Here is a 60,948-nt window from a genome sequence, read left to right as displayed (position 1 = left end):
CCATGAGCTGGGACAGCCGAGTTTCCAGCAGGAAAAAGCTCTACTGTGTGTGCATTGTGAGGGTTGCCAGGATCTGCAGTATTTGTATTTTGAGCTGTGTTTGACATGCATAAAAGTGCAACTTGAACTCTTATGGCACCCTTCAAGAGAAGGAGGTGGCGAGCTTGGAGCTTTACTCTGTTTCTGCCCCTAGAAAAATGAGGTGCTTATTTTAGGACTGACAGCATTTGGAATCTTAAAATCTTTTAGGCTGGAAAAGACCTCTAAGGTCATTGATGCCTTCTTGGTAGCAGGAGACTTGAGAGTTTTCCTGGAAGTTCAGATGGATGAGAAGGGGAATTTCTCTTAAGGCTTATTTGTGATACAGAAGGGATGAACTTTTATACAGGCACTTCTCTGAACCTTGGTTTCTGTTGTGGTCACTCAGACTCGGAGGAAAATCTCTGAAGGCCCAGTTCTGCAACAAAAATCAATGATGTTATATACAGCCACTGGCTCAGAACAGGCATGTGGGAGAAGCTGGAATAATGACAAGAGATGATAAATTATGACGTTAAACCCACAGGATTACACATTTTAAGAACAGCCAGATTAAAATGAGTTTCTCTCAACAACAGCAAAAAAAAATAGGTTCTTTATGGTAATAAGTTATTATGACTGATCCCTTGCTAATCGCTGACTAATCATGCAACTTGCAAAGTCTGCCTTGTAGCTTGTCCTGAGTAACTATTCATAGAAGCTTTTGGGTTAAAACCTAAAGATAAATAAAAAGGATATTCAAAGTAATGCAAACCACACTCCATTGCAACTAGTATTTATTAAAAATACAGTGGACAAAAAAAGCAAGCCTCCAAAAAGTAGTCATCAACATTATCAACGTATATCACACCATGGCCCACCCAGCACCACAGGAACACAGAGCGCTCTCAACCCATTTCTCTTGCAAAATGCTGACTCATGTTTGGTTCATTACCTATAAATGTGCATAGTTTAAAGACTTGATAATGTAAAATGAGCATAAAATGGCACCAAAGTCATATTGCCCTGCACTTCCAGCCACTCTCAAACCAAGGAAGTAGTGAAATGTGCGTAAGTAGCGAGATGTGCGTGGTGGTCATGCGTGTGCTCAGTAGTCCCTGGTATGGTCCTGAGTCCTTTGTGTGAGCATTACAGCATGACAGCAAACTTGAATCATATGCCCAAAGCATTGTTTTATTGCTACTGAGTACATCGAGTTTCTTTTTCATTTTCAAAATTAGCTAGAGCTTGGGGTAGGCCAGGAGGGCAGGGTGTGTTGTGCGTGGTGAGGGGAGGTAAGTGCTTGTATCAGTCAGTAGACTTAGCAGGTTACACCTGTGCTTCCTTTTCCTGGCACTTTGTTTCCAAGCTGAGCTAAGGAAACCTTTGTGCTATGGGCACAGCAGTTCCACAGATAAACGCAATCTCTTGTACCTGCAGGATTGGGTGGGACTGTTGGTGTCAGTATGGCAGTGCTGGCTACACTCCTGGGAATGACAGGCAGTCAAGACTGTAACAATGCATGTAGATTGTCCTGGCCCTGGCCAGAACATGGGTAATTTTTGCAGGAGCCAAGAGAGGGCATGGCTAACAGCATGGGGTGTTATTATGGGGAGCAGGGGAGGGGCCTCTTCCAGTAAGGGAGCAGTCACATAGTGCCTGTTCTCTCTATTATTGAAGGTGTTACTGCTTGTTTCCTTATTCTATTGCTGCTTCCAGTAAATTGTTCTTATCTGAACCCATGATCTTTACCTACTGTGCCTCCAAATTCTCCTCTCCAACCTGCCATAGGGAGGGAGGAGTGAGCAAAAATGGAACACTAAGTTGGGGAATACCAACTAAATGTGGTTCCTAAACCACATCATTATTGTACAAATGCTTATGGATTTTGGGCACCAAGCTTTCCAGATTTCCTTCCCTTTCAGCTACAGCTGCTGTCTGTTGCCCTCTGCACCTTTCTCACAATGACAACAAAAAAGAATCAAATCAATTCACCTGCAATGGAAAGAGTGACTCTTGTTGTAGCTGGTGAAGGAGATTTGTGAAGGATCTGTAGCAAAACCTATTGCCTCCTCAACTGAGACCTGTGCTTACTTTACATGAGCAGGATGTGCATGGCAGTGTGGTGTGCTCACAGTACTTTAACCACTTAAGCTTAAGATGATTTTTTGGTAGTGTCTTTGACCTAACTAGAGCTGTCTTTAACCCTGTGTGTATGGAGGGAGCACCCTGAATAATGTGCAGCTTCACATTAGCCATAAGCAACCAGTAACAGCCTGTTTGGAGCACTTAAATTAACATTTGAAAAGCAGCCATTAATACTAACAAGAATGTTAAGTAATTTCTTCCCTAGGACAATTAATTACCAATGCTAATTAATGCTACATGACTGTGGCCACTGCTACATTTATGGGGACACTTAAGTGCTCCAAGGCCAGAAGACTTCATGAAAAGCAAATTAGAGAAACATGCAGGAAAACACTCTGGCAGAGGCAATAGTAACTACCTTCATTTTCCAAGTGGCCACTAGTATTAAAATCTGTTTTATCTGTCAGAACTACACAGGTTGCTGGTTACTAGGAGCTGCACCATAGCACTAAAAATTTGGAGTGTTCTAGGGCTTGATGCAACATCTTCTAAAGTCAGGGAGAGCTTAATACTTACTTCTGTGCATGGCAAAATTAACCCTTAGGCATGCAAACAAGGCATCCATGTATTTCAATGCTAAGGTCAAAATGCTGGAACATGCTTCTAACATTGTAAAACATATCTTTCAGATCAGAAAAATAATTCTTCCAAACCCAGAAATCCTCTTTCTGCATCATGTTTTACAGAGCACAAGGCAGAAAACTGGGCAGCTGCTTTTTTTTTTTTTCCTTTTGAAACTGATTATGTGGGTATTTCCCACTTACATGTGTCTCTTATGATGAAAGGCTGAGGGAACTGGGCCTGTTCAGCATCCAGAAGAGATGTCTGATGTCTCAATGTATATCACTGTCTAAGGGGGAGATGCCAAGATTATGGAGCCAGGCTCTTCTTAGTGGTGCCGAGCAAGAGGACAAGAGGCAATGGACAGAAACTGGTGCAGAGGAAGTTCCACCTGAACTTTTTTTACTCTGCAGGTGACTCAGCACTGAAACTGATTGCTGAGAGAAGTTATGGAGGCTCCCTCAAGGGAGATATTCCAGTCTGGACACAACACTGTGCCATGTGCTCTGGGTGCCTGAGCAGGGAGGTTGGACCAGGTGACCCACTATTGTCCTTTCCAACCTTAGCCATCCATTCTGGAATTCTTTGTTCTGTGAAGGGAAGCAGTAACACTGCAAAGGGATGGGAGCTGCCCCTTAACTCAGACTGTTCCATGTTTATAATCTCTATGGTGACATTCCCCAGCTGTGTTCTTCTCACTGTCACCCTCTAAATTCAATGAAGAAGGTCAGAGGAAAGACAGACAAACACAATTCTGAAATCTTACTCCTTGACTGAAAAATAGTTGCCAAGTAAGAGCACTTTCAGCAGTGGCTTAATTTCCAGAGCTCACAGTTGCGTGGTGTGATGACAGCAGGTGCATTTCACAGCATAAAGCAAAAAAAAAAAAAAAAAAAAAAAACCAAGCCAAAAAAAAAAACCCAAAAAAACCCCACCAAAAAGCTCTGTGATATAAGCAGGAATCTTTTCTCAATCTCATCATGAGGACACTGAAATGGGGATACTGGCAGAGTGGAGAAGTCTGTCCTCTAGAAAATACACATTGTTTTCAACAGGGATAAGTGGCTCCACTGCTCAAGTGAGCTGACAAAGTAAAGCAATGCTAGAGGCATGGGGTTGCTGTACTGTACACACCTGCTGAGGTCTCCAAGCCCACCAGCTGAGCAAAAGGACTTCTGTAAGAGGCTGAACAGAAACAGTGGTCACTTGGAGGGCTGGAGATATCTGAATATTATCTAGACCCTTGAGAAGTCTCCCCTCTGCCCACCTGTCTTGCTGATCAACTTGAGCTCTTGGATGATGATGTCATGAGTGACTGCTTTGCACATGTCGTACACCGTCAGTGCAGCCAGGCTGGCAGCTGTGAGAGCCTCCATCTCCACACCTGTCCTGCCCCAGGTGTGACAGGAGCTGCGAATCACTACTGCATGCCTGGCCTCATCCAGGCTCAGAGAGACCTCAACGTGGTACAGAGGGATGGTATGACACAATGGGATCAACTGGCTGGTCAGCTTGGCTCCCTGAATTCCTGCAATTTGGGCTACTGCCAGCACATCCCCTTTCTTCACCTGGTTTTGCTTCACCATCCCAAATGCCTTCTCACCCAGGAGGACCACGGCACCAGCAACAGCACTTCTTCTGGAATCTGGCTTTCCTCCAACATCAACCATTGTGGCCCGTCCTTCCTCATCAGTGTGAGTCAAGTTGTCAGAGGCATGAGGTACCCTGGTGCAAGATCCTGATTCCCTGGTATGGAATTCAGATCCTGAACATGCCTCTTTGGACTGACAATCCACAGGAGCTTGGCCAACAGAAGCATCAAGGCACTTTGTATCAAATGTGGAGCTTGGGTCCTTTTGGAAGACACAGTAGCCTCGGAGCTGGGTTTGTAGAATTCCGGTTGCTATGTGCCACTGTTTCTCTGGGTGAGATCCTGGTAGGAAAATTTGTCCTGTGAATTTATTTTGCATTGATGCTTTTCCGTTTTGTTTGGGTAAACTTGCTCTCAAAGTTAGCCAATGGCTAAATGTGTGGCCCCACTGTTTTGAATTTGGGAAATTCTGTAGGGCATCTTGGCATAGTGGGAATGACATCAATGCAGGCTCTGGGGACAAAAAAAAAGTAAGATGAGAAGAACATCTTAATAACTGGTAAGCTAAACTGCCTGTGGCAGCTGAGAACCCTGTCAGAGAACTGCTTGGGACTTCCTGCGTTGCAAAAACCTCAATAAGCCTGCAAACACACACTTTTTTTCCTCTACCCCCTTCTCTTCCCTCTTATCAGTTCCCTACATTACCTGGTTTGCTATTAAAAATGACAAGACTCAGACTCATTTCAAGGTCTCTGACAAAAAGAAATAACTTGCTTTCTAAAAGTATCAACACCTTTTGAGAAACAGTAGCCAAGAATGCTTATAGGAGCATCAGTTCTGAAGAAAAGTGAATCATGGCATCTCAGCATCCATTTGGGAGCATCCCAGCACCAGCCTTCTTTCAAAAGCTTGGCAGGGTAGATAGGAAATTCTTACACTCAGATTCTCAGCTCTGCCTTTCCAAACACCTCCCTCCCAGCACAGGCAGCTGCACTTCCTCCTTTCATCTCCTTCTGCAGGGAAGGGTCATGCCAGCACTTGAGGACAGCGGGACCAGAAGCACTGCAATGCACTGTCTGCAATCTCAGAGGGTGATGGGAACCTCTCATATTATTGCCAGCTCTTAACACGTTAATGACAGCTGAAGTTTAAGCACTGGAAAAACCACAGTCCCCTCACTGACAGACAGATTTTAAATCTACTCAGAAGCATGTTCCAAGTCGAGCTGGCAGAGCTCCCAGCTGGCAGAGAGGTAGTAAACCCTCCTGCCCCTTTTTGCCATTTAATCCTTTGGTTTTGGCATTTGCACTGGGCTAAATGCCAGCTGTGAAGACAGAAGGAGTCTCTAACATAAAAGTGAACAAAATGTTTTGTAAGTAAAGAAAGCAGTAGAGAGGTAAGTGGCTAAGCCCTGGTTCAACAGCACCACTGATAAGCATGTTTCTCTCTTTCTGAAGCTCCTCCTCCCCTCTGCCCTGAGAAATGTGGCCTTAGGCTGTGCTCAATAATCTTCTTTGGTAGCTCTGGTATATAAGGATTCCCTTTTCAGCCTATCCACAGGTGCATCAAGGCAGCTTCCTGCCCCTCTGCACATTGCTGAGCTACCTCTGCTGCCCAGGGACTGTCCACATGACAGTTACAGACATAGTGTGGACAAAGGTCTAATTGTGCTCCTCCATGTTTTTTAAAAAACAAACCCACCAAACTCTTCCTTGTTAGTCCCAGCCTCTGCTAAAACAAGACTGATGCACTTAACACCATTTTCATCCAGACTACCCTCCAAACACTGGTCTGAAAGTACCATTTCTGAAGCTTAAATCAACCACAGATTTCACTATTATAATCACTGCAATAACTTAAATTCAGGCAAAGGCCTTTTTTCATCTACAGCTGATGGCCTATAAGCAAGATTCCTGCAAGTTTGAAGGCATGAGTTTACCTCAGAGGAATGGGATTAAATGGACATCAGTGTGCTGAGTGCAACATTTCTCTGCTCTAGAAGAGCATAAAAAATTATTTTCTTATTGCTCTTCTCTTGCTCTCTCTTTCCATAGTGGGCCTAACCTGAATATTCCTTTTAAAATCCAGGAACTCAAAGCACTCTGTTCTTCTGGATTCCTTGATAAGCTTTAAAGCAGACACTAAACCTCTGTGAAAGTGTCTTGTATTCAGGAGAAGCCAGACTGCAAAGGCAGACAAGTACTTCCTTCCACAGGGTAAACACACATGGGTGGGAGCAGGGAGAAAAGTTTGCTTAAGTAAAGTGGGAAGTAAACAGTAATGAGTGCAAAGCATCTTTGCTTTTCTGAGCAACCTACACTTCTTGAAGTTCTATTTCTAGTCATCTCTATTTGCAACCAAAGTGCTCATATACCTACCAAAAAGAAAAAAAAAGGGTAATGGGTTTTCTACTGCACCATATACTGAAACTGATAAATTCCATCTCCTTATATCCTATTACTGTTTCTCAAGTTTAATTGTGTCAGCTTCCAACTAGCACGATCTCAGGGGGAGAAAAGAAGGCAGGAGATACTTAATGAGGAAATTCCCATAATTGAAGTGAACCCAGGAGAAAAAGAACCTGCTGAAAGGAATATTTTGATTAAGGGAAATAAGATACAAACCATATAGCAAAGGATTAGACAGCAGTGCAGAGAAGACGCCAGGTTTGGCTTACTGCGCCTAGCAAAACCAATTAGTGATTTCCACAGCATTCATTAAATTTCATTAAATTAATTCCATACACACACTCCCCCACCGACTGCTTGCACGCCAGCATTATTTGAAGTTTGTAACTAATTCAAAACACAATTAGGAAATCTCCTAATGATTCTCCATGTGACACAGTGGGATACTCTCCACTCATCTCCAGTCTCTCCACTGATGCAGTGACTGCCAGCAGTCAGTCTCAAAGGGAGATGGAACAGCTGAAGGAGGAGGACCTGGACAGGCTGCCTCTTTCACTGCATGTAAGACATTGTTAAAGCACTTTTCAAAAAGAAGTTGGATTGTTCCGTAGACATCCAAACATTGCTATGAATGCTAACTTTGGAGTGTGGGAATTCTTTCAAAGAGAACTTGAAAAATTATGTAGATCCCAGTGAGACTTCAAGAGTTTAATATAGTATTTTTCATCTTAAAAAAAAAAAACAACAAAATTTTTCCTCATGCAGAAAGTCAATATGCACTTTAAAGGGTCCTCCTTGCCCTTTTTCTGGAACACAATGCAGCAGTGCTCAAATACAAGCAAGTAAAGGCACAATCTTGCACCAGCCAGCATGGAAAATTATGGCTCTTTAAAGTGAGTCACCAAGTGAAAAACATTCCCAGTTAAGACCTATGTTAAAGACCTCTGTGGATCCTATTTCCTAATAATGGCAACATAAGTACAAACCTTGGGGGCTTGCTTTAAAAATAGAGTAGTTGTTATTATACTATCACCTGTTGTAAAGACCTGCAAATTAATGCATGTTGCCCTCCACCAGAGTACCTGTTTTAAAACCTGTGTTTTAAGCTGCCCAGCAGTTAACCTGCTCCAAAACGTTAATAGGAGGATGAGAGTTTGGATTTAAAGCATAATGTTCATGTCTTTCACCCTTGTTTGGTTTTTTTTCCCAGACCTTGTTGATAAGGAACAATGAAATATCTTGCAATATTAACCTCACAAAGCCAACTCTTGTAACCATTTCTTAAGGTTTTTTGAAAGACAGCTATCTTACAGAATAGATAAATATAGGCATGGACGAGGTAAAATCACACTGAAGAAGATATTAAAAATCAGTAAGAGAACCTCAGCAGTGCTACATCACTCATGAACAGAGCTTCAGGCAGAAGGGAGAGTTAGCAAACAGCTTCAACAGACACTAGAAGGAAAGGAAAGGCTCATGGTTCACAGGTCTTTGATGACTATGTTCTGAGACTTTGCAGCAATAAGAGGCAAATTTAAAAGAATGAAGCCCCACATGTCAGATTCTGAAGTAGCAGTGAGGTAGGAACAATTGCATTTCTGTCAGCTTGATGGCTTTATGTATATTATAAGCAAAGCTGAATTTCTTAATCCATGGATTAACTTCATTCTGCATTCTTCATATTTATATGGCAATACTCACCTCAAACTGTCTTAGAAGTAACTATACTGTTTTACTTAAGTACAAAGGAAGATGGCAGGAAGGTTGATTACCCCTTTGGAGAATGCAATGAAGTGTCTTAATTAGAGCAGACAAAACCAGGGCTGTCAATTGGTAAGGCTCGCTAGGGACACTAAACCTTTCCTCCTCATCCACTTCACCATATTAACTATAACTGTGTAATTAAGAAGCCCATTTCTTTGCCTAAACCTAAGGCAGAACCACAAAAGACTTAAAAGCCAAATTTACTCTGTTCCCCCAAAGACAGAAACTGAACAAAATCACTGTATGTTTTTTACGTACTGATTTGTCACCCACCAATCAGGACCATTGGCCGGTTTTTCATCCGGGAAATGTTAAACATGCCTAGAAAAAAAATAAGGAACACATAAAAATCTCAGCTTCTTAGGTTTTAAGTCATGCATCTGGTTTACATGTTTAGCTTTCTGCTCTTCAGAGTGCAACCGGCATACTAGGAAAAACAAAGCTCAGTAAAGATCAAGGGAACTGGAGGAGGGAGAATCCAGCATGGTATAATTTAAACGATTAGCTGCCTGAGTCTCCAGGCATCCAGCTGCTGTGGGTCTAACACACTGCAGAACCCTTTCCAAGAAAGCTTGCCATAATATGAATAACAGCCTACCTACTACAGAATTTAATCTATTTGAGACTATCTTGTCTCTAACAATGGCATTTGACTGTTCTAGTTCTATAGATAAGCTGTTAATACGTGTTCCAGTTCAATCACAGAAAGCCCCAGGGACAATAATGAGATTAACACAAACTGAGAGAAGATAATGTCAGGTAAATGCTGATGATGGCAAAATGACTTTTAATAGACTCTTCCCCCTCCACTCCCTCCTTTCCCAAATCAGATTTCATAAATACAAGATCTACAAACAAAGGAACTAATCCCTCCCCACCTTCCCTTAGGTTTATAAGGCACTATTTTATCTGGGTCAGACCAATGTCCTTTGCAAGTTAGTCTACCCTTAGATTTAAAAGCTACCTTTAAATTTGTTTCACACATTAGGAGAAAAGGGAAAAAACTACTGTTAATTAATCTGTCAGGATCGGCAAGAAAACAAAAGGGCCAAAACGTATTTTTAGTGTACAGGGGACTAATCCATGATTATAAAACCAGTTCATGTACAAGAGGTCAGCATTCCCAGCTGGAGCCAGATTACAAAAATTCAGATTCAGATGTTAATGTTTATATCAATATAAATTCAGAAAAGACAAATGCAGCCTGAGAGTGACTGCATCATCATGGACCTTGTGTCACAACCTTATGCAGAGCACTAGATGAGTACCCAAAAAGTCCTGAATAGCAACAAAGAAATTTGTCACTTCTAGAAACACGTCAATGCAGTACTTGGATCAACAGCTCCATTTAGTCCTTCTTTTACAGTAAACTAATTTTGAAAAAAAAAGGGATCCAGTACAACTACTTAGCTTTACATTTTGCTGTTGCTGTCATGAGCAGTGGTATTCACATCTATTTGAGAGCAGAAGTCAGTCCAAAAGTCTTTCAAACAGTTTGGATTCTAACTTTCATGGAAGGCTACAAGTACCAGGACATTGTTTTCCCTATCACTGCTGTTATTTCTCAACAAAGTACAACAAACATACCAGCATGCTGTTTCTTTTTTCTGCCCACTGCTGCTCCAATAATTTGAATCAACTCCTCCTCTGAAGCACCTGACCGTAGGTGATCCCTCAAGGACACTTCTGAATTCCCAAAAAGGCACACCTGCAGCCAACCCAGGGAAGCAGAGGAGGAGAAATGAGAAAGAATAAAATAAATTGCTTTTACAAGTATTTTGTACTAAACCCAGAGTGAAGAGCTTTGAAGAGGCCTACCCTATTGAAGGCAACATTTATGGAGATTGTTTTCTTTATCTCTCCTCATGTACACACGGACAGCCTGGGATGTTTATGCAGCCTAAGCTCATTGGACCTTCAGGCTGCCTCGGTCATCTAATGTTAGGCAGCAGCACAGCTGTTGTCAATATCAGGTGACAATGCATAAGTGCCAATTTTTAATTGAAAACTTTAATTTTCCTCCAGAAACTGCCAGTTTCAACGTGGCAGGAAATGGTTATCCCTCCTTGTTCTACAGTCATTGAGCAAATGTACAGGCTGCTCTTGAAGGAGAAGAGCTAGCTACAAGTTGTTTGGGAAACAAGACAGGAACCTTGTGGAATGCAAAAGCCAAGCCCTCACAGCTGCTTGGACCCTTTTTTAATGAGAAATCATCTGCTTGTCACATGTTAAGACGATTTTGAATCAAAGATTGCAATAAATGTTTATATTTACTGGCCTTGCAACCATGTTTTACAACTGAAGTTTATGTTAGCAAAACAGAGAAAACAAAAAAAGGTGATGTAACATCTCCCTAACAGCCTGACAAGATGGAACAAGAATTCATACAGAATAAATAAACAGGAGCTAGCTGCTAATAATTACGCATCTTTACATCCCAGCTACTTTTAGGGCACGAATTTCAACACTATTTTCACTGCATGAAATCTAAAAGAATCCTGCTTCACTACCAACCTTTAGGTTTCCATCTGCTGTTATCCTCAGCCGATTGCAGGATCCACAGAAGTGCTCTGACATGGAGGTGATAAAGCTGATTTGTCCCTGGAAATGTGGCACCTTGTAACTCTAAAGAAATGCAGAGGAGAAAAAAAAAAGAGTCAAATACAGACTCCTAGCTTTTATAGCTCCAGTTGCCTAAAGACCAGAAGATCTTTTTTAACATAGATTTTTTTCAGGCTTAAGATCATATCAAATAAAAAATAAAAGTAAAGTCCATTTTTTTCAGGTGTCCCAGTCTATTGTGCCCCGTTCCTAGAAATCTCAAACTTCTTAAATGCTTGCTTTTGTAGTTATCAACTAACAGGTGATGCCTGTGGGAGCATGAGTTAGAAATTCCCCATTTGGCACTGTACAGCTCTTTTTTCACTGAACAACTCTTTCATGGGGATTGTTAAAGTGCAGACATAGACTGACAAAAGTTTCAAAACTGCAAATACAGGATACAGGCCTGGCATTCTTTATATCTGACTGAAAACACATCTAGAAAACACACTGTATTTGTAAAGCTACAGACTATGACTAGGACTTCAGAAGCATCAAGTCTCCTGCAGGCAGCTTGAACAAAACCCAAGAGTTACCACACTGAGTATTTATTACTTTGGTTGTCAAATATCAAAGCTGAACTTGGGGAGAATCTGGGGATTTGGGGCAGGGAAGGAAAGGGGGGCATGTTTCACATGTTCTCTGTCTAACCCCACCTTGGCTGTGCTGGAAGTCTCACAGGGTAATTTCTCCAATTCAGGCCATCGCTGTTTAATTGTATCGAGCATTTCTTTGTAGCTCACCATCTTCTTGAAGTTCCATTTATTGCCTAGAATTAACAAAACCAGCCTAACCTTAGACTGTGAATTTTATTTTCTTAATTAGCAGAGAACCACCTTCACATTCTCTGTAAGTGTCACTTACGGTGACACTGAGGCGTCCCAGCCCCAACGAGTCTTTCTACACCTTATGGAGGGAAGAAGATAACGTGCAAAAAACTTCAGGCAATTCCTAATTCCCTTAAAGAGCTTACCAATACTTCCAGAGATAAGTCCATGGTGTGAACATCCACCAGCCAGCTCACTTCTGTCCAAGAAGAATCTCAAAGCAGCAGTACTTACCATCAAAGGGCATGTATTCTATGAACCGCACGTCAAGGGGCAGATCCTTTGTGAAATCCACGAAGTCCAGCACTTCATCCTCATTGAAGCCTCGCATCACCACACAGTTTACCTGCAGGTAAAGCAGACACCTGAAATTGGTGAGCAGAGTGTGACCTGCACCCCCAGCTGCACAAGGAGATGATATGAATTCTCCTCGTTACTTCTTGATGAGATCTTCAAGTTTTTCTCCAGTTTTACTAAAAATTATTCACGGGGTAGGGTGGGAGGTGAGATGGAACATAAAAATTTTCTCATCGGGTGATCTGTATGTATGGTAAAACAAAACAGTTTCAGAGTAAATAAACACTGGCTTTACCTTAACAGGGTGGTAGCCAAGTTCAGTGGCTTTGTGGATTCCTTCCATTACCTTGTGAAAGCCTACGAGACAAAAAGAGTGAAAAGTAATTTTTATTGTTTCAAAGCAGACTGCAAAAGGTGGTTATTTAGTACAACACTAAGAGATGACAAATAAAAACCAATCTGATTCAGTAGACAGGGCTGCAAGTAAGAACAGCTGCAAATAAAAAGACTTTAATTATACGCCCCCTCACAACCCCCAAGACTACCAAGTTACTGTGCTCAAATCATTGAGATCAATATTTAACTGATATTTGCATAATCAACAATACTGGTATGATTTTTTTATATCTTTGGATATCCACATAATATTAGCATAAGATTCTGCACTTCCCTGTAAGAGAGTTTTCCTTGTGTTACATTTTTCTTAAAGGGAGTGGAAAGAATTTATGAACTGCCTCCAGATGCACTGAAGAAGGAATAATAAATTAATGTTTATTTAATAGTAATGGCTTATGTCTTTTCTACAATGACAGAATTTCTCTGTTCTGAATCAGGCAGCAATGTTGCTAAGTGAATTTTAAAAGGATTTTTCTAAAGTACACTTGGGGTGGAATGGGTTTAGGAACAACAAAAAGCCCCTTGATTCTCTGTTCAACCCTGGCTACAGATGTAATTGGCTTCCCGAAGCTACTGACTATCCATTAGTCAGAAGATCAGAGGCAGCATTTTTCAGGATCATCATTTTTATGACTACACACAGGAAATTAGTGAACAAAATGTGGCAGGGATTAGAGCATTTAGGAAAGCAATTAGGTTGGCCTTTGACCCTTGAAAACAAAGATGTGAAAAACTACAGTAACTTCAAGGAATGAAGTGCCCAGTTTCATCCTACCATTTAGCATGGCCTACACCTGCCAGCTGCTCTCAAACAGAAATATATAGTTAATTTAGGGCAAGTGTCTTTGCCCCTACATGTACCTCTTCAAGCTGGAAGAAAAGTAACAACACAGTTTTAGAATTCCAAGGTCACCTAGGAATGCCTCTTAATGATCTCATTCAAACCCCTTCTTCTGTCTACTTTCTTTAAAGTTAAGACCTCTCATCCATTCCATATTTTGCGTATTATTCCCTCCCTGCCACGCTCAGCAGCTGGCGGAGAACAGAGGTGAGAAGAATGAGACAGCAAACTCCCGAGCTCTGGGCACACATTTCTGGTGGACAGGGGTGCTCAGCTGCTCACTCCATGTTTGTGAATGCCTCTTCTACCCTGGCAGGTTCTAGACTAAGTTCCATTCCTGTTCTGTACATGAAACTCGGGTATGAGAGACCAAACAGTATATGAGACTAAGCTCCTTCCAAAGCTGTAATCTTCAACAGCAAATACTTTATACGTGCTAATAAAAGGGCAGTATGTCTCAGAAGTTTTGATGACAATCCCCATGCTGCTCCTAGTCCTATGTTTTTCTGCACAGGTCCATCACCCTCCTTTCCTTATCTATGATCTACTGGAAACTCAGATTCTCTAGTGAACAGGTCATACCGTCATTACTCTGTAGGTGCTTTAGCAGAAAAAAGCAGTAACTCAGTAGTATTCTGTGTATATTTAATATGGGATGCATCAGAATAAAAGGAAAACTAAAGAGACAAAAAATTCACTTCACTGCTCTCTGGCTAGTAAAGGCATCATAAAGCATAGACATAGGAAAGCAGAAGATACAATTATTTAATAAGCCAGCTCTAACACTAATCCTGGCTGCAAAAAGTGGTGAAGAGCAAAGTTATTTCACACAGTGAAATAACTCCTGCAAACAACTGTTCACAGTTATGGCCTGTCATGCTTCTCAATCACCACCTACTTGTACATGTGCCCAGGAGTTTCCAACACCTGTGGTAGATCTCATTCCAATTAAGCAAGATTGCAGGCAGATTATGGCAACAGAGATAATGATACACTGCCGTAAGCACAACCCAGAGCCATAAATGGCATCAAAAATCTCTGCTACTGCTCAGAAAATCTAATCTGTGACCACAGGATTATAGAAAGGAGAAACTCAACGTAATAAAAAAGGCCAGGAAGCAACCACTTCTCCTCTTTTACCCAATGAAAATCTTCAATACTTTCATCATATCTGATTTCTTCTGAAGTCAGGAATTTAGCCAGCTTTATAGTACAGAGAAACTTGGAGCCACCCAGAAAAACCCTATATGGAGCAAAACCTCCCATCAGTTAATCCTTACAGGAAAAAAGGCTTCAGGCCTACATTTAACGATACAATACATTATTTCCTCGTATGAAAAACACATTAAAAAAAAAAAGGACAGGCCATAAAAAAAGGGTTAGACTGGCTACCTGCATGAAAGCATTTTTCATTTGTTCATCCCTTAGAATGTGGTAGATTGGAAAAAGTCTAAATATTATGGTACTCTAAAATACTTTCACACGTCAGTGAAATCTCTGATGATCTCACATTTTGTCTATCCCAACCATCTGCAAGTAGGAGCAGATGTGATGCAGGGTACCTGCAACAAAGATACACATTTTCTGCATCTTCTTAAAACCCTACATTAACTTTCTGGCAAAAGAGAGAAGTTATTCCAAGTTTCTCAAGTTCCTGGTAAGCTCTATAATCAGATGCCACCTTTACTTTCCAGAGAAGTTAACAGCTAAGACCAGGGATCCCTCTCACCTTAACAGAGCTAAATCTTGTTGCCTCTGGAACTGCCATAGGAGACAGGGTAGCTCAGTAGGGCAGGCACTCTATTCTCTGCTCACTCCATACTTGGAAATCTCCTATTAAATAAAAACCCTCAAACAAAAAAAAAAAAAAAAAAAAAAAAAAAAAAAAAAAAAAAGGCATTTAACATAATTTCAGCCTTTAACCTTAAGAAAAGAAAAAAAAAGGGGGAAAACCCAAAGTGATAGAACTCAATGTTACCATTTTTACCTGAACTCTGCTTAGAAAAAATATCTATGATTTGGAGACTTTTTCTCCTCTTAAAAAATATTCAGTAATAGAAATTTCCCTGTTCATTGCCTGTGCTGTTCAGTTGAGCAATTTCTCTTTTTGTTGGCAAAAGATCCTTTTTTCTTTAAAGGCGGAAGAGAACATTTATATAAATAAAAATTACCTTCATCCCCTAATAACTTTTAGTTTACTTTATAGGCAGCACATTCCTAACAGCTTCTAATCAGATATGAAGATCTCTGGCCTTATAATTCAGGAAGCTGGAGGCTCAGGTTTGCCGCTTCAGTGGCAAAAGAAGGGCTTGTTCCTAATGAATGTCACAAACCAGGTAATACTCAAACACAGAGGGCAGAAGGAAAGAGTGGTATCTGGGAGTAACTAATCACAAACACCTGTTTGTGATTAGTTACTCCCAGATACCACTCTGGAAGCCAACTATGCCACGACACAAACAGATCAATGCAATAGCCTGCACTGGAAGGATAATGCTCCAGCCAGCTTTATGACAGGAACTGATTTCTGCAGCATGACACAGAAACCTGAAGTAGTGCTCCCATGGAGACTGTTGATAAGGACACCTTTCTGCACCTGCCAGCAGAACTTCGGTTTGCTAGCAGTGATTCAAATGCTGACATTACTTCTCACAGCATTTCAGATTATTACAATCCTTTCCCTACATGTACCTGAGGCTGTTGCACCATCTGGTGGCTACTTAGAGGTTTTGTCAGAATTAGAAGTTACTGCTGAAGTTACAGGAAGAGAATGATACAACATCAAATCAGTTTTAGTTTGGAAGGAAGCCAAGCCATGAAGCTGAGCTTCATCAGCTTTAGGATTCATTTAAACCAGAATCTGTAAGACTGGACATATCCAAGCCTTTCTTAAATTTTACTTGCAATTACTTACTCAGTAGGAGAGAAGTTACAAAGCCAACAGCCCTCCTCAAATTACCTCAGGCATGGTTTATGTTTATTCCTATTAAAAAGCAGTGGATACGGAACATCACTAACCGCAAGTGAGACCACTGCTAGCACACCCCAAATATAGCTTCCAGAAACTGCCACTATTCATGACAAGTTCAGTTCTTGTGGCATCTTTGTTCCCAGGTGGAACAGCAGAAACATATTGTTTTTTTAACAGTATTAAAGAAGAGCAGCACACAAGACCAACACAAGATTTGGAGAGTCCTCTTGAGAGTTATGACTAACCAATTATAGATTATATGACTAACCACATGACTAACTGTGTTAAGTTGAGCATCTCCCACTTCACCAGCTCCAACAAAAAGGGCTCTACCTGCTAAGCATTACAGGAAGGAGGAAAAACGGTCACTATTGAATAATCTAGTATAGACTACTTTTCCAACCCTCAGAAGGATAACAATTCACTTCCTCCCTCAAAGTAACTGACTGTGAAAGATACAGTAAGCAATTCAGGACATTCCTGCAAGTATTAACACAGTTGCCTTAGAAGACAAGTTTGTACCTTTCCTTCGGACAATGAACTCAAATTTAGCTGGCACCAAAGTATCCAGGCTAATGTTAATGGCATTCAGTCCTGCTTCCTTCAGCCGGGGCAGCAGTCTGGTTAAGTTGATCCCATTGGTTGTGACAGCAATGGTTTTCAGCCCTTCTAGCTTGTGCAGTTCACCTAGGAAAGAAAAGTAAAAAGAACACTTTAAAAAAGTAGCTAAACTAAAAGGTTTAAAGGTTATACAAAAAACCCAAAAGATTTGTGAAATGAAGAAAAACGTATCATTGAATGTGTGAAGAAAATGTGGATAGTTCAGTACTTCAGCCTTCTTCCAGTTGCATTGGTTTAAGAGACCAATTTTAGCACAAATCCATTTCAAAAGATAGAGAACAGTTTATTGCAAGCGAAACTGGTGGTAAAGTTTTGTTGTATTAAAATACACACTAGTTTTGTTCCTAATTTTTAAATACCTGCTTTGTTGTTGAAAGGCAGCCCCTGATTTTGTGTACTTTCTTTTTGCCATCCACTTTTGCAAACTGAATTTTATGTTCTGAAATAATAATAAGCAGGAAGCCATCCCTTTCACAACTGACACCTGACCTGTTTATTTAGCAACTTCTATCCTACAATGCTTTACCAAAAACCAGCTCTAACCCAGAGGTAGCTGCCAGCAATAGAAGTTTAAACTTCTACCACATGCAGTCCTAACTAAACAGGAAAAGGTCAACATACTAGACTATTTCAGAGAATCCAAGGCAACAACATCCAAAGGGACAAAACATTTGCACTTGACAACTGAAATATTTCCATTACCAGTGGTAGCCTGGCCAACTGGAGAGTACTTACGCAAGACACTAAAAAATGGCTAACAAAAGAAAACAGCATAAGAAACAGCTAATATAATGAGATTAAGATTAAGAAAAGAGATGCCTCCTCATAAGCCAAATGCAGAAATCCTCAGCATACCAGATCTCCAGAGATCAAGCTTTCAAACCTCCAGTTATCAGTACAATAACAAACAAGGAAAAACCCCTCATAAACAACTCGCAGAAGCAGAGCCACAGCAAAATAATTTACTTTGGTTTTTCCTCCCTCCCTCCCTCATAGCCTCCACCCTAATTATTTAAGAAATATTTGAAGAACCCTTACTCTTGAGGCAGCTGTAATTACAGCACAAATATTTCAGAGTCCCTTCGTCCCTCTCTATTTTACTTCTATTTATTCAAGTTGATAAGAGCTTTATTTCTGCTTTTTCTCAATGTTCAGCTCTTTTCAAAATATTCACTCTAAGCCAAGTCCAGAACACTGGAATGGGTCAAGCTAGGTCACAGCAAAGATGCTGAAGTTTACAGCAGCAGCATTTTGGAACATGATTAGGAGCTCCATAAAGACATGAGGTTGTAGGGAAAGAGCAATCTTTACTAAGAGAGATTTTTTTCCTGGCCTTCAGCTCTCAAAGTCCCCCCAAACGACCAAGAATAACCTCTTCCTAGAGGGTAAGTGCTAGCGGCTCAATTTTGCCAAAGATTATTTAACATTAGCTATCACTAGCAGCCTAATCTTTGTGAAAGTATAGGATACATGCTACAGCCAGAGAATAGTTTAGAAACATCACTATTATTTATAGACTCAGAACACACAAAATACTCAACCTCAGAATGACTGGGGAAAAAAGTCTAGGTGCCATAGAGGTTTCATTGCTAGAATTGTAAAATGCATAAAGGTATTGAATAAAACTAATGTCATTCTGCAGCCTAAAATAGAAAAAAAATTAAGAAGCAGCACCAGTTGATTAGATCACCACAGGCAGCAGCTGATGTCCATGCATCTTTGTCCTTATCAGACAGGGTGGGATACAGGATGAGGCACTGGAAATACACTAATATATGGAATAAACTGTAACAAACTGGACAGTAGACAACTGAGAAGTTAGAGATGGAGGCTTAATACTAACACCAACAAGTTAAAAAGGACCAGTGAGAACACTCTACCAAGTGTAACCTTCACAGTGTCTTGGCTTCTTGGCTTGTTGACCTCTAAAATTAAAAGAGATTAAAGAGATTTCATAACTTTGTAACTCTCTTTGTACCTGTACTAAACCTGTTTGCTGACCTTTGGTCACTGCTTTAGCACCAATCAGCACAAGCAAACGCAACTGACAAAAACTAAGAAGTAGAAAAGAAAACAGAACAGATGCTCTGAAGTCCATGGCATGAAGCTAAAACTTTTATGTCAAGCTTAAGCCATGAAATAAACCAATTTACACCTATGTTTTCCTTCAGGATATGGAGCATCTTCTTAAACAGACAATTTTTTTGCATTTTTCCTCCAACCATTTCCCTAACTGGAGTCAATTCTCCCAATTGACTTCAGAAAAGGTGTGCCTGCTTCCTAACACATGAACTAAGTTTATCCTACACCACTTCACTCCTGAAATGGGTATAAAAAGTTGCTATGAAAAGTCATCCAATATTCCACCCACCACCCCATGAAAAATGATTTCATCAGTGCAGATGTGTACTCCTCAGACTACTAATAACAGATAGCTATCAGAGAGTTTATATCTGGTGCTTATTTACACTTTGAGTATCTCAAAGGGGATGGATTCGATATTCCCCAATTATCTGCTTCAGAAAAGTCTCAAACATATGTTTTCAGCAGTCCCCAGGACATAATTTAGCTTTCAGCAAGTGTTAGATGCTGACTCACAGTTTGTCCATCTGTTAAAAGATTTTAAATAATCTAAAGAACTGTAGCAGGTCTCTGAATAGCATGGTCTCTTACAGTAGCTTCAAATTACATCTGTTCATTGAAACAACTAAAAAACTTGAATTTGTGTATTAAAAAATTTGGAAACAGAAATCCAGCATTAACTTTCACAGATAATTTGTAGCTTGGATAAAGACTTGCTGAAAGTAAACCTAACTTAAACCACAACCCAATTCAGCACCAGAGATATGTAGGCAGCTTCTCCCAAACCATCTAGAAAAGCAGACTAACTCTATCCCAGACCAAACCAGTACACATTGTGCTAAGATGACTTCAATAAAGATGCTTTACTCAACTTCTGCAGAAGACACTTTTGGGCTTGATTTTCCCTCAATGAGTTTTTCCATAGTTATTACATTGATATATTTACTTTTGAGACTCTTATCTTGATCCTGGACTGGGGCACCATAGAGTAACACCAAAGTCTGAGAAAACAGAAAGTGCATGTAGACCTAATTCAACAATTTTCAATGGCCTTAAAAAAAACCCAGCCAGACTAATACAAATCCACAACAGCATGAACTAATACAACATGACAAACATCTTGACATCCCTTACCTTCACCCCAAGAGCACTATTGTTATCCACTAAAATGATCACTATGAATCTGTCAAAGTTCAGCTGTGAACAGGAACACAGGCAGAATAATGAAAATCCAGTCGTTCAAAAAGATTCATTTCTTCCTTTCAGGCACAAAAATAAACCTTTGAGAATTCTATCACTGGAGCAAACCAAAACAAAAATATGTCTATCCTTCCAGTACCACTACTTCTGGATTGCAGCAATACAATAATGATTTTGCAGTGACCTGACTACTCCACTTAGACTATCAACATCATAAGGTCTGTGTTAAGTCATCAGCTACCACTGATAAATAAAAAAGGTGCCTACAATACACTAAGAAAGAAAGCTCTGCACTGAACTGATGACATGGTTGGTTTCAACTCATTTTCATGCCAATATTATGTGCTGAACTGCAAAGCTTTATAGTACTTTCAATTGCAACCTAATTTATAAATCTATTTCCCTTTTACAGGAGCCAATAATTATACCTATTATCATTGGAAAGAATCTATTATCTTGAAAGAAACATGTCTCTTGAAAGGCATACAGCTTCCTCAGGACTAAAACCACCCCAAACCCATCATGCATGGGCAAAATGCTCTAGACAATGATATTTCAGAATTCTAAAAAGTTAGTGCAATTTCAGAATTCACAATCAAAGTTCAAGGAGACACACCCCAGCTCACTCCAGTCACACCTTTTCCAGCTATGAACAGGTCAGTTCTACAAACTAATACAGCTCTGCTGCTTCCTTTAGAAGGTCATTTTCTTTGGAAAAGGTCTTCCATCCAAATCCTGAACAAAACTGAGCAGAGGCAGAGAACATTTTCTGCATAAAAGCTCACTGCATTGGTAGGCAACTTTTCTTCTTTCAAGATGTTCTTTTTCCACATAAACCTTTTCTTATCCTCAGTACTTAAAGGAGTGTATGCCCAGAAATAGAAAAGTTCAGTTGTCTACAACAGACCAAAGTGCACCCACCCACACAGCCTTAATCTAATTCATTGCCACTACACAAATCTACTTCAACATATGAGATTTTGGAGAGAGCAAAAAGCACCTGACTCAAGAAAAAAGATCCAGGCAGTGTCATTTAACACAACACCAACCAAAGCAAACTTACTTCTAAAATTTACCCAGTAATTTACCTTCCATTGAAGTAAGTCTTCATCAATAAGTCTAAAACCAGGTTTTTCCGCCATTCCTTATTAAACACAAGCAAATGACATCTGTTATCAAGGTAGCAAAACAAAACTACCAAAAAAACTCCTAAAAAAACCAAAGAGAAAGCTTGTTTGTAAGCACATTTCACTTGTTCGTCCTCACTGAGGACCTGATCATATGAGTTCTTGATTTTTCACCGTCAGGCTGCACTACTGCAAGCTACTGCAGTAGATGTTGAACATAAAAACAATGCTAAGTTCAGCTGGTATAATACAAAGACACGTAAGCTCCATCCAGGCAACAGAGCAGAACTGGAAATTTTCTGAAAGGCGCCTTGCATTTCACAATGTTGGGAAAAGACACCACAGAAAATGGTGTCTCAACAATTATTCTTCCAGTTGCCAGACTGTGTCAGTGGATACCTGTAAGAGCAATTCTTGCATCAACACATACCAAGTCACTCTGAAACACTCTGCACTGATTTGGAACTCACCCACAATCTCCACCACATCGGGACGGATAAGTGGCTCTCCACCTGTCAGTCGGATTTTGTCCACACCTTCTTTCACAAACAGTTTGGCTAAGGTGATTATCTCCTGGGCAGTTAGTAGCTCTGATTTTGGAGTCAGCTGAACACCTTCCTCAGGCATACAGTACTGACCTAAAACAAAGGTTGCAGAAATACATGAGGCAAAAAATAACCTGCAACAATTAATCTAATATTGATGGGCAAAATGCACCAAGGACAGCTGTCTTTAATGGATGCCAAATGACACCAACTGTGCAAAAATTTTACTATCTTCTAACAATTTCCTGGCTTACTTCAGAGGAAAATCCAAGACTAATTTGACGTGCCTCAAAATTACAATGCATCCACTGTGAAGAAAAAGATGACCTCACTTCTATCTAAACTGCATTCAAACAGAGACAACAAGTTCAAGGGGCAAGCACTAGGACATCACCAGACTTTGCAGATGTAATTGTGGGAATGCCTAGGTATGAGCTCTCCTGCTTTTGGAGACTTTGGACGCACAAGCATCATTATCTAAACCACACCAAGTCTGATAAAAGATCTGTCACTTCCACCTGTCTCTGGTAGATCCCTAGGCTTGCTCCAGGTTTCCCATCCCACCAGTAGCTCAGCCCCGATTAGTCCCTATCTGTCATTTATTGTTACTTTGTGAAGACAAGAAACAGCACAGGGCCAACACTGTAATAATACCCTAACCCAAACCTTGGCTTTCGTACAGTATGTGCAGAGGAGTTTTGTGCAAGGAAAGAGCAGACACTTACACCTGAGGTTGCATTTCTCAGTCAACGAAATTCGCAAGTAATTGTGCTGCCGTCCAAAGCTGTCCATCAAAAAAGCAGAGAATGGAGCAGCATGTTCTAGTACAAAGCGTTCTCTTCCTGAGCTTTGTAACTCCTGTAACAAAAACAAGCAAGTGTTAAATATTTGAATAGTTACCCTGTCAACTTGCTGTATAAATATCAACTTTGAACTCAACTGATAATTACTATTCCATTCTTCCTCACATAGGAAGAATGGAATAGTAATTCCTTGGGCAGCTGTCTTCTTCAGCAGACAGCTGCCCAAGGAAAACCACTGTCAAAAGTGGCCATTTATTAAGTTTCACACCCTACCTTAATCCATTTCTACAATTTTCCCTGTCTTTGCCATAGGTGCTTCAAGCTTTTTTATTGCAGAATAGAAGGTGGTTTTGTTCAACTGCCTGTCTCTTCCCAGAATCAATGATCCAGGATCACCGACGTTCACTACAGCCCTTGGGTAAATGAAATTATAGAGAAGGGGCCCTTCCTGCACTTGAGCACAAGAGAACCTGAAGCTGATGAAACACTGCATCTCTGCTTGTATTCCTACCATATCCCATGTGCAATATTAACATCTTTTTAACAGCAAAACCGAATTATTGCTATATACAATTATGTTTCATGACACCTGTCTTCATTTCCAGCAAAGGCTTCCTGCCTAACAACATATAACAGAACACCTCCAAAAGGCTTGTCTCAGTTAAAAGATGACAAATAATGCAGGGCATGGTAGAACTAGAAGAAAAGTGTGTAATTCTGAACACCTTTTCACACTGAATAAAAATGATCAGAATTTAAAAAATTTCTTTATTAACTGTCATGAAATGAATATTACAAGTGATTTCTACTTAAAATTTTGGGTTTTTTTTAAAGCGTTATGTAATACATTCTAGAGCAGCACAATTTTTAGGAAGTATGAGTATTTGCCCTCTAGAATGAGGGCATAAGAAGATGAGGAGCTGCTGGAGCAAGACCAGATGAGGCCACAAAGCTGCTCAGATGGCTCAGCTCCTCTCCTAAAAAAACAGGCTGAGAGAACTGGATCTGTTCAGCCTGAGGAGGAGATGGCTTTGGGGAAACATTATCACTTTCCAGTACCTAAAGGGGACTTCTTACAAGGGTATATAGTGATAGAACAAAAAATTGAAAAAGAGTAGATTTAGATATTAGGAAGAAATTCTTCACTGTCAGGGTGGTGAGGCACTGGAACAGGCTTCCCAGAGAAGTTGTGGATGCCCATCCCTGGAAGTGTTGAATGGGCTTTGAGCAAGCTGGTCTAGCGCAAGGCATCCCATGGGAGGGGGTTGGAACTAGGTGATCTTAAAGGCTCCTTCCAAACCATTCTAGGCTTCTATGACCACATTACATATCAAATATGCCAAATAGTAGCTGCAAACAAATACAGTTCAGTTTATACCAAGTGACTTAAAAATATCAGTACCATCAATGCCAGAAAGGTTAATTATAGCAAGGTCTAAATGCAGGGAGTCTTACTGCCTTTAGCCCATGACTCTCCAATTACAATGTTATAGCTCTCTTTTCCTATACCTGTAAAACACAGCTGAAACCACCCTGCTATCTTTGGAAAATATTTTGGTACCTCAAGTGAAACTTACAGTAACTGAATAAACTCTTATCACAGTACTGCAGAAAAGCAAGAGTTTACCAACGTGCCTTTATCAGCTGGTGGATACTTGCTTCAGGCACTGTATACAACCATCCAAAACCAACATAATTCAAACTCTGCTAAGTATTTTCACCTACTACATCAGAGTTAAATTAATATTTTATAGGAGGTCAATTTGGTAAGTCATGAATGAGGTCAGCTGCCTAACATCACTAAATAAACCAGAGAAAACAAAATAATTCAGGGACCCACCTTCACTGGGTCCTCGTTAGTTAACCACATACAGACATTTAACAATCAGTAAATTTCACATCTAGTGGAAAGGAACATGTCAGTGAATTTCAAATCTAGTGAGAAGGCACATGTCAGTGAATTTCACATCTAGTGAGAAGGCACATACAAAACCATTTCCTGTATACACGGTGTTCACAAAGTTTGTGTGTGTGTACATGTGTGAACCAGCTGCACAGAATTGTGCCTCAAGTTAAAATTGTTCTGACTAGTCTCGATAGGCTGCAGCAGGCAAAGGATTAAATAAAGTTGCGACATAAATTTAAGATGCAGAATTGGGAACCAAACAAAATGACACATTAGTGGGTTATTTAAACTGCTTACCTAAGCTAAAGTCATGACTCACATCCAGCGAAAAACAGACATGAAATCTCCAGACATACCAAAATCAGAATGTATGGGATGATGCCAAGGGACCAGGCAGGAACACACAGCCATCAGCCACAGCCATCAGCTCTTTGGCTCTGGTTATCACTAGTAACCAAAGGAGCTAATCCTGCAGAGGATTTCCCTACAGCCCTTGCAAGAAATCTAGAAATGGCCAGCTAAAATGCTGAACCATCCAGGTACACTTCCTCAAAACATTTTATTGTGAAAACATTTGTAAGAAATATTTGTGGGTGACTGGAAGCCACAGAGGACCCTCAGTGATCAAATCAGCCAGTCAGCAAAGGTTATCTGGGGAGAGACCCAACTTCAGCCACCAGCAGCCGCAGCAATTTTGTTTCCAGCTGTGCTAACACCAGGCTCCTGCTAAACTTACAAACAGTAGTCATTCTTGGCAGCACAATCTTTCCTCTAACCTTTAAACAATCCACTATACTTGAGATCCAAACAACTTTGTGGTATGATAAGAAGACCTTACTCTAAGAAAATCCATAGCAGTGAGGAGCTAGAGGAGACACGGGAGATACAAAGTGGCTGTTTCAAAGCGCAGAAAACATCTGTTTACCCCTGATAAAACTGCAGTAGTAGTTTCCACGGAATTGCTTTTCTGCCGGAAGAAAGCAATGCCTTTCAGTTTCAGGGGCTGCAACAGCAGAGGCGAATGGGGTGCAAGGCCAGCCCCGCCAAGCCTTGCCCTTCCCTTCCTGACAGCATCAGAAGTGTAATTGGCAACCACTCTGCAGCCACACCCACTGCTCACATACTTCACCTCCCCTTCCTGCAGCATTCAGAACAAGTCATCTGGTTTTTAAACTCCCCGGAAAACTGCTCCAGCCTAGGGGTGTGTGGGTAGCAGCAGAGCTCTGCTCAGCTTTAGGTTACCAAAAAAATCCTAAGCTGGGAATCCCTTGTTTTGATATAAATGCTGGCTCTGTTCCTCTTATTGTAAGTAAGTGTTTCTCGAAATACAAGCCAGGTTAACTCAAAGACCCCAGGTAAATATCCAAACTTAATTTCTTTATCTTCCTCAGTCAGAAAATTCAACCCTGAACAGACTAAATCTAAGGATATTTTAAATCTCCCAAACTCAGAAAAACTCACCACAAAAAAGTGGGTTTTTTCTTGAAAACTATGCTGCTTTCTGGCCTGGCTGGATATCTGATGCTCTCCTTCTATTATTTTGGAAAGGTATTCACATTTGAGAGGGAAAGCACTCCCAGGTTTATTAAAATTATCTGAGCCTCTTGTGGGAGACCTCCTCTCTTGTTTCTTTCCCACCAATGTTTTTTTCATCTTTTTCAGGATTGGGCTTCCTTATCACTCCACTTGAAGACAGAACAGTACAAACCTCCCATCTTCCAGTTTTACAGTGTGCATTACAGGCAGGGAAAGAAGGGAAAATTTGTCTTCCCTGGAAGAAAGGCAGGGGCAAATGAGGGACACTTTAATGCTTTTATGCAATGAAAGACAAAACTTCATACTTTCAAAGACAGTAAAATGCTTAAAATAATTTCCTGTTTTCATGAAAGAGCCCCCACCGGAGTGGGACACAGGAGACCAGTTCTGTTGCTGGTCTGTCATCCATCTGCATGGCTGCTATAGGTAAGGTAGCTAAAGTAAGAGGAATAACATTGCCCTTTATTAATTACTCTAAAGTGAACTGTGAAGAAGCAGCATTAAAAGAGCAGGCAGTGAACAAAGACTGGTCTCAAGAAATTTAAAGGTTTCTATTGGAAATAGCTAACTCTTGCTGCAAAGTAGTGGGTTTTAGAACAGGGGAAAGAAAAATGTCTTACACAGCTGCTAGAACTTATTTCCATCATTTTCTTGCTGTGTATAGAAATGGATTTGTCTGGGAGGGAGAAGGAGAGGAGATGGAATTTTTAAGCTATTCAGTTTCTGACCAATTAGATTTCAGCACAGAGGAATTAGGAGATACCCATAAGCCATAATAGCTGATACCCATCAGCTTGAACTCCAGCATAGGTAGATCCTGTACTATCAAAACTGCTACTGTACCCAGCACCAGCTCATAGTTTTATCAACACCACAGAAAAGGCCAATTACCAGAGATGAAAACTCAGCTGCCTTCCTGGTAACTCAGGACAAGGATGAAACATTCCCTTGGGTTGTTGTGTAAGTAGGATTCTCCGAAGGGGAAGAATAGGTTGAGGTTGAACCTCGTCACTTGCAGCCTTTGTGAGAGGTATTGGAACAGGAAGAAAGCAAAAGCCTGCTGCAGTTCCCAGGCTACAGGAAAAAGGTTATTCAGTTTCCTGAAGTAGGAAAAGGTAGATGGTTGCTGGTATTTTAACATATCAATGCCCAATTAGATAACTTTTTCACTCAAAAGGGATGTCTATAAGTCCCCATTCCCTTCTCTCCATAGTTGACAGGAGACACTTCTGCTCATGGGAGGGTATGCCCTGTCACACAGTGTGCTTTATCTGATCCATGAAAAAAACAGGTTCATTCTCTGGGCTGTCAATCCCATGTTCTATACTAGTACTGAAAGAATGAGAGTTTATATGACTGCACCCAGCAGCTATATTTTGACAAGCTGTCAACCCTTCAGACCTGACAAGTCACCTGTGATTTCCAGGAGAACTATTTTAACAATGCAGCAAAATTGGAAGCTGTCAGCAGAGGTATCAATAACTACCAGGAACACCACAAACTGACAGATGCTAGAAAGGCTCAGTTAAACACAAGGGGGCAGACAACAGAATTCTTACCTACTAATCAAGCTGAAGATCAAGTACTATCCTTGCTCTACTCTTCCACCTTCACTTCATCCCCAGTGATACTTGTGCACTATAAAGCTTGCAAAGACTTCTGCACAGGCCTCAGGGACTACCACAATCTGTGTACCCATGGCACTGTTAGTGCTGCTCCTGTATCCACTGGCTCTTCAAGCACCTGCAATCCTGCTACGTTTGTGCACAGCACTGCTGTCCCAGTGTAGCACCTAACACTGCTACAGTGTCACAGACACAGCTCAGCAAGAGCTCTTCTCTTTCAAGCCTCACCTTTAGCATCTTAGTCTGTAGGGAAGTGGTGACATAATGTCCTTGGTTCAACCTGGAAATCAGACAACCGCAGAGGCTGAAATGGGTCTAAGTAGGCCAAGTGCCAGAATGAGGTCTGAGCTGAGAAGTCCAAGACAAATGTTTTTGTGAGGGCTCAGCAGCTGCTGCCCAACAGCTGACCCCAAACAGCAGGCTACGCTTGTGGGTACTGGCACGGAGAGCACTGCCCAGGGACTGCCACTGGCTACCCACAAAACAGAGCAACAGCACACAGGGCGTTTCAGACACGACTGGCCAAGAATTAGGGCCATGTGAGGTCTTTCTGGGCAAGCTGGACTCTCCACTTCATCCCAGCACTGAAGGCTCCATTGTGGACACATAAATTTTCAGGTGGTTATGCTTGGATTATAGGATCTACAAGAGCAGATGAAGTGAAACTTTGTATCAAGACCCTTACTGAACATGATACATCTAGAGCAGAATTTTTAAAAAATATGCTGATTTCCAGTTTTGTAGTTGAAATAGGTCATCCTATCTGATCATTTTAGTTCAAGAATAGAATCTGGACATATATTATCATGGGTACAAGACGGCAGGATGGCACCAAACTTCGTTAACTGTGAACTAGTCAAGAAAAATCCAAAGAAACGCTTGCACACAACAGAACAACTGTGAAAATGCTGCTTTCAGACTGCCTGTACCTTCATGTCCTGTTCTAGTCTTAGAAAAAGGAACTCCACTCTGTGTACACCTCTGAGACTGACAACTGTCTCTCAAAAATTAAGATTCAAACAAGTAAATTGTTTTCCACACACCACTAGTACAACAGCTGTACTGACCCCACTATTTGCAACCCAACCAAAAGACTTCGAATGGACGGCCTCGGACACAGCCTCCCAATTGTCTCGTAAACTGCCTGAGTTACACAGTTCTTCCTTCCATAGCTGGAATGACCATTTTAAAGGGGACTGAAATATAGTCTACAGCTCTCTTCTCCCCTTTGCACACACCTCCTCCCCAAAACCTCAGGAAACTAAACAGAACCCATGAATACTTGCAGCTCCAGCATTGAAAACAGTCAAGCAGTATTCACAACTGTTTGAATATTCTCTCATTTGAAAGCACATTTCACTGTCCCCTATGGCTGTAACGCTAATTACTTCTCTCTACAGATGAATCCCAGGAGAAACTGAGAACAGAAAGGAGCAATGAGTGTATTATCACTGTATAGTTGCTAAGTCTACAGTGCCTTTGTTTTTTACACTAGCTTGCTTCTCAAGCCCTGCAGGATACAAGCCAATGCCCTGGCACACTTCTAATATTTACTATGCCACAAATTTATATCCCCCAGCCCATTCTTCCAGCTACCCTGGCTTTTTGCCCCTAAGAGAGGTAGGGCTTTCAGATGGATGTTGTAATCAAGCTCCTTCAAAACTATTCCTGAATGTTTGGTACAGCTACCTGATGTAAAGAAAGTAGTGAAAAGTAATTCTGATCAGAATTTATAAAAATGTCTATGGCCTAGGAAAAGAACCAAACAAAACAAATTCAATAACCTTTCTAGTTTTTGGAGTCAAGTAAGCATTCAATAAAGCAGCGCACGAGTCCATTTGGTTTTCTGTAAATAAGTAAGTGGTAGTGAATGCATTCAATTCTGGCGACATGGAGTCTGTCACTAGTAGTCTGTCACTAGTAGCTTTAGCTTATTTTCTGTTTGTTAAAGCCAGCCATGCAATTGCAAGTAACTCAATAAATCATGTTCCAGCTGAGATTGCTCTGTGCGCCATGCCCTATTTTTGCTAGGCAGTTACAGGACCTTGCCTTTCCGTGTAGCTTTTTCTTCTGAAAAACAAGAGACTGAATCCACCCAAAGGACGAAAAGTAAAACCGGGAGAAGCTGTATCAGGGCAATTCCTGAGTTGACTTCACGCCAGTACCAGAACAAACAGGTTCAGTGCGAAGTTCGCAGGACCATCGGAGCACAACCACCGAATGCTGCCAAACCACTCGGGTTTTGACCCAGGTTGATCAAAGAGAGTTGTGTAATCTCTCCTTTGGCTGGGCAGGAGCACAGGACCGGCTCGGTCCATAAGACCGGGTGTCCCACGTACTTCCAAAGTAAGGGTGACATTTCAACAAATTAAGCATACAGACCATTATGTATTACTACATGTTTTGTTGACTCTTCCCTCCCCCCATACACAATCAGGTCATGTTCACAGCACAAACCACCGGTCGGTCCGGGATACATTGCAAAATTCTATGGACAGGTTGCATTTCTCGGGAACGCGCTGGCAGCCTCCGCCTGCGGTGCCCAAGCCCCTGGTCACCCCGCTGGGCGCTGCTGCGGTTACCAGCGCGCCCCTCCACGAAACACATCTTCCTAGGGACGAGGCACCTGCGGAGCACTCAAACTCCCAGACGCGACCTCCGGCGGCACGGCACGGCTAACCTCCCCCGCGTCCCCCGCACTCGAACCCTGCCCGCACCGCGGCCCCCCGGGCCGGACCCCCGGGCCCGCCTCACCTGCGCGGCGGCCGAAGCGGCCCTGGCGCGCGCCCCGCTGCTGCAGGCGCGGCGCGAGGCCGCCCCGCGCGCCCCCCGCAGGAGCCGCCCCCACGCCGCCGCCGCCGCCGCCGCCGCCGCCGCCATGCGGCTCCCCTGCCTCAGCGCGCGGGGGGCGCCGCCGCTAGCCTCGCGCCGTCACGCGGGGAGGGCGGGGGGAGGCAGCCAATCGGAGCGGCGGCCGGCGGCGGTGCCGTGCTGCACGCCGGGAGTTGTAGTTTGCTCCCCTCAAGAGGAGGGACGGAGGGAGGTTTCACGCAAGGTTCCTCGGCACCGCTGTGTACTCCCGCGGCAGCGGTCTCGGGCAAGTCACGCAGTCACGGAATATCCTCAGTTGAAAAGGACCCACAAGGATCATCGAGTCTAACTCTTAGCACTGCATAGGATCATCCCCAATAGTCACGCCATGTGCCCAAGAGTATTGCCTCTAGAATTCAGACAGGCTTGGTGCCATGACCGCTTCCCCAGGGAGCCTGTTCCAGGGCCCAGCCACCCTCTGGGTGAAGAACCTTTTCCTAATATCCAGCCTAAACCTCCACTGACAGAGTTTAATGCCATTCCCACAAGTTCTGTCGCTGGTCACCAGAGAAGAGATCAGTGTCAGCCCTGCTTCCCTCTCTCCCCGGACATGGAAGGTGATGAGTTCTCCCTTCAATCTCCTCCAGGCTGGTCAGACCAAGTGGCCTCAGCTACTCATCATACGGTTTCCCCTCAAAGGCCTGTCACCATCTTTGTCAGTTTCACTTCCCAAAACTCCTCCAGGAATGCAAAACCAGCACACCATCTTTGTTGGTGACTCATGTCCCTCAGCCCCACGTCCCTCAGCAGCAAGGGCAAAACCTGCACTGACAGCCTTTACTCTCTGCCTTTCCCCACCCTCACCTCAGCCCTCCAAACGCCAGGTGTGGAGCCGGAGCTCTGGCTGCTGGCTGCCTTCAAGGGAAACGCATGCATTGAAGGACATGCATGCAGATAGGGATCCCAGCAAGGCTGGATACCAGAGGATGGAAATCATGAATTTCATTAGTTGGGGACGATTTGTGGTGGAAACAACTCCTCTAGTCAGCACCAGTCTCAATTAAAATCTGTACAACCTTGTCAGAAGATCGGCACAGTGACTAAATGAGGCATAATGGATCTTGCCATTCATAAGAAAGCAGTATTTCAGTTTTCTTGCCTTATATAGTTTTTCCCATGCTCTCAGTGTTTCACAGACAAGGGACTTATGATGAAAAGTCCAGTGTTCTGATGTCCATCTCCAGGTGAGGGTCTGCAGAGCATGGTTGCTCATTGCCAAGCTGAGCTGGAGCCACTTGTTCTGAATGTACTTTATACCTGAAAGGAATGCTTGGCAGGGTGCCCAAATTTTCCCTGATCACCTTCCCTGAATCATGTCAGCTATTCTTCCAAAAGACATGTGATCCCCTAAATGACTTTTATTGCTCTCAGACTTAGAACTGTGGAGCTGTTAAGCGTAAAACTCACAATTTTATACACCGTGCTACTGTATGATCACACTTCCATTCTAAAAGAATTTTGTTTTCCATTACAAAATTGCTGTGTCAGGGGTATTTCATTTGCAACTACCGATTGAAAACACATTAGCAATTCTCTGCACAGTCTTATCCTTTAGTGTTTGACCTGTGCATTACTTGTTGATGTTTGAGTAACTATTGCTTGTGTCAGCCATTATTTCCAGACAAAATTATGAGTGCTGGTACAGGTTCAATTGTTTAGTCAGGTTATACATAAATCTTTGCTCTGTAGCAAAACCCCTTCTGCCATCCAATTCACTCTAGACTTTAGACTTTATTCAGTCTTTAGACTGGTTACAAACTAACAGGAAAACTTAATGCTGTATTGCTATTTTTTCCCCCCAAAGCTTAAGCCATTTGAAAAGAGATACAGACTTGACTGATTTACAATGTGGCTAAATATCCAGTCTGAAGCCAAGTCCATCAGGGTGATGTCAAGGTAACATATACACAGACCAAAACAGTAGAGAAAATATTGCTTCAAATTACAATTTTCAAAAGGTGCAGACACAAGTTTGATGTTGACATTTACAGTAGCTTTATGAAGCGTCACTTCTCCTTGTAGAAATAGAAAAACTGTAATTAAAAGATTTTCTGGATTTATTTGAAGAGCAAGCCATAATGACAGTTGTAATACAAAGACACTTTAGCTTCATATTAAATGTAATAATTGTTCAATTCAGTAAACTTCTCAGTTGCAAAAGAGGTTTAATTAGATGTGCAATGAATAAACATATAAATTTGTTATAAACTCATCAAGAGAAAAAAAAACCATTGTTTGCTTCATCAGAATCTGCAGTCTAGTTGAATATGGTGAAGCTCAGTATATGTGGAAAGTTAAGAAATTAATTGTCTTTGCGTACTTGAAGCCATATTTTTTTAAGTATTCAGGTTGTACAAATATAGGCATGTTTCATTAAACCAACATAAAATTAGCTTTTTTACCCAAAGGCAAACTTTTACTCTCAGGAATATCTACTGCTGATTTTCAGAAGCACTTGCCCAGCATTAAATGAAGCCATGAAATAAGTGTAATGAAATAAGAGCACCTGCATAAGAGATGATTTCATTTCACTTCACTGGGGCACTGTCATGTCATGCCATGTAATTTTGTGTCATGCCATGTCACAGGTCATGAAGATTAAGTACCTGAGACAGCAGCTGGATGTTTGATTTCTTTGCTTTCTTCAACAGCTATCCAAAGGACTAGTAGTCAGAAAATAATGAAGGGTTTGAGGTTTGTATATCTACTCCCAAGATGCTGTGTGGTCTCACAGCCCTGTGTTGTAACCAAAGTTGGGTGTGACATTCTAACCTGGGACGATAATGCCTCTCTGCTTCTAGCTGCAGAGACCACTCTAGTGAGGCTAGAAACATTTAGGCAAAGCAAACTCTTGCCTCTGGTGTTTCAGTTGTCTTCTAGACATCATGAAAACATTCATTTGTCTTTGGCACAAGGTAATTATTTAGTACAAATTCCAAAGAAAGACATTTCCTGCTCTTCTGCTGCTGCCTTCCTTTCTGACTTCCAGGAGTCCTAGATTAGCCCTGTTTTATTTACCTGCTTATTTGTTTCAAGACTTTGCTGCATTCACACTTTATGCCTTAGGGGTGGGTCTCTCCCAGCACTCGTACACATTAGCTAACTTTCCCCAAAAGGCTCTGCACTGTACTGTTTGTAAAGGTCTGTGTGCCTGCCAAGGGGTGTTAAACCCACATGGGCAATTGAAGGGCAGAGTCCTGTCCATATCCTCTGGGAGAGTATGCCAAAACAATATAAAAATGCAAAGTACTGGACTACTTCCAGTGTTATTCATGCTTCAAATGAGCACTGAACAAAGTTTTAGAGATATGTTACTAATAAAATAATAATGACTTAAAAGTCTCAAGAGAGAGTTCAAGCTGTGAGCTGGATACATCTGCCACACTGAATCACAACTGCCTCATTGTAGAAACAAGGCATCCATCAAGAGTTACTCAACACCTTTCTGAAACTTTGGGCCACATGCCTGAACAGAAACCGGGGCAAAGCGGAAGACCTGATCCTGTCCTCACATGGAACTGGAACACAGTCAGGACTCGTGCTGCGACTGCTGTTAGGAAAGACTGCATGAATGTAAGCCAAGGGAAAGCCTCCATATCCAGCCTCCTGCAAACTGAGCATGAAATAACAAAACTTGCAAAACATATTTACTGTTCTGTCTATCTCTTGCAAGAGCGGAACAGCAGAACATATCCCTCTCCACATTTGTTGCTTGTGAACAGCATAGGCCCTTCTTAAAAGAAACTACTACAAAGAGATTACCTGTCAAACTTCAGGGCACATGTGAAGTACAAATGACCACATTAGAATGTCTCACTGCTGCTCAGGATCATCATGGCATTTTACAGTTCAAAGCACACCACTGCATAATTCTTGTCTACACTTAGAAATCTGAGGGAGCTGATTACAGCAGAGGCTTCTGTTATAGTTTCTTTCCTCATTTCCCACAAAGAGGAGTGAGAGCCTTCCTAGCCTTTTCTCCTGGTAGGTGACACAAAATAACATCTGCAGTTCTCTAGAACATGCTGCTTCCATGGAATTTAAAAGCATGTGTTGCAAACCACACAGACTTACAAACAGGGATTTGGTAAATACCACTGCCAAGGCTGCCACAAAAACAGATGCACTCACACAGATGCAGAAGAAATCAGAACAAATTAGTCTGAAAATAATTAGTACGGAACCAGCCATGCTGGTTAGAAAATATCTGTCAATGTTGTCTTCTCCTTTTCCTCCTTACCTTCCATGTGCTGAGAAACCCTCTCTTCCCTAATCTTATTACCTTCCTCCTTTGCTGTATTTCCTTTGATATCATTAATCTTTTCTGCTCACAATCATGAGAAAAGAAAAACTGGAAATTTAATATTTGTAAACCTAGTGTTGAAATTGTTTGCATTCTCAGTTTGAGCAGTATCTAGCGGTGTCCAGAGTAAAGGTCTGTATAATACTGAGAAATCCAAACTGATCCTACAAATTAAAGCAAAGAATATGTTTACTTTTCTATGCTTTTGCAAAGCAGCAAACAAGGGGATTAAGGGAATTAAGAAATGTATAAAAAGCAGAGGTTGATAGAATTAGAAAAGGGGAGAAAAGGAAGAAAAGAAGGGCAGAAAGGGAGAAAAGGAAAGAGGAAGCAACAGAGAAAGGAAGGGAGGGAGGAAGGGAGGGAAAGATTTTTGAGGGGGGAAGAAAGGGAGGGAGGGAAGGATTTTTGAGAGAGATGGAAAGGGAAGGAGGGAGGGAGAGGGAGAGGAAAGGAGGAAGGAAAGGATTTTTGATGTGAGTTTGACCTTATCATTTATGCATGGTCATACCCTTCTCTCTTGGCTTCCTTCCTTTACATGAAATATCAACATCTCACCTTCATTATTACACAATTTAGCACTTTGTTTGCTTTTTTTTTTTTTTTTTTAATCTGGGAGATGTGTGCCCAACAGCTGCAAAACTTCTTTTTATCTGGAGCAGAATTGCACAGTTCCACCCTTACTCAACATTCCTTGTAAACAGGCTGTTCACAGGCTGATAACACTTTTGCTGGTCTAACTGTGTGCTTTTTGCACATTAATGCCTGAGTACTGTGAGAAGAATGAATGTAGGGTCACAGGAAAACCCCATCCAATCAGATTGACATAGACATAACCAAAGGAAAGTTTAGACAAAGTTTTACATTGTCTTAGCCTAACTCTGGGTGGGCTTCTTCTGTCCAGGCAGCTCCAGGTGTAGGATTGCATATAATCTGTCAGCATGCCTACATTTTCTTGCATTTGACAGAATTTAAGGGCATGGTAAAAGGAGGTACCTGAGTTAAAAAAAACCAGGAGAGACTTTTTCCTTTTCTACAGATGCCCTCTACTTCTGATGCTCTGCCCTCTCATCACATGAGAAACTCCCATTGCTCCCTTCTATGTTAAAGAAAGGGAGCTTAACTTAATGGATTGAATTAACTGTACTGGTTTTATGTGATGGTCCTCCATGCAGCAGCACAACTGACACTCCAGGAGTCAGGCACAGGGTCAGAAAGATGATTCTGAAAACTGAAAATTCTGTGGTATTTTGGACAAAAAAAAATCATGGTCCTCCATTTTCCTTGAAGTACAGATCCGGCTTTTGGTCTTCATCTACTCTAAGAGAAGGAATTATTCCTTCACTGCTCCAAGAGAAACATACTGGTCCTTAAGCATTATGGAAAAAAAGGAAAAAAAATCTTTTCCAAAACTGGTCTTGTCTTGCTCTCTTGAAGCTAGTCCTGTACTTGGAAGAGCAATTAATTTAGATAAACAGCTGGATATATGACCTGATGAAATGTGATTAGCATTTCTCATTTAATTTGCATCAAAGCAAGAAGTTTTATCAATAATAACAAAAATGCTTTTCCAAATCCCAACAAAACAATAAGCAAGATCACAGACATTCAGGACTTTCTTGTGATGGAAGAGTTTTATGTGACTTGGAAATCAATTAAGTTCCATTAAGGCTCTGAAGTATACCTGCCTTGCATTGTGCCTTTCAAAACTAGGTGGTAGTGTTTATAGCCAGATTTTTAGTTTACCTGAGAGTCAACTTTTTTTCTGCTTATTTCTTGGCTTAAATTGCTGTTAAAAAAAAAAAAAAAAAGCAGATTTCCAGTCTGGTAAGCATCTAATCAAGATAAGTGAATCTGTTACAAAAAATCCCTCTGAGAAAGTTATTTTTTTATCCGAAGAGATGTACCATGTTAAAAAATCAAAAGGCAGAAAACCGGAAAAAAACAAAATTAAAAAAACCAAAACAAAATCCCAAAACCCCCCAACCAAATAAAAAACCTCAACCAACCAAAGAAAAAAAAACCCACAAAACAACAAAACAAAAAATATAATGTCATCTTTTTGGGATGTTGGCTTTTTTTTTCTAGATGTTTATATCAAAGACTTTACTTTTCCAGATACTGTTAAGTCACTTCCAGATTTAGCATCACACTTTAATTTCTCTTTGTCATTTCAGATTCCTTAAGCACTTCAGTTCTTTTGAGTTCTTGCAAATCTCAATGAAGAATTGTGAGTCTATAAACCAAATCTCACTGACTGCTTCCCTCTTTTACATCTTTGGCTGTGATATTGTAAAAGAAAATAGAAAGGAGATGTTTGTGTATTCACTCTGTTCTCTCATCTCCTCTTCCCAGTATTTTCAGTATTGCCAGATTCTAAGCTGTGTTTCCAAAAAAAAAAAGTGAAAATGTGACAATACCTTGGAAGAATTTAATTTGAGTTTTTGGAGAGAGGATTGTTACTTTGCTATACACTGTTTCATCACTTAGATGGTGGAAAAGTGGGCCCAGAGAAGAAGAGAATTCTGCTCTCCTGATTCCTGCCACTCACTTTCACATCAGTGATTACAACTAACCTCTAAGATAACAGAAAATCAAGCCCTTGAGAGGTATCTGTAGTGTCAGAAAAATCACACTCACTAACCTCAGAGAAGCCATCAGGCAGGAGGTTTCAGAGGTTATGACAGCTATGCCCCACTTCATTGGAGAGGCATAGGATTTATTTTCTGTCATAGTTGTCCTTCTAAAGCCTTTCTCCCACTACAGTGGTAGCTGCTCAGCCCTTGTGGCTGGCTGACCACTGGGCCTCTGAAATACTCTCTTGTGGGGAATGGAGAATGGGTTATTTATTTCATGGGAAAAAGGCATGCAGGACACTCTACTGGCCTTTTATTTCCTCATGGATAGTGAAGTATTCATTACAATCCCAGCCTTGGAAATCTGGTGTCCTGATCCAGTTATTTCAACTTCAAATGCTGTTTCTGTAAATAAAATTAATCATAAAACAAAGCACAAAAGTGGAACAGGATGATTTGATGCTGACCTGAATGGGCTCTTTTTTGTTGAAAAGTCTTTCCATCTTAGCCAGTGGAACACCTTTACTTTTTTAAGCTTGACACTTTGAGTCAAGGGGTTTTATGTTGCTGTTCTTTGTAAGTTTGTTTTTTCCTCCAAAAGAAGAAAATAGCTTTGTCATGATGAAATCTTCCTGTTTCAAAAGGCATCCAACAAAGTTTGGCAGTACTGGCTTGACATTCTGCATCTTGCAGTTGTGCAAGTCCTTCATCTCCACATGCAGCACTCATGAGATACTCATGAAGAAAGCTGAGCACTCTGAACACAGAATGGCAGAAAAATGAAGAGAAAGGAGAGAACAAGGCCAAGGCAGAGAAGTGGGACTGAGATATCTGATTTTCATATTTACTTTAAATTTCAGATATATGCTGAAAAAGGCAATTGCAATCAAGAAACCTGGAGCCAAACACTCCTAAACCTGATCTTGAAGTTTCTAAAATTATTTTGCATGTTTTCAATTAATTGTAATTGTTCTGTTAAACTTCCAGTGTGTTTTGACTAGAGATTGATTTCTTCACATAACGTCAGCTGTCTCTGCAGTGCAACACAGTACCTTCTGAAAAACAGTGAGAGTACTTAAGACACAAAGGAAATAGGTACAAGAAAGACTATCAGTCCCAAGCTACAGAGGAAATCAGCTGAAATTCCCAATGCTGGACATCCAAATCTATCCTTTTGGATAATAATGTTCCCCTTTATTTTATTTTAATAACAGAGTTATAGAGTATTCCTCTCAACAGCCAAACCCTTATGTTTAAGCTGCAAAGCCAAGTACTTTGAGACAAAACAAATGGTACCAGTTTTGGCATTCATCTCTGCACACTCTGAAATCATTTTCTTACATACATGTCTTTCTTAACGGGTATGTGTCTTATCTTTTCTATTCTCTTAAATTCCTCTCAGAACTTCTTGCCCACTTGTTCTGCTGTCCATCTCCTTTTCTAGCCTTCTTATTTCTAATTTTCTATTTATCTCCTTTAAATTCCTTCCCTTGCATCTACTTGCTTTGCATCTGAGATGGGGGAATGAGAGATATGTGTTATCATGCGGGGATCTATTAGTGAGCAGAAATAGATAGTCATAGTCACAGAAAAAAAATTAAAACTCACTGCAAATATCTGCAGGACAGATAGCTTTCAGCCTTGCTGTCTGAAAGATTAATGCATTTCACTGGTTAGGAATTCTAATTGCAATCCTGTGATGTCCCACTACTGTCACCTGAAAAAGTGATGTCTACTAACTGGATTTTTCCCTTGTGTGCAACCCTGCCTCTGGTAAAAGGGATTGTTTATAACCTCATTACCTGTAATTTCAGAAGACCACACTTGGAACATTAATTCCAGTCTGGAAATTTGACTTTCCCTGTCATATCTTTTCTTATAATATGTATACCAGTCTCTAATGACAGTTAATAACAGCAAAAAGGACTGTTACTAAACAAAATATATCCCTTACTGGTTCCCTTCTTTACCCTAAATTTTCTAAGGTATCATGATTTAAACAGTCTGATCAAATTCTCACATTTCATTATAATAACCTAATTTCTTTCATATTCACTCACTTCTATGAGTTTCATTATAGTTTTTTTTAATATTTGACAAAGTAATGAAGAATACGAAATCAACTTATTTCAGCTTACTCCTTCGGTACTAATTTTTGAGCAATATGTCTTTTGAGACAAAAAAAAAAGTAACTCTATGTACCATTTCTCAGCAGTCCAGAGGAACTCCTTTTTCAGTTTACACATCTTAAGAAAGATAACTGGCTTGAAAAGCAGCTTGTGGTGTCAGCAGGGTTTCCAAGGAGAAACTCTACTCTTTACAAGCTGCAGAGCTATCTATACTGCACAACACAGCAGGGCCAGGACCCTGCTAAGCTGAAGCTAATGGAGCTGATACAATCATAGGGTATAGTGCCTGGATCTGGAGAGCTACCAGATCAGATCACATCAGATCAGATCAAGAGAAGCACAGACATAATGCCACAGCACCTGCATCCTAGCAGAGATAATTTGTGTGCATGCAGCTATACTCTGATTAAATTGTTCTGCTACTGGAGCTACCACCTAGCAAACCCAGGAATTGTTGAATTGTGCTTATGTGCTGCTAGGATAGTTTTGGAAGGAGTGAGAAAATAGCTGTAACATACACCAAAGGATCCTCATTCAGGATGTGAACTAGGAATCTTGCTTAATTTTGCTACAGTGCTTGCTGCTGCCTGCCTCATCATTATGACCTGACATGTGGGATCCCCCAGTCCCTGGCCTACTTGTCAAGTGTGCCATTCATTTATTTAGCTCCTAGGGGTGATGAATAAGTAATGCTGAAGGGAAACTGCCAAAACACTGTCACAGAGCTAAGGTGTATCCTAATGCTTCCCTGCTCCAACACCTAGATATGTGAGAGTGCAGAGCAGGGAACAGAATGTCAGTGTCTGCATCTTTCACTTCCTGCATTAGTAATGTGATCTAATGACCTTGCAGTCTAGACCTACTATAGCACATCAGCCTGCAGGACCTTAATCTGTGGGCTTGTACTTTGAGTAGCTATCTGGACATATTCTGAGGAGGCAGAAAGAGACTGACCTCTTGGTTGGTGGTAGCAGTACAGAGAATTCCCACAGAGAAGAAAGATCCAAGCAAGAGCAGAACAAGTCCTGCTAAAATCCTATTACAGGGAAAGTCATACTGAAATCTTTGTGCTATAGCACTCTATGCCCATATCAGAGGATTTGGTACCTATCATGAATAACGTAGTTGTGATTTAGCAAGATGCATGATGAGAGAAGGGCAAGGGAAGTGGGGGGGGGGAGACATAAATGAAGAAAAAAAGAAGAGTGACCTCCAAACCTGCAGGATCTGGTGATAATCGCTGTATTTCTGTCTAACTGGAGTGGCACCACCTTCTGTAATCACAAACTAATAGTGAGTCATGACTGTTACTTCCATGTACTGTGTTTGTGCCATCAAAACACTTGACTGGCACAGAAAATTCTAATCTAGAACATATCCTTAATAAAGCACTCCCTTGAAGGTAATTAATAGGTGAGCAAAATCAAAACCAAATTAGGCCTCTGTTACTTTAAAAGGATAAAACAGAGCTGTAGGGTTGAATGAAACATTCTGACCTTTGTCTCATTTGAATGTGTTATCTTTGGACTGTAAAGCTGGATGCCTTGAGAGAGTATTTGATCTGCTCATGTCTGTAGTGACACTTTGAATGTTGTGAGTGTTTGCACTTTTTCCTGAAACATATTTCCTCTTCTTTTTTCTTTTTTTTTAATACTGTTGACAGTGAGTCCTGGAGGCTCAGCTGCCCAACAGAGCTTAAACTTTCAATGCCATTAGACATGGCATATATTTTGATCAACTTTCTACATGACCCAGTAATTCCTTGCACATTATCCAGTATTAAGAAAGAAGAAAATCCTCTTCTGCACCTTGGTAACTGGGTAGAGATTCATTCTAAAATACCTCTTTCCAAAAACTCAAGTCCAAACTTTACCTTATGTATTAAAAAACATTCTTTCTCAATGCATTGACTGCTGGAAATATCTTTTCTGATATGATCCCAAAAATTATTTTTTTCTTTTGAAGACTGTATCATGTCAGTAGTATTAGACAGGCTATGATTAACTAGTTAACGCAAGATCTTCTGTCATTTCATCACTAAAGAAATGATGTGTGTGTGATGATGTATGATATAAAAGTATGACCTGCTGTTTTCTGTGATTTAATCTAATCTCATTTCTAGTACTTAGGGCCACATGCTAATCCAGTTTTTCCTTCTTATTATCTATTATTTAATATCTCCTATGGTTTTTTAATCACTGCAAAGTGTACGCAACAAATGTCATCGGAGCACCAGATTACAGAGCCAATATTATTGGTGAAAATATTTAACCAGGGAAGTTAGAAGAAAGATCAAGGAAAACTCCAGTAGCCATCTCTTTCTATGTCTTTTCTTTCAGCAAGATGTTGTTTGTTGTTTTTACATAGTGCTTAATTAGCTGAGATCAAACTAACAGATCAGTTGTCTGAATCACACCACTACTCCCTTTTTATATAGAAAATATAAATAACCTATTCTCAAATCTCATGGAACAATTTAGGACTAGGATGGATAGCATTTTAAATAACTTTGCCATCACCCTGGGATCCACTATTTCCTGTTGAATATGCAGTTTCTATATCTATTCTTTCATATTAATAGTCTTGCCCTTACTGCCCTTTCCATAGAGTAGAACAGAGAGCAACATACTACTGACTGTTTGCTCATGTATCAGTTATCTTTAGTCCATGCTATCCTTATATATAGCAGCACTACTAGTTTCATGTGTTAGTTTTTATTTCTACAAATAAGCAACATTTTTCCATTTATTTTTGTAACCACTGCACATTAATGTTTTCCAACTAATTTTCTACTGTCATTCTTTGGATTTCCAAAGCATTACTTTCTTTTCTGGCCAAAGCTTTCCTCCTCAAAAAATTCTTATTCCCAATATTCTTGCACATCTTATCTTAAAAGGTCATCCTTATGGATTTTTCTTATTTATTGGGATGTAAATAACCCAGTTTGGATAAGGGCTATCCAAACTCATCAGAAACAATTGTGTTAGGTAAGGTACTGCAGGAGTAGGTACAGAAGGGAAATAACAATTGTCTTACTTCCATGAGTAAATCACTTTTCATTTTTTAAATAGGAAAAAAGTCCTTTATATTCAGTATATTATATGCCTGTGCTTCAGCAAATTTATCTCTCAAAATCTGTCTTATTAAACTAAATAATTAAGGACTTTAATTTTAAATAATTGCACTAAGGATCAATATAGGCAGTTCTTTGATAATTTTATAATATCCATATGGAAAGTAACTAGAAGCAATTGTTGTTGTTTTAGGGACATGTGGTAAAAACAATAAAATCTCTTGTTCATCAGATTAAGAATTTTAGAACAAACTAATTTCTTTTCAATAGGGAGTGTACTCTGACATTTTGGTCAGCGTCTGCCTCTAACCAAGATCCAAAATTACAGAATCTCTTCCCAAATCTCATGGCCAAGTATCTTTTTTGTAAGATTTTACTTTGTTGTGTTTTCTTTTGTTTTGTTTTGGTTTTTTTTTTTTGGGGGGGGGGGGTGGGGTGGATTGGTTGTTTTTTTTGCTTCATTTCTTTTTGTTTTCGTTTGGTTTTTTGTTTCTTTGGAATTTTTTTTTTTTTTTTTTTTTTAATTAAAGGCCATTCTGGTAAGGCAGCATGGAGGAAATGAAATATCAAAGTACTTTCTGACAACACAGAGTGCAAAAAAAAAAGAAGGGAGGGACATGATGCATTTCCCCTTCCCCCTTTCCTCAACTATACTGTTTTTATAGGGTGCTCTGGCACATTGCATCTCTGGCCTGAAGAGGCAGGACTCCAGAGCTTCCCAGAGCTGTCAGGATGCAATATTGCCTTAAGAAGGTAGCAGTAACTTCCCTAAGTTTTAGAAAAGCCTTTGAGTACAGTGCAGTTAAGGGAAATCAGCACCTAAGTTTCCAATTCATTGGAAACATGCAGAGTAGTGTTATCTCTCTGGTTCAAACAGCTCACCTTGCCATACTGCAAACACATCAGTGTGCTTAGTAAAAATTTTATAGCACTCAGGTTGATTGCTAATATAAAACTTTCTGGGGGAGAAAGTTTGCATCTTGCTCATGTCTGTGGTAGCATTCTTTGAGGCATGGAGAAGATTGAAGGTGCTGGTATGATGATCTCCTTTTCACCTGCTTTTCCTTCCTTCAGCTTCTAAAATAAATCTTCTGAAGTACCAACCAGAGGACATGTGAAGGAGATAGCTGCATGCTGAGAAAGCATGGCTGACTGTGCTATATCTGTCATTTTGACTTTTCTACAAGGCTTTTGATAATAGAACAGAAAGAAGCATCTGTACATTTTATAAGGCTAAGTAATTCCGGGCAATGGCAGAAGCGAATCTTCTGTGCATATTGCAAAGAGACAAGGAAGCTGATATGTCTAAAATGCCATTTCCAAGGAAAAAAACACATCCAAGGCATTTTTTGTTCTCTAAAGCATGTACTGCATTTTTCTCAAAGGAATTTTTCTAAACTCAGCCTGAGATGAACAGTAACAAAGAAAAACATCAGCCTGCTGTTCTTTCACCAAGTATAACTATTAATGGTATAGTGATCACTCAGTCATGAAGTCTTTTCCATTACAACTCAAGCATCTTTTCTGAATGGGAGTGTATAAAAGGCCATCAAGTTCATAAAAGACTCATTTTGTAAATGTCAAATTCCACTTTTATGCCAAGGTTTCTGGGAAACATATAAAGAAATGAAGATATTAATACATTTAATGTGTCTCCAGAGTGCTCTGTGGAGCTGACCAAATTACAAGGTATTTGATTCTCTTCAATGACTGTGACAAACATCCTAGGAAACAGAATGAAGACATACTGGCTTAGATTAACATAGAAATTACTATATTTTTAAAGAAAACAGACAAAACACCCTTCTGTATAGAGTAAGAATGTTCCTTTTGACACCTATATTGAGGATATTCTGTAATTTCTTGTTTCATTTTTTCATATAAACTTGAAAAAAAATGTTTGTTTTTATAGAAAAATATTAATGTTTTTTGAGAAGCTGCAGAAAAGAAGAGACAGTTTGGTACACTAATTTGTCAACTTTTTTTTTTCCACAAAGTGCATCTGTAATTCCTTCTGTAATTCCTGTAGATTCTTGTAATTTCTCTAATTCCTGTAAAATAAATATATTTTCTTGGTGGTTAGTTTTAGATTTCTAGGGTTTTTTTTCTTTTAAGGGTGATAACACAATTTTACAAAATAACTTCAGGAAGTGTTCTAGCTCAGAACGAGGAAATACAGTTAGGATCTCAGCTCAGACTTGTACTTTGACATGAGCCTGAGACAGCTGAGTTCTTTCCAAGATCTCCAAGTTTTCCAAGTTCTTTCCAAATCAGTGCCTTTAGATTATCACCAAGGCACCATTCTATAACAAACTAGTGAGATAATCCAGAACATGCAGAAGACTTGGAGCAGATCTGGTGAACCATAGATCAGATGATAAGTACATTTGTAGTGAACACATATCCTCCTTTTAAATTAAGTGCTAGTGAAATTAAAATGGTGGGTTTGAAGTGAAAAAATAATAAATCCCTAACTGCAAGTGTTTGCAGCTAGGTGGTGCCATAGGCTAATGCAATCCCAATCAAATTAGGGATGCTTTTTAAGAGGACTTCCATTCTACACATGATGGTCTATGAAAGCAGGCTGTGATCTAGGAGTCAGAAACGGTTTCAGAGGATGGGTTTTACTGTCTCTAGTACTGCAGGAAAAGTAGCCACTTCTGAATTTTTTTCGTGTCTCCTGACACCCTTAAATCAAATAGAAATTACAAGATCCTGTTTGGAGCATCAGAATTTAGGTAGTAATATTTTCCTTCCATATAATGAAATTTTGTATGAGCTTTTTATCAAACTCATGCATACAGGTGCTAAATATGAAATAAGATCTACCAAAACCACATGACACATAGACTGGAGTTGAACAATACAAAATTCTAGGAGAAATTACAGACACCGATAATTCAATGTAATGCTTGGTGTCTTCAGCTAGTAGTGTACATGGAAGTACATGCTCTAATGATACCCTCCTGAATACTATTTTCAAATTTTATTATTTACCCTTAAATAGTAATCCACTTGTTTCCTTTACTTTTCCTTGACTCCCCTAAACACCTCAAAAATAGAAAGTATTTAGTTATGAAACTCAAACAGAAATCTTACATAGCTGGGGCAAACGACAAGCTATGTACATTTATAAGACTTATTTTTCAGATGGCATACTTTCAGACCACTCTTGAGCTTCACAGAACAAATTTAGATGAATCTTTCCTGTGCTTCTTAACAATGTAGATTTTGAGGTCAATTTCTTTTTTTTACATTACTGTGCAGCACAGTATAAATGATACAGATTACAAATGCATTATCACTACATGAATGCATTTGACAGAGCATCAGAACTGTGTGCTCACTAGCTTGAACCCAATAGCATACAATTAGGGCAATGTAGCGCTCAGCTGAAGTAGGCAATTTGGTTTTCTTGAATTTCTTTCCATAACACATACATCTGTCTGGAAGTCTGGTTCATTTCGCCTGTTGCTCCAGTGCTTACTGCAGTTCAGATGGTCACAGTGCCTTTGGAAGGTGTGCATTAACAGACTAGGAAAGGGGAGTCCATCTGAACTGAGACTTGTCTGCAGTTTAGGTGCCAAAAGATTCAGTGAGCTATTGAGACCAGCTGACTTCAAGTGCTACCTGAAAATTATGCCCCTGTTTTGTGCCCCAAGAAGGACCTTTATAGTGTCTAACCTTGAAATCACTGAATGGATTAAAATCTTTGAGTTCCCCCTGCACATTCACTCATGACTGAATTTCTTAGCTGAGTTGCCTTTCCTCTAGTTTATGCATTTCATTCTCTTGGAGAGTTGTGTTCTTTCCTCCTCTTTCTACTTCTTTTACTGTCCTCATCCCTTTGAATCACCACACCATGTGGAACTGTATCGTCAGCAGAAAAACAATTTAGCTTACTGCAGGTGATCCGTTCTTTAGCGTTCAGTACACTCTTTACAGTTCAATAGGTATAAGTCGTATAAGTTACAGTAAGAGGGCTGTTCTATTTATTCTGTGCTCTTTGCTTATTTGTGCCTTGATTATACAGTTCTTACAGTGACATTTTCAGTGAAAACGTGTACAGAGCAATTGTATGGAAAATTGTTACCTACTGCTTATATGTATTGTATCTTGTTTATTTTTATGCTTTTACCAGTCAAAACCCACCAAATGTAAAGAAATGACTAATGCCACGAGAAACTCCAGTATTATTATCATCACAGGGAACCTCAACCAGACAGGTTAGCAGTAGGAATGAGGAAGGTTTCCATTAATATTTCTCATAATCACACTTGCAAGCTAATATGTGACAATCAGGTCCCCTGATGCCTTATTCTGAGAAGGCTCAATCCAGTGTCTTTTACCTCTGGAGATGTAGTGCGTACAAACCTGGGAATGCAGCCCTTCATGTGTCTCAGTAGGATGGGATATGCCTCTGTGGGCTGTGACAGACTGCCCACCCCTCTTTTCTGTAGCAACTCTGCAAAAATGATCTAGCCACAGCCAGAACACACAGTTCAGTGCTGTGCTAGCATCCTGCTGGGCACTCTTATAAAAACATCCATCTTTGAGGTGGCAGGCTGATGAAGCGTCAAGCAGAGCATGTATTGAGCCCATCTCGGAGTCTCTTCGTCACCGTGTAGCCACCAGAGGATGATGCTCTTTTTCTCAGCAGGACTATTTTTCACTGTCAGCACACAGCCAGGCTGGTCAGATGGCTGGGTCATTGGTTATGCCAGGTCTTTCATAAGACAGTGCTTTCCATGAGCTTTTGGCAGCTGATTTGAAGGAGTTAATTGTACATGTAAGGCTGTGAGTACAGAGTAAATCAGTTCAATATGCTCAAGAAAAAATGGACAACAAGGACTATGTTCTTTCGTTTTTTCTTGCAAAGAAAAGAACTATCAGAGAAGTCTGATGGTTGGCAATGTGCTCTGTAAATGACCTTCCTTGCTTCTCTAAGTATGATATTAGATTAATGTAAACTCATTTTAATGAACCTGGCCAAGTGCATTGAGCCATTTTGTCATAAAAATAGTCAATTTCCCTGTAGTGCAAACATCTGGGATATCTGTAAATGTTAGTAAGCCTTCAGAGCAAACTTGTAGATTCCCAGTAGTACATACACTGTTGCTATAAATAATGATACAAAGACTGATTGGAAAGTACATACCTTAAATAAATTAAAAGCAGTCCATATGTCTGAATGACAGATACTGTTTTTCTCCTGCATTGAAACTTCAAGGAATGACAAACATAACTTGCCTCACTCTAGCCAGCATTTGGGATTATCACACTCTGCACAGCATAAGCAGAATTGAGACTCGAGAGTTCCTTTGTATCACATCTTGCCAACTACACAGAAGTGTCTGCCAAGATGACCAAGGCATTTTTATGAAAAAGTAAATTAACTGAAGGCAGAATTCCTCAGCCTGTATTTCTAGGCAGCAGGAATACAGTAATAGGCAGCAAAAAGGTGTTGCACATGATGTCATACCTGTTGTATCTTCCTTGGCCAGCAAGGACAAATATTTGAAGTCAGCAGTAATGGAGTCATTGAAAGACTTTCAGGGAATGACTGCTAGGAAGGAGAATCAATTTCACATCTTTAGTGTTTCAGAAGACCACCAAAACCCTGCCAAAGACAGTTCTTGCTTGAAGGAGGATATGCAGACCCACAAAAACAAACCAGAGAAACTACCCCAAAGAAACAGATATGGAAAAGCTAACAGTTGCTTACATGATAGGATTTGTAAAAAAAGTGACAACTGTTTAATTTGTACAGAGTGCCAGTTTTTCTGCCTCCTCTAAAATACTTCTGGAGTAGTCGCAAACATTCTTTTGTCTTTCTGGCACACCTATTGAGAGGCTATGAAGTTATTTCTCTTTAAAAATCTTTTGTATTTTTCCTTCTACTAAAGCTCTGGGTTTCCAGTGGACTGTGCAAAAAACATCAGGGAATTTTAAACATACATTTTATGTGACATTCATACCTTTTCTGGAAAAATCCTTTCACCCAGGATTTTTCGCCTGGGAAGCTGAGAAGCCTCAGAGAAAAAGGAAAATAAATTCTTATCTCATTTGCTTCTTTTGTGTTGTGCTCACATGTGGAATGTGTTTGGAGATTGTTTATCTGACAGGTGATTGTTTCATTGGTTTCTGCTGTGGGATGTTTTCACTCTTTGGCCAATCAGGGTCAAGCTGTGTTGCGACTCTGGAAAGAGTCACCAGCTTTCATTATTATCTTTGTAACCTTCTGTAAGTATCCTTTCTGTGTTCTTTAGTATAGTTTAATTTAGTATTCTTTAATATAATATAGTATCATAAAATAACAAATTAGCCTTCTGAGAACTTGGAGTCAGATTCATCCTTCCTTCCTACCATGAGGGACCCCACCAATAAAATAATTTTATAAACACATCTGGAAGTCCCCTCCATATATATTTTATTAATTTTTACTTTATCTCTGCTACCTCAATGCAAAAATTTTCTCTACTGTCATGTGAGAACTGAAAATTAGTTTTTATCTTTCCATCTCATCGGGTGAAAAAAATTCTCCCAATCTCCTTGCCTTCCTGGCTTTTAATTTCTGCATCTTTCTACCCAATTTAAATTCCATAAGGCACTTGAAATCACATTTACATCAAAGACACTCCACAGGATACCTCTGTATTGTGTTCATGTTCTGCTCATTCATCAAATACTCGCCCACTCCATTTGGAACATACACTATTCAGTTTCTCCTTCCTTTTAAAATATTAGGAGTTAAAGACAGAGAACCTGCTTTTTAAAGTCCAAATGTTTGTGTGTTTTCAGCAAGACACTTTACGTTACTTGGATGGTTTCTCCTGTTTACCGGGAAGGTTTGCATCAACTGGATGATGAATAAAATATCATGCTCCAATGGATTGAGATGGTGACAAAAATTGAAAGAGATATAGAAACAGTAATAAATGGACCTTTCAACCTCTATAATTTGAACAACTCTGTTAGAAGGCTAACCTATTTTCTGTGCCCAAGCCCTGATTAGAATTTTGTTTTAAAGGGAAAAGGAATAATCAGGTTTGAATGGTCCTTGCTCTTATTTTTCTCCTTTCCTCCCCCTACAGACTCCATGAAAGTAATTTTCAGCATCACATATTTGTAAATGGCCTTCCCTTCTGCCCCCACATTTGCATCATGCTATGTTTAATTCCCTGGGATCTGTACACCCTAGAAGTGCAATAATAAGTCAATGTTTTATTTATAAGTGTGGCAAATGCATATACCATTCTATTATCTCAGTTGGGCTAGTTCATTTCATTTTACCTCATTTCCTATGTAACTGAAGTTTTGTTTCCATCTACCCTCCAATTTTAGCAGCTGCCTCTAATCACATTCTCTTTTGCTCTCAATTTCCTGTGGATACATAGGAGTCCATAAGAAGCTTATCAGAAGCAGTTGTTTGTGTTCCTATTAACATTCATATTTTGACAGAATTTTACTTTTAAAAAAGAGGACTGGTCAGTGGGGCTTCAGCTTTGTACTGCATGGAAGTTTTCAAGTTACCTTATAGTGCATCTTCCATCTTTGTCTTGCAGTACTTTATTATTCAAGTCCAGGGATTTCTCTCTGCCTCAGTTGTGATTTGCATTTTTCTGTTATTTATGCAGTAAAAGTAACTCCTCTCATCTGACTGAAACAATCCATAAACTGTTTTAACCTTCCCCTCCTGTAGACTACAATTTTCAACTCCATTTTAGAGGTGGAGAATATCAGCAAGAGTGGAGAGCCCCTATAAACCCTTGGGAGGAGGCTCATGTGACCCAATGCATTGATCATGATCCTGTTTTCCTCATAATGGAAACATGGACCATCAAGAAGACAGTACACAGAATTTGCTGACTTTTTAAGAAAAGATTTTCAGTGAGCTGCGGTCAGTAATGAGATGATCAACAAAAGAGGCAGCAGAAATGAGAACTGCAAGTAAGGAAAAGAAAAAGCCTGCTAATAGCCGGGCTTATTTCAGTTTAATAGAAGAATGGCACAAGAAATGACTAGCTGACCTGACAGAATAGGATGAGAGTATTCTAGATTCAGACAGAAAACAAGAAGTACAAAACAGAGTACAAGAATTTAAGTATATAGAAGCAAACTGTAAGTCAGTAATCAGAAGGAAGAGAAAATACTCATCTCTGATGGTCAGAAATAGGATCTATTATAGCATCATAGATAAATTTGTAAATTTAGAGTATTTCCTTATTTCTGTGTTAATACACCTGATCTTTTCCTTATGGTTTGTCTCTAGATAAAGGGCTGACACTCGCAAAGACACACAAGAGAGAAAGTATTTCACTGTCCACTATTCTTGGAGTCACCATTAGCTGACTTAAAATTCCCCTGTCAAAGCAGATCCTCACCCACTTCAACTTGAAATGAGTCTCTGTAGAGTCCCTTGCTGCATATTTAACTTACACTGCTATGTGTTAACACAATATTCAGGCTGAAAATGTATGATGAAATATTTCAGTCTGGTGTGCCTAATCCATGAATTTCAAAGAAAAAATAAATTGAAAGAATGGAGCAGAGAAAAATATTTTTAACTAAGTACTATTTATTCTGTTCTGTACTAATCACACCCTGCCTTTGTTAAGTGACTCATTTTTTAACACTGTGCTGTTACAGTCATGCTGCTTCATGCTGTATGTGGCCAGGATCTTGCTTGTGTTAGTCATGGAATCCCAGAGAGTGGAAGTGACTGAAATCCAGCAATGTTCTGCCTGTAAAATAAACATTTATTAATGTATCCAAATATGCATTAGGAGGGGACAAGCTTGATTCTGATGCAAATTCAATGAAATCAAGAAATTGCTCCTGTGCAAAACCAGCCTGCAACCAGAACAGGAGCTCTGAGCACTATATCCTCATCAGATCAAAGTTCCAGAGTACACTGCACTGCTATTTTGTCACCTCTTGGGTCAGATTCCACTCCAGGGTAAGTTTAGGGGTGTCAGTAGGATTTCACACAAGCTGAGATGATAGGAATGCAGATTTGTTGACTAATACACATTCTACATCAGGTTGTACTGCTTATTGATGTTGAAAAGAACACATAGAACTCTTTTTAATCTATCACATGAGTGCAGGGGTGTGTATGTAACAAGCCAAAAACATTCCAACCACCAACTCTCATACAAGTCTAACTAGGTGGGAACCATCCTAAGATTGTTTGGCTTCTCCTTTAAACTACTGATGAAGTAGATTTCACATTTCTAGACTGCCCAATGTAGCACATCAGTAGTCTGTATCATCCTTATATTCAATCTAAATCTCTGCTAAAATTAAAGAAATCTTTTCTCATTTTCCTATGGTAGAAAGAGAGAATATTTTATTCATTATAAAGCTAATATCTTTCTTTATATTTTTCTAAAGGATGAAAATACACATTTTCAAGGATTTCTTCATAGTTATTTTCTCAGGCCGAAATAGTTCTAATAGTTTTATTTTGCCTCCTTTATTCTCTTCATCACAACTACCTTATTTAAGATTATCAGTGTTTTTGTGATTGCATGTAACATGTTGGATGAATATAATATTTGTTATGAACAACAACAAAAAAGACTTGATTCACTTCCTCTGCCTGTGGTTGGCAGGAATACAAACAGATAGGTGCAATTTTTGTAAGAAAGGAAGAAGGCAGCAGAATTAGAACAGGGATGAGAACACTTTGCTATACTTAAAAGCTGTATTCCAAAAATATCTATTATGAGGAGTCACAAGACACATGTAAAGGATAACCTGATTTTAATCTCAGTTGCTTTCACTTCCCTCAAAATATGGGGAATGCATATATTGGTATGGTCTGACAATGCAGTATCCATCTCTTTTTGCAGTTGTGTGATCTGATGTGTGCTGAAGACCTTGGCTGTGCTATTTACATATTTGACCTGTTAGGTGGTCTCCATTACACACTGGTGAGATTTTATGAAGGAAGGCCTCTCCTTCACAGAACACCTGCTACAAAACAAGTAAAAAACTAGAATTAAACCTTTTTCCTATTATCTCCAAAGTGTACAGGCCCTTGCTGTTAGATCTAAAAGATAACTTTTGACTTTGGCTATTAAAATTATCTTGGTGCCAGGGACTAGGAGAGGGCATCACTTGTAGTTAGGAGGATTGACATCCTTCCTCAGCTGTGGGGATAAAGTCTGATAGAGTTTTTTCTCTCTTAGCTTGTTCACTGCATGAAGGAAAAACACATATTCGTTCTGGATTCTGACCAGGATCTGCCTTTTCCCAACACCTGTAATGGAATTTTAAAAATCCATGGATTTGTGTGATAGGTACCAGTTACCCTTACATGCACAGGGACTTTCAGGTTAATACATAAGTAGATGATATTGAAGACACCATGACATTATTACATGCACAGGCAAGCATGTTTTGCTTTGCTTTGCTTTGTCTGAATTATGATGATGTATCTACCCTCACAGTTTGTTGTCTCTCACATAAAGCAGGATTGGCCTTGAGAAATTGGCCTGTTTATCCCTCAAGATAACTATGCTTTGAATTTCCATGCAGACCCGTAGCTGAGGCTTTCAAAGAGCTTTACAAATGTTAATCCATTAAGTATCAATGTAAGGCATTCCCTGAGGCAGGTGTTAATTACCTCCATTTCACAGAGCTCAAGCAAGAGAGGCAAGGAGAGATCCAACCACCTTATTTGTAAGGTAACACAGCAAATCAGAGCACCATCAGAGAAAGAATAAAACAGTTTTGACACTCAGCTCTGCTGCACAGCTCTCTCCCTTTCACCAGTTTAGATTTTTTTTTCTTGAAAAAGATGAAGGGGATGAACTGGTTAGATTTTGGTAAGAGGTTACAGAGAGGAACTGGACAGTCTTGCCTCATGGATTAAGTCAGACTGCTACCCTGAATGTCATTAAGGCTGTGGGACTAAAAGAAAAAAAAAAAAGGAAAAAGAAAAAAAAAGGGAAAAAGAAAAAAAAAGGAAGAAAATTTAAAAAATAATTATCTACATGATTTCCCTAATAGATGATGTAGGACTAGGCCTCTATTCTTCACCTGAATCAAGTAGGACATATGTTTGGAGTCAGTTCATTCACCTGACAACAAGACTGCCATCAAGAAACAATGGAATCCATCTAACCCCTGTTGTGAGGGCCTTCTAAAACAATCTTTTGATGCTGCTGTACAACACTATGATCACTTTCCTACAATTTCACTTTCCCTATGCTACTATCAGGACTTTCATATACTCCAGAGGTGGAAAAAAACACCAGAAACTGACACATAATGCAGTTTATGTGTTTACAAGAAAGAAAACAACACATTTTTAATGAAGAAATAGGTCTTGGTTATCTTTTCCTAATAGAACCATTGTGAGGTTCTTTTTCTCCAGTGTCTGTTTGCATAATCTTGTGGAAAAGTAGATACACCTGTGTGGAAACAACTTTTTTTTTTTTTTTTTTTCCTCCAAGGACTAAGAACATGCCTTACAGAGCACCTATTTGAACCTTCACAGACACATTTTTCAGAACTCCTCAAACAGCTCTGTTAGGGATAAAAAAATGCTGCTTCTTATCTGAAATTACTGGAAAATTATTAGCAGAGTATTCAAGTTGGAGTGACAAGAAGAGGACACTAAAAGATATCAATATTTAGGATATGTATCAGGCTTCCTCAGATAACTGCTAAGTAGGCATGAATAGTTGTGGGTAGGATAGGTAGGAGTACTCATACATGAGGAGAGTATTCTTGTTCAGTGATCTTATAGGGGCTTTTTTTTTAAAAAAATTTTGCTAGCTATTCTGGAGCAAGGACACAAACCTTTTTCTCTGTTTTCATCCAGGCAGGAACATTCAGCATTAAAACACACCTCTTAATAGTGCTATTATTCATAAATATTCTGAATGATTTAATTTTTTATTATATCTGTCACTATTTAAAATCTCTGTTTTCCTCAAGTAGCTTTCCTGTGATTGAGTTACTAAACACTGCACAGCTAGAATAACTTTTTTCTTTTAGGTCAGTGTTTGGTTTCTTAATGCCCAGAATACTTTCACTTTGAAATTAACTCAAGCACTCTGGTTCACATGACATTTTGCTTCTTTGAGTTATTTGCCATCAACCTGGACTTGGTATCCTGAATGAGATAGATATGTTCCATCTCTCATGTGCTGGTTTTTAACATGGCAGACATCAATCTACTGAGAGACATTTAATAACATTTGTTATAACATTTGTTAGAATTACCTACTGAAAGTGCAAATCTACCATCACCTTGGGAATTCAAGGACATCTGTCTTGTTGTGTATTATTTCAAAGAAAGATCACATCACTGACTTATCTGCTCCAAGAACAAATTGCTCTTGAGAAAAGTTGTATTAATTGCTTTTAATAAAGTGGCTCTGGCAGAATTAGCCATTGCTACTCATCTTTAATCTGCCTACCTTTTCCAGGCTATTGATCCGTGATATACCTTGTCCAAGACCACCATTTAAATATTTTTACTTTGGCAACCACCAAATAGCACAGTATTTGTATGTTGTTGTAAAGCAATGGCCAGCAGCATTCTGTGTGGTAGCTGGAACCCAAAGTACACCAACCATGACTTCCTTTCCATGGAAATGTGTTCTGCCACTGCATGATGCATTTGCTAAGGGCCTCCAAACATATTTACATATTAACTTGTTCACTGTCTGATAAGCACATTGATCATACACTTCTCTTTCCTCTAAGTTTTAGAGGACTTCTGACACACAAATGCAATTTTGGAAAATTCTGCATATACATGGATCAGAACTCTCACCTTGTTCAGGTGAACTACAGGTATCTCATTTTTGCTGGTGTTACTGAATTCATTGTAAATCTCTCCAGTAGCTGACAGCTTCCCTGCAAGTTGCTATGCATTATTTTGATGATCAGCTCAGCCCAGGCCTGCAATATATGTCAGGGGGCTGCTGAGAAAAATAGCATATAATCAGGAAACTGAAGTGTGGTGTAATAGAGACACAAGAGGACTGAACCAAGATTCTGCACACCTCAACTGTTTTGCCACTTTCTAATACTGCACTGTGAAGTTACAACTCTAATAAAATGTTTTTCACTTCTTATAGTGGAAAGGTCTAATTTACAATCAAGGGAGAGATGTACTTGCTGCTTTCTCAGTTGTGGCATTTAAATCAGAGAGCCTGTGCTTTATTTTGTACTACATTAAAACATAAGGCAACACTTCAAGGCTGGGGGGAGATCTTAGGATGATGGACATAGAAGTGACAATTGGTTTCCATTTACTCATCCTCCCTGCTCATCTCTGTTCTGTTTCCTTGCACTAAAATGTCTGTTTCTACACATGAGCTGCCTCTCCTTTCACCTCAGTTTCTCTCAGAATTTTAATTTGTACCCAGGGCTCTCTTTCATATATTAACTCAATGCTTGGCACAAAGCTCTGATCTCAGCTGGGCCCTCTGGAAATTTAAATTTTAACTGTTGCCTGCAAGATGCAGAGTTTAGAAAGAGGCCCCTTGTAGTCTAGCTCTAGGCCAAACATTGCCCTTAAAAAAGTGGATAACAGTCTGCAAAATGATCACAGTTAGCCAAGCTATTTACTTTAATGGACAAAAATAAGGTTTTAAGTGATATGTGTGTGACTGTGATAGCTACACTTAATCTCCTGTGCTGCTGTACTCAGAGCGACAGCTCTTTTTGGAGTGAGCAGCCTTTTCAGATTGTAAACACTCAATTTTTAATCTGTGCCATTAATATAAGGAAAATGGAGGCATGTCTTTGTATCCAGTTCTTGGCTTTGTATTCCATTAATCACAAGGGTAGTCCTCATTTTTCCTGCTTCATTAGGAAAGAGCTGATTTATCACTGTATATGAATGGGTGAAGAGAGCAAACAATCACATCCTTGCATTCCCCAGCTTGCCTGGTTCCTATCAGCGTCATCTCTAATGGTGATAATGAGGGCTGGGCATCGATGCATGCAGAGAAGCTGAACTTGTGTGCCTGAGTCCCAGGGGCTGGCCGGGCTCGGAACAGGTGGCAGCATTCCCCCGCAGCATTCCTCATCTCCTACTCCCCTGCTCTTAATTCATCCCCGAGCCTCTGGCTTGCAGATGCAGTTTTCTCAGTGAACCACTAGATGCCCGGAGATCTCTTTGATTCAACATTTGTATCAACAACCAAAGCTGTTACTAGGGCAAAGAAAGGAACAGCATCTCAGCTAAGCCATCAGAACAATAGCATGTTCACTGGTGGGGAATATTTTCCAGATTAAAGTAATATCTGCCTTATAAATCTATTCAGTTCAAGGACTGAAAAGGAAAGCAGTATATGTCTTAGGGAATTGATCAATATCTCTGTTGAAAGAAATTAGATGACTCCCTAGGGCCATGCTGAAAGAAGCCAAGAAATTAATATTACAGAGATGGAGATCTCTCAATTGCCCCAAATAATAGACAGTTCGGCAGAAATATAGAATTTCTGGCAAAAGTATCCTCAGAAGAGCCGAGCACAGTAAGAAAGAGTTAATACAGTCAAAATCTGGTATTATTGCACAGTGGTATCAGCTAAAGTAATGCCACTAATCTCAGTGAAGTTATTCATGCTTACATCAGTGTTAAATGAAAGCAGAATATGACTCTTGAAGTACTAGACTTGTGCTGGAGAAGAGCTTAAACCCTCGAGGCATGGAGCACTTAAGTACATGCTGGCCTTTAGTTCTGTGCAGGGAGACTCTTGCTGACTAAGGCAGGGCACCCTCCTACTTTAACAAGGATAAGCTTCTCTGTGGTGTGGCCAAGCTCTTCATCACACAGCAGCACAGAGGGTGGAGGGGCTGTGATTCACTGAGCCTGCCTTGCCAACAGAGGTGATCAGTAGCTACCATACAGCATGCTTGTCCTGCTGCTGAGACAGAACTGAGTTATATATCTTCTCTTTTTTTAAAGCATTAATTCATCCTCACTCTACACAATGGCCACTTTGGGATAGATTTTAGTGGGGTAAGCATCTGAAGTCTGCAATTTCTCAAGAGATTTAAAGATGGTAGATGAGCATTTTTCGCATGCATTTTTCATATGTTCTAGGTTGGAGTGTTCTGTCTGAAGTAGTGTGAGCTGACAGAGTTCCCTTGACTTCTCTTAGCTTTCTCGTGGTCTGGGCTCTGTTTAATGAAGCATTTATCTTTCATAATATAGGTGCTTCTACCCAACCTGCTTCAGCAGTTTCCACACAGTAAGAGAGTATTGAGTGACCCATTTTTTTAAAAAGTGGGTCCTGAAGTGATCAATTCTGCTGCTCAAAGATACCAGGCAAATCAATAGCAGAGGTGGAAAACCAGCAAAACTCTCAGGACTCCTTAACTTTTTGCTTTGAGTGCTACATGACCCTGCTAAATTAGTACTCTTCCAAAAGATTGCCTCATTTTATTCTCTGAGTTCTCTGAAGAGCTCTGTGAAACAGCTTCAGGGATCTTCACTACACAAGAAAACTCTTCTGACAAAATAGGTAAAACTATTCTCAATGGAACAGTTATTCCTCATTTCTACAAAAGCAATTATCATATTATAGGAGGAAAATTTGTCTCCTTTTTCAAACAAGAATGATGAAATAGACTTACGTGTGCCAAGCTTTAAGGTACCACCTCTTCTCCTCTCTCTTTTTTTTCTGAAATTACAATGTATTTGCTCCAGGCTGCAGCTTCAGGGGCTTGTAACACCTCAGTTTTCTAGGAGACTTCAACAATAAATCCAAAGTGGTTTTCTGAATTAGCTAAAAGAGAAGAAACTCAACTATGTACAATATTGTATAATCATTGTAATCAGGTTTATATTGTGAGTTTATACATTAGGCTTCCACCCACCTGGATTCTTCTCAAAGTCTGACCTTTCTGAGGGAGAGGGTGAAAGCGGCTTAGTGACCTGAAGAGTGTGGTTTTTCTGTCAGAATGTACTGTCTCTTTGAGAAGTGTTACATTGGAACTGAACTTCCCAGAGAGTGATTAGCTAATTTAGAATTTCTTTTGGGTGCACAGATATTATCTGTTTCCTAAAGAATTCTTCGTTCTGGGTATGAATGCACTGGTAATCTGGCTAAGATGAGGCCTTATACTTGTAACATACAGAGACTGGATAAACTCCATTTCTGTAGAATCATTTAGGTTGGAAAAGACCCTCAAGATTACTGAGTCCAAACTTACCACTGCCAAAATCACCTTTCTGGTAGTTGTAGAACATAACAAAGTCTCCCCTGAACCTTCTTTTCTCCAGACTAAACCACCCCAGTTCTCTCAGCTATTTCTCAGAAATCCTGTTTTCTAAACCCTTCATTGACTTTTCTCCTCTTCTTTGGCCATGGTCATTTCCTCACACTAAAGGATTTAGACAAAACTGTTCACAACCCTTCCTCCCATCCCCTTAATTTTTCCCACCATCTCTACTGGTCGGCTCACTTTTTTTGTTGTTGTTGTTTTTAGATTCTTTGGTTTTTGTTTCGTTTGTTTGTACTGTTGTTTTTCTTTCTAAATTATTCACCTCCCACAGAAGTTTAAGGGAGCTAGAAGGCAGAGCAACTTCATGCTCAAATATCAGCATCCTAGAGAAGACATCGTTCTTAAATGGAACCATCATCAAGAGCCATAAATAATCTGAAGTCCCAAATTCCCTCTACCTTACATCTAAAGTATTACCTCTGATTAGAATCACTGCAGTAAAATCTTAGCATCCTAACCAAGAAAATCAAATAAAAACTCACCTTTTTTCTGCCCCCCTTCACTCACATGGCACTGTAGAAAATCATATTGCCATCCTCAAAAAAACACTTTGCAAAACACATTGTTGCTTCTGGAGAGCCCCATAGACTGTCTAATGGATCAGATGAGCAGAGACCCTACTAATTCAGGTGTTCCTTCTTTGGGATTTCATTTAACTATGGACACCTTTTGTAAGAGCAAAGCAAAAAGGGGGGTTATTTCAGAGACAGAGTGTTTTTCCTGCATCAAAAACCCAAAGCTACTAGAAGCAAAAGAGAGGCAAATTTAGTTATATACTCTTTACTGCTAGGAAGAAAAGGTTTGGTTTTTTTATGATAGCTCTTTCCTTGAGAAATGAGTTGTCAATATTTATAGATTTTCACTTTCAGAGAAGGAGATGAATCCTTAGACACTCATAGGTATTAATATCAAAATGAGCTGTAATAGTTACTCTGTGTGGCTCTCTGAGCCCCAGAAGGTCTGGGCTTTTGCTCCAGTGTGAGGCAATGCTGGAATCAGAGTAAGCTGTCTTCTTGTGATCTGATTTTCTTTTCAAAGGCTTCACTCAGGCTTCAGCCATTGGTATTTAACTCATCCTAGAGTGTGCTGTGTTGTGTCCCCTGACTGAGGTCTGGTCAGGCAGAAGCCTTTCTCAGCTGCACTTCTTACACACATCTATGCTTCCTTAAGGATGACTTGGTAAGTCTGATATCAATAAATATGAGGACAGAGTCCAAGCTTTTATGTTGGTTGAGAATCACTGAGCAGAACTCCTTACCTGGAAAAAGGAGCATAATGCACTGCTATTATGCACTTTTAATGTGTGCAGTAATATATCCTGCATACAGCATCTTATCCATGCCTGTTCCTTAGCCAAGCATAGCACAGCCATGATCCCTACTGTGTGCCAAAGGCACAAAGGAGAGAGCATTGCTGTGTCTCTTTCTAGTGTCTCTACAAAAGGGAAGCAATTAATCTTTAAGCAAGTGTAGGAAAAGCAGTCTTGGAGTATCTAGAAGTGCAGGTCCCAAATAGTGTTGCAAAATGATTTTAAAGTGAGTACAAGAGGCTAGGATGAGGATAAATATATTAAGAGGGAACACTTTAGCAGAACAGCAAGAAAATAGAGCTGTTAGTTTGTGGGATAGTTACCAAGGGCTGTGATGGAGGCTGTGCTACATGTGCCATCTGAAAAAGCAGACTGGACAGAGTGTTATTGAGTACACCCCAAGGAGCCATGCTGTCTTTGGAGGGAGCCTGGCTCTTACCTGGTTTATGGTCTGATTTCCTAAATGCTTCACATGGCTATTTCTAACACTGACTTTAGCAAGACTTGTGGGTGTTAAATTCTCTGGAAAAATAACAGGTTTTCAATGATCTCATTC

At 40.0% G+C, this 60,948-nt stretch overlaps 1 protein-coding gene across 2 annotated transcripts; it reads right to left on the bottom strand.

Annotated features, from left to right (window-relative positions):
• Positions 1 to 798: 798 nt before the first annotated feature.
• MOCS1 (molybdenum cofactor synthesis 1) lies at positions 799 to 30,790 on the bottom strand. 2 transcript variants are annotated; one of them, XM_030235501.2, is made up of 11 exons: positions 30,623 to 30,790; positions 22,724 to 22,856; positions 21,924 to 22,091; positions 16,946 to 17,110; positions 12,511 to 12,572; positions 12,153 to 12,264; positions 11,748 to 11,860; positions 11,005 to 11,115; positions 10,078 to 10,198; positions 8,764 to 8,811; positions 799 to 4,831 (listed from the first exon to the last, which is right to left on the bottom strand). In XM_030235501.2, exons 1-11 carry the CDS (start codon positions 30,746 to 30,748, stop codon positions 3,963 to 3,965), a joined length of 2,028 nt encoding a protein of 675 aa, XP_030091361.2. In that variant the 5' UTR covers positions 30,749 to 30,790; the 3' UTR covers positions 799 to 3,962. The 2 variants fall into 2 exon arrangements, with proteins under 2 accessions (XP_030091361.2, XP_050828067.1); XM_050972110.1 differs by having other exon boundaries at positions 4,683 to 4,831; positions 8,749 to 8,811.
• Positions 30,791 to 60,948: the final 30,158 nt, after the last annotated feature.

The sequence above is a fragment of the Serinus canaria genome, chromosome 3 (genome assembly GCF_022539315.1).
Source record: "Serinus canaria isolate serCan28SL12 chromosome 3, serCan2020, whole genome shotgun sequence".
Taxonomy (NCBI): Eukaryota; Metazoa; Chordata; class Aves; order Passeriformes; family Fringillidae; genus Serinus; species Serinus canaria.
Note: the sequence above shows the minus strand (reverse complement) of the source record. Positions and strands in the feature narration are given on the sequence as shown.

Excerpts from the sequence above, each read along its gene's own strand:
- MOCS1 (XM_030235501.2), bottom strand. The coding sequence starts at position 30,748 with ATGGCGGCGGCGGCGGCGGCGGCGGCGGCGGCGTGGGGGCGGCTCCTG. Across the intron at positions 8,812-10,077 it reads AAAAAAGAAACAGCATGCTG|GCATGTTTAACATTTCCCGG; the intron begins GTATGTTTGTTG and ends TTTTTTTTCTAG. Across the intron at positions 4,832-8,763 it reads CCGGCCAATGGTCCTGATTG|AGCCTGCATTGATGTCATTC; the intron begins GTGGGTGACAAA and ends TTTTGTCCCCAG.